General features: G+C 37.6%; 2 protein-coding genes across 2 annotated transcripts in view; both read right to left on the reverse strand.

Moving 5' to 3' along the window:
* Positions 1-2,872: 2,872 nt before the first annotated feature.
* Positions 2,873-49,242, reverse strand: LOC114657180 (carboxylesterase 5A-like). Its single transcript, XM_028808921.2, has 13 exons — positions 49,158-49,242; positions 38,075-38,267; positions 37,698-37,839; positions 32,411-32,544; positions 26,149-26,302; positions 23,820-23,924; positions 23,375-23,479; positions 22,040-22,183; positions 21,280-21,360; positions 18,930-19,095; positions 12,018-12,167; positions 6,177-6,249; positions 2,873-3,428 (listed from the first exon to the last, which is right to left on the reverse strand). The coding sequence occupies exons 1-13, from the start codon at positions 49,234-49,236 to the stop codon at positions 3,173-3,175; spliced, it is 1,782 nt and encodes a 593-aa protein (XP_028664754.2). The 5' UTR covers positions 49,237-49,242; the 3' UTR covers positions 2,873-3,172.
* A 9,903-nt stretch (positions 49,243-59,145) lies between these two features.
* gas8 (growth arrest-specific 8) overlaps positions 59,146-72,089 on the reverse strand; it is a 13,464-nt gene continuing 520 nt past the window's right edge. Inside the window, exons 3-11 of the mRNA XM_028809845.2 lie at positions 71,644-71,841; positions 71,268-71,474; positions 70,640-70,694; positions 64,663-64,868; positions 64,008-64,175; positions 63,757-63,843; positions 62,911-63,120; positions 59,928-59,993; positions 59,146-59,673 (exon numbers count right to left, since the gene is read on the reverse strand). Of these exons, the coding sequence (XP_028665678.1) occupies positions 59,524-59,673; positions 59,928-59,993; positions 62,911-63,120; positions 63,757-63,843; positions 64,008-64,175; positions 64,663-64,868; positions 70,640-70,694; positions 71,268-71,474; positions 71,644-71,841 (1,347 nt within the window). The 3' untranslated portion in view covers positions 59,146-59,523. The remainder of the gene's footprint in view (positions 59,674-59,927; positions 59,994-62,910; positions 63,121-63,756; positions 63,844-64,007; positions 64,176-64,662; positions 64,869-70,639; positions 70,695-71,267; positions 71,475-71,643; positions 71,842-72,089) is intronic.

Below are 72,089 nucleotides of genomic sequence, written 5' to 3' on the forward strand. Positions count from 1 at the left end.
AGGAACTCCTGGAGAAGCAAACTAATTATTTGTAATCCAAGGTAGTGGTTTATTCTGCATATCGCTCTAGCCAGTAATCCATGTTGTCTTGACTTGTGGAAACATTACTGAAAGCATTTGCTTAACTTATGTATTGTATTATGCCTTTTTTATTGTTCACTTGGAGTTTTATTATCTCAATATTTTATTAATCTTAATATTGGATATTCAATAAAAAGCCAAATGAATGAATTGAGGGAAAGTTATGTGGAGCAGTATACTCATATGTTAAAAAAGGGCCAAACATATGTATCTATAACAATAATACACATTCTCTCCACTGAAAATCAATAGTAATTAACATTGTCAATCAACTGTAATTTATATACTGTATATACTGTAATATAAACTACTCAAAAAAATTAAAGGAACACTTTAAAAACACATCAGATCTCAATGGGAAAAAAATCATACTGGATACAGTATCTATACTGATATGGACTGGGTAATATATTAGGAACTAAAGGATGTCATCTCGTTTGATGGAAATGAAAATTATCAACCTACAGAGGGCTGAATTCAAAGACACCCTGAAAATCACAGTGAAAAAATGATGCGTCAGGCTAGTCTATTTTGCTGAAATTTCATTGCAGCAACTCAGAATTGTACACAGTAGTTTGTATGGACTCCTCCCAGATCTGGACCAGGGCATCACTGAGCTCCTGGACAGTCTGAGGTGCAACCTGGCAGCGTCAGATGGACTGAAACATAATGTCCCAGAGGTGTTCTACTGGATTTAGGTCAAGCAAGCATGGGGGCCAGTCAATGGTATCAATTCCTTCATCCTCCAGGAACTGCCTGCATACTCTCGCTACATGAGACCGGGCATTGTTGTGCACCATGAGGAACCCAGGACCCACTGCACCAGCACCAAACCATGAACGATATTACAGGCAGCATAACATTCTCCACGGCTTCTCCAGACCCTTTCACATCTGTCCAATGTGGTCAGGGTGAACCTGCTCTCATCTGTGAAAAGCACAGGGCGCCAGTGGTGGACCTGCCAATTCTGGTATTCTATGGCAAATGCCAATTGAGCTCCACGGTGCCGGGCAGTGAGCACAGGGCCCACATCGGGCCCTCAGGCCATCCTCATGAAGTTTGTTTCTAATTGTTTGGCCAGAGACATTCACACCAGTGGCCTTCTGGAGGTCATTTTGTAGGGCTCTGGCAGTGCTCATCCTGTTCATCCTTGCCCAAAGGAGCAGATACTGGTCCTGCCAATGGGCTAAGGGCCTTCTACAGCCCTGTCCAGTTCTCCTAGAGTAACTGCCTGTCTCCTGGAATCTCCTCCATGCCCTTGAGACTGTGCTGAGAGACACAGCAAACCGTCTGGCAATGGCACGTATTGATGTGTCTGCCATCCTGTGCAGCCTCTGTAGTGTCCAGGTATCACCTCATGCTACCAGTAGTGACACTGACTGTAGCCAAATGCAAAACTAGTGAACAAACAGTCAGAAAAGAAGAGGAAAATAAAAATGTCAGTGGCCTCCACCTGTTAAACCATTCCTGTTTTGAGAGTCGTCTCATTGTTGCCCCTCTAGCGCACCTGTTGTTAATTTAATTAACACCATAGCAGCTGAAACTGAGTAACAACCCCCTCTGCTACTTACATTGACCCTGGCAAAAATACTTACAACATTTATTAGCAAAAATGTTACATATACTCTGAAGCAACATTCTGAAAAACATTTAATCTAGTCCTGGGTTTGGGAGGCCAGAGTCTATTCTGCAAGTACTGGGTGCACACCTAGACTGACACAGAATCAATTTCCTATCTCCAATCAACCTACACAGCCTGTCTTTGGTGATGTAAATGAAACATTGGAGTGCCAAAAATTGAAATGCAGGCATGGCGAGTAAATGTAAACACTATATGGACAACAACTAAGCATGACATATGAACTCAGGATACCAGATCTGTGAAGCAGAAATGCTACCATCTGTGCCACCCATCAAAAATGCTAATCACTTAAACTGCAATATATTTGAGCCTGTTCAGATTGTTTTTAATAGTGATAGTGATAATAACATACATTTAGATTAAGTTAGCTGTCTGGACATTAGAATAAATCTTTTTTTGGTCTACTGCATTTATAATTGGTTGGAATGCAACTGTGTAATGTGGGATTATAGGTTTGTGGAAGTGACAAATGAACAAATGAGGTGTTTATGAACAGCCTTTCATTTACCTGTGTTACATTTAATTAGGGCAAGAGATATTTACACTTAAAATTCATTTTGAAAAATTAGCTTTCTTTATGACCAATAACATCTAGGTGCAGTGTCGTGCAGCTTTTTACTTGTAGTGTGACATCATTGGAACAAGGGACAACATTCTATGTTTCAGGCCTTTCGTTAGCTCATAAGATGCTGTTTTAAAACATTCTCCATCCTGTTAGGCAGAGTAGCCTAGTTTTTAAGGCATGGGATTATGAATTACAATGCTGCCATTTCAACACCAACCACAGACTCATTTTGTGGCACTGAGTAAGTGGCTTAAGCTACCTAAGCATCAACTCTGTAACTGTTTATAATTCTTCTTGTTTACTTTACTACCCTATTGTAAACCCAAAACAGTTTATGGCCACAGTTAGTTTGAAAGTGCATGATGTGATAAGAGACATAAACTTCAAAATCAACATTAACAGTGACTCCTGTCTTTTGTTCATGTTCTACTTAATGGAGCTTAAAGGATGTATTACTAATGAAGACAACTGAAGAAAAGTCCAATTGGCCTGCCGTCAATAACATCAGAATTCTGTGTTAGTTAAATAAACAAAAACTGAAAGCCTTTTAAAAACAGTTTAATTTTAAATTCTAATTCATTTTTTATTTTCATTTTATTTAATCATAGACAGAAATAGTTTTTTTTATAATACAAAAATGTATTCTAGACATATTAAAAAGCCCTTTTTGCAGAATGCAAACTTAAAAGAAAGTCTGAAAGATATTACTGCTACCAAGGAATGTATTTTCAATATTTTGACAAAATATGCATGCATTTTGATAAATTAAATAGATAATAACTTAACAAAGTCATTTTTCTGTAATTGCATACCACAATGTATATCTTTTCAAGACTTACAAGATCATTTCCAATAAATTTCATTACTTCCTTTTTGCAGTAAAATTAAGTGCTCGATATGTTTATAAGAAACATAAAAAACAGTGTAGGTATAATTAAAAGTAAATTCAAAATGTTATCATTGTTAATCGTTGCAGCACTGTTATTTGGATTACCATTTTTCATGTTTAGCACTTTCGTCCAAAATGACATTTTATCTTTACTTAATTCATTTCCAACATATTGGCTCAAGCTAAGTCCCATGTATGCTTCATCTAGTTTGTAGACTGGCCATTTCAAATGGGTATCATCATTTGGGTTTCTGCATAAAATAAAATAAATTAGACATTTTCAACTACACATATATTATGCTTAGATTATGATTTTGGTCAGGATAATAATTCTCTTTAGCTACTGTATGTTTTATACACTTTCTTATTTCAAAGTCTACACTTAGATAATTTTTTATATCTATCTAGCAACAGTCAAGTCAATTCAAGTCAAGTCAATTTTATTTATTCAGTACATTTAAAACAACAGAAGCTGACCAAAGTGCTGTACAGTTCCCATAAATACATGAATAAATATACAGATATAGTAAATAAACACAACAAAATATATAAATAAATAAAAAAACGGTAGGCTAAGGCAAAAATACCCAAAGTTGGTGTTGACCTAGTATAAAAAAACAAACTATTCCAAAGCTTAGGGGCAGCTACTGCAAAGGCATGGTCCCCTCTGAGCTTAAGCCGAGACCTCAGCATGACCAGTAACTTCTGGTCAGAGGATCTCAGTGATCATGAGGGAGAGTAAGGGTGCAAGAGGTCAGTAAGATAAGACGTGGCTAAACCATTCAGAGACTTAAAAGCAAACAATAAAATTTTAAACTCAGTCCTGTAGGAAGCCAGTGAAGAGAAGCTAAGGTTGGTGTTATATGGTTCTGTTTCTGTGTGGCTGACAGAAGCCTGGCCACAGTGTTCTGGACTAGCTCAAGACAAGCAAGGGATGACTGAGTAACACCAGTGTATGATGAGTTGAAATAGTCAAGCCAAGATGAGGCAAATTGAGGCAAAGCATGAATTAATTTTTGAAAATCATCTGCAGAAAGAAAAGGCTTGACTTTATCTAGTACCCTAAGATGATAGAGCAGGCTTTTACAATGGAGTTTATTTGTTTATCAGATTTGAGGGTTTTATCAAAAATCATGGCAAGATTTTTTCCAAAGAGTTTACAGCAGGTTGTTAAAGGGCAAAGATTACTTGCAAGAGCAAATATGTAAGATCAGAAGGTCCAAAACACACAATCTCTGTTTTTTTTTTCCTATTTAAACTAAGAAAATTATGTGACATCCATATTTTAATGTCTTTCAGACATTCCAACAAGGATTTAAGAGAATTTGTTTTGCTCTGTTTCATTTTGCATAATAATGAAAAGAAATATTTTTAAAATGGATCAACAGCATGTACAATGAAAAAAGAAGAAGCCCCAGAAAAGATCCCTGAGGGACCCCACAGGTGAGCGGAGTTGAGGAAGAGGAGAAATTGTCCAGGCTGACTGAAAAGCTTCTGTCTGTCATGTATTTAGCAATACCTAAACTCAAATATAGTTTGTTATGTACTGCTACCAACAATGCAGCACTATCACAGAAAGTAAACTCAATTATATAAAACTAATATCAATAGTCATAGTATACCAAAATATTTATCTATTTATATGTAATTGTTATATTTTTCATTCAGCAATTTCTGTACAATCTAGATACCTACATTTCTAGCACAGGTTACACAATGCAAGAAAAAACACTGTTTCACAATATATCTATTGTTTGCCTGTACTGTATAATATACACAATAAATGAGTAAATGAGTTGTGCAGCAGTTTTGGAAATTTAGGAGTAAGATAATAAAATAATGAAGAATAGTTCCTTGCAACAAAATTAAATTACATGTCAGCTAGCATCATAACTATACTGCCTGAAAGATACAATTTGTAAAATTTAATTCCAGCTTCATTCATGGATTCCATAGTAGGAAGACAAAAAACAAAATCAGAAGTGTAAAATTGTACAGTCTTAGACCAGGGCTGTGTGGAAAAGATATAAATAATGAAGCTGTATACAACAAATTTCTTTTGTAAAGCAATATAAGTTCAATTTCAAAACCTTGACTTTAACATGTTCTGAAAATCCATTACAAATTATTGAAACTTGTGCCTTTGTCATTTCCTTTTATATTTGGAAAATCCATTGCCGGCTGTAGTATTTTTTCTGCCATAGTCAAAAGTGACAATGTTGTGTCCAAACCATGAATTTGTGAAGGCAATTGCAGATCAAACAGCTTGACCCCTTGGAGACTGGCGTGAGTCACAAATGGGTGACAGATCAAAGAGTGTCTTCGAGATGGAGGTTCCCTTGGATTTTCACGTGACTTGTATGTGCATACATTGATAGGACTGCGCACCAAAGATCACCTGTTGCCACTGGCTACTTCTATTATAGCTAACAAAATACCAAATCAAACATTTTGCTGCCCTAGGCAACCACTCAATTTTTGTATATGGTAGATCTGACCCTGAGTAAACCATGAATAATCTATATAAATAAAATTGTAAGCTGTTTCTCTTTGTTTCATTTTGGTTGTCTGGTAAACACGCAAAAACAGCTCAACCCATTTTCACTAAATTTTGCATGTGACTTGCCATTGATCTCCTGCTTAAAAAATAGCCTATATGACATATTGGGATGAGTTGTTATAATGGGAATGACACAAGTCAAAAAACAGCACTGAAATGGGAACTTTCGTACACGCGCACTAACCGATATCAATTTAGACTTTTATTTCCTAGGAAACAATCTGAGAAGTGAATGTGAAGAATGAAAAAAAGGGAATTTGTGATTTTAACTAATAAGAGAGTCTAAACACAAAAGATCCGACCACCTTGAGACAGTTAACTATTTGAAATTGTACAATATTTAGAAAATTCACCTTGTGTTAAGCATATGTTCTTTTAAATAGTCTACCTTAAATTTTGCTGTATCACACATACAAATTGAATCAGAACGCCATCTTACCCATTCTTAGCAAAGTTAGTCCAGTATGCCATAATGGTTTTACTCAATAGTTTTTCATCATCAGTTGTGTTCTCTGGAAGAATCAGAAAGAATTGTTCGAATTAAAAAGGCTGCAATAGATCAAAATACAAGTGTGAAGTTTACAAACTGTATAGCAGGCTACCAATTTTGTGTAATGCAGTGATTAAGGCTCTAGACTTCAAACCTGTAGGTTGTGGGTTCAAATCCCCCTATTGACGCTGTGTGACCATGAACAAGTCACTTCACCTTCCTGCACTCCAATTGAAAAAAAAACAAAGAAATGCAGCCAATTGTTTCTCAAATGTTGTAAGTTGCCTTGGATAAAGGCATCAGCTAACTAATAAGTAATAGTAATAATTTTATCATTCGCTTAGTGACGTTATTGCTGGGCCATCAGGACCTTTATGGCAACATACAGACTGGAATAACACAAGCAAAAGAAACCAGCATTATATATATTATATACTAGCAAAATACCCGCGCTTCGCAGCGGAGAAGTAGTGTGTTAAAGAGGTTATGAAAAAGTAAAGGAAACATTTTAAAAATAACGTAACATGATTGTGAATGTAATTGTGTTGTCATTGTTATGAGTGTTGCTGTCATATATATATACATATACACATATACACACACATATACACACATATACAGATATATTATATATACATATACACATATATTTTTTATATATATATATATATATATATATATATATATATATATATATACACATACATACATACATACATATACACACATAGATGCACTTACAATAACATAGAAATCAATATAAACAACATTAACATCATTATCATATGAGAATATGAAGTAATATATAAGAAGCACATTTCATATAAATATAAATTATTAAACAGTAAAATCTTCTTCTATAATTTGCTACCGTGGCTTTTCGTTGGTCTGTCCAGGATTTTAAATCACCTGTAGCTTGCAAACCGTTTCACCTATTGACTTGAAATCTGGTACACATATAATACGTCACGTCTGCTATCCGCTTTATGGGTGATGATTGTATTACTCTTTTTATGTTTATTTTATTTTAGAATCAACTCCTATCTGCGCACACCAGGGCGGCCGTGGGCAGATGCGTATGGTGTATTCACTCCATGTTATCGTGCATTGCGCTGTCACTGGTATTTTGATAAAAGAATTTGAACAATATATAAGAAGCGTATAAATTATTAAACAGTAAAACATTAACATTTAAGAAGTAAAGTTACATTGAGTACTACTGCAGTGCCTTCGGGTATACCTCATTTTTTGTTTGCCCATTACATGCTTAAATGTATACATTTTTTGGTGTACCTACCCGAGAACACGCGACTTATAACTGAGCGTGGGAGAAGCATGGATTTTAAACACGCGTTGAGTTCATCTGCTGGTCTCCCTCGTGGAATAACTGGTAATGTTTGACTAAAATGTACAGCGAGTAAAACGACATTACCTCCTTTTTTTTTTTTACGATCTCTGAGATGTTGCTTTTTTCGGTTCAAGGCTTCATAAGCTCTTTTATGTGCCATGGTGTACTTAATAAGTACTAATTATCCCAAACCATCATCTTTGAATGTTGCAAGACTTTCGCCTTGTATGTAGATCGGGGTAATTACATTCATTGCATTCCTAGTCTGAATCACAATTTGATTGTATGGGTGGTTACCTGGCACTGTAGGGTTGCCACCCGTCATTTAAAATACGGAATCGTGCCGCGTTTGAGAATGAAATTGCGCGTCCCGTTTTGAATCAATACTGGACGGGATTTATCCCGTATTTTTTGTATCATTTTTTTTTTAAAGCAGCGTGTCATGCAAATCATCCCACACGCATTTTATGAAGATGCCTCCTTTCCTACTTTTGATTGGGTAATACTTGATGTCATCGCTAGTTTGATTGGTCTTTTTAACTGTCCAGTGAGGAGGGCGTGTCTTTTAAGTAGAGTCTGCAAAGTGTTGGCACTGAGATGTGGTGTCAGCGCCATAGTTGAAGCCCCTAACGTTGCGGTCAGCAAGTCGGCTAACATCAGCCATGTGCCGTCTTTCAGTTGCGAGAACCAGATCATAGAATGGTTGAAACTGTTGCCCCTAACGTTGCGCCACGGCGTGTGGTTCGTTTATACCTCGTGTCTTCTCATTAAACTTTTATCTCGCGAATATGTTATTGCAATCCGCAGCGGGAGCGTTTCTATAAACTTAATTTAAACTTACGTTTTACACCGTGCTTTGTTTCCCTTATGAACATGCTTGTATGCTTCACTCGCTCCGTTCTCAATTGTTTAATTAATTTTTTGCTCTTCGCTGTTTCCGGCTCTTCCTCCATTTCCCCCTACTTCGTTCTTTTATCTCGCGAATATGTTATTGCAATCCTTAACGGGAGCGTTTCAATAAACTGATTGAAAATAGTTTTGCATTTACCTTTTTAGTAAAAGGCGAGCTTTTAAGCCTGACAAATCACCCCGTAAATGCACACGTTTAATTGCACATGTGTTAATATGTATGGTTACACAGTATTAAAAGACAGTGAACAACGTCAGTTACCTTTGTTCCCGCGTTTGATAAAAGGTGAGCTTTTAAGCCTGAGAAATCACCCCGTAAATGCACACGTTTAATTGCACATGTGTTAATATGTATGCTTACACAGTATTAAAAGGCAGTCAAAAATTAACGTCATTTACCTTCGTTCCCGCGTGTGACTCGTGCTCTAAATGTCTTCCTTGTTTTTAGTTCACGTGATTACGTAGGAGGCGTGATGACGCGATACGTGACTCCGCCTCCTCCATTACAGTGTATGGACAAAAAATATGTTCCAGTTATGACCATTACGCTTTGAATTTCGAAATGAAACCTGCCTAACTTTTGTAAGTAAGCTGTAAGGAATGAGCCTGCCAAATTTCAGCCTTCCACCTACACGGGAAGTTGGAGAATTAGTGATGAGTGAGTCAGTCAGTCAGTGAGTGAGTGAGTCAGTCAGTCAGTGAGGGCTTTGCCTTTTATTATTATAGATATATATAGGCAGGACACAAGTTTCACTGCATAACACATGATTTATTTACAGTTGGGGAAGCGTTTCTTCTTCGATCCCCCAGTCCACACAGCACCACAGTCCCTTCTCTTTGCCAGTCCTTCCTCCTCCACTCCTCCTCACAAGCTTTGTCCACTTCCTCCCGACTCAGGCCATTAAGTGGTGGTGACTGGCTCCTTTTATAGGTCCTGGGAGTGTCATCCCCCATGGAACCCAGCAGGGCTGTACGAAACTCCAGCTCCCTACAGGAATCCGAGGTGCCACAACCACCCAGGAGGGCTGCCCTCTAGCATCCCAGGGGAGTTATTGCCTCATTAATGCTCACTCCCCGGGTCCTTCCATTCTGTTGGCATCCTGGCCCGTCACAATATATACATATGTATATGTATATACATATACATATACTCTAGCTGTGTAAGCCCGTTCTGTAAAAAGCATGGGGTCCTAGAAACTATTGAAATCGTCAGGAAAAAAATTGAAATGTAGAGATGTCAGGTAATTGAAACAAACTACTTTGGGCATCTCCCTCCTAGGAGGTTTCGTGTTGCCAATGTGCTCACATTGATTGTGCATTAGCGTTTAAGTAACTCTCTTTCTTATTTCCTTTTCCTAGCGTGCTGGCCTCGCTTGTGTATCCTCAGAGGTGGAGCCCTTACCCCGACTCCATCTCTCACTTCTGGGCCGGACAGGCAAACACACTTCCATACGTAGACGTTTATATATATATATATATTTATATATATAAAATCCCTATGTGCGTCCAGGTGTCCGTGTGTGGGTGTCTTCTTGTGAAGTGCGCATGCGCGGGGCACGGTGCAATGCGCGATATTACTGTCAGAGAAAGTTAGAGGCGTTTTACGGAAATACAAACCAGTATATACTGTGAGAGGAAATTAAAGGTACACAATACAGTGACGCATATTACAGCCACATACAAGCCAGTACAGTAATCCCTCCTCCATCGCGGGGGTTGCATTCCAGAGCCACCCGCGAAATAAGGAAATCCGTGAAGTAGAAACCATATGTTTATATGGTTATTTTTATATTGTCATGCTTGGGTCACAGATTTGCGCAGAAACACAGGAGGTTGTAGAGAGACAGGAACTTTATTCAAACACTGCAAACAAACATTTGTCTCTTTTTCAAAAGTTTAAACTTTGCTCCATGACAAGACAGAGATGACAGTTCCGGCTCACAATTAAAAGAATGCAAACATATCTTCCTCTTCAAAGGAGTGCGCGTCAGAGAGAGAGACTGTCAGAAAGTGAGAGGAAAGCAAACAAATCAATAGGGCTGTTTGGCTTTTAAGTATGCGAAGCACCCACGGCACAAAGCTGTTGAAGGCGGCAGCTCACACCCCCTCCGTCAGGAGCAGAGAGAGAGAGAGATAGAGAGAGATAGAGAGAGACAGAGAAAAACGAACAATCAAAAATCAATACGTGCCCTTCGAGCTTTTAAGTATGCGAAGCACCGTGCAGCATGTCGCTTCACGAAGCAGCTGCACAGAAGGTAGCAACGTGAAGATAATCTTTCAGCATTTTTAGACGAGCGTCCGTATCGTCTAGGTGTGCGAACAGCCCCCCTGCTGAATCCCCCTACGTCAGGATCAGAGAAAGTCAGCGCAAGAGAGAGAGAGAGAAAAGTAAGTTGGGTAGCTTCTCAGCCATCTGCCAATAGCATCCCTTGTATGAAATCAACTGGGCAAACCAACTGAGGAAGCATGTACCAGAAATTAAAAGACCCATTGTTCGCAGAAATCCGCGAACCAGCAAAAAATCCACGATATATATTTAAATATGCTTACATATAAAATCCGCGATAGAGTGAAGCCGCGAAAGGCGAAGCGCGATACAGCGAGGGATTACTGTATTACTGTCAGAGGAGATTAAAGGCATATTACTGACGCGCACGCCTGTATTACCGCCAGAGAAAATTAAAGGTATATTACGGACGTACAAGCCAGTGGACGTACAAGACGGTATCCTTCAATAAGGGTGCGCGCAGGCATCCTTCAATAAGGGCGCGCACAAAAAGGCGAGCCTCAAAAGGGCGACCTCAATTGGGCGCAGCGAATAAAGGCGCGGGTAAATAAAGATCTGCACCTTTGTTGCTCTTCACATATTCCAGAGCCATTTGAACTAAATTATCTACGAACGCCTTTATTCGCCGCGCTCAATTGAGGTCACCCTTTTGAAGCTCGCCTTTTTGTGCGCATACTTATTGAGTAGAGCCGTACAAGACAGTATTACTGTCACAAAAAATTAAAGACACACAATACACGGTGGCAGCCCACGAAGAACGGTCAGCTCAGCAAGTAAACATCAACAAAAGAAAGGCTGAAAGAAAGAAAAATACGACCAACAAAAAGAATGAGGTCAGAGTCCCTTGCCATTTAATATAGACTGTTCCTACTAATGTTTATGCACTACTGTTCTAGCGCCCGTTATTGTAACGGGCTAAATGACTAGTATATATATATATATCAGTCTCATTCTGATCTCAATCTGTCCCAGTAAGAAGGAATAAAAACTTTCCAGTAAATGTCAGCCTTCATGATTAGTATCATTAAGTATAATAGCAAACTATCAAGTCAGGTTTCTTCTGGACAACTGATTTCATTATGCTTAAGCTTCTCAGTATGTGACACATTGGAAGTAATCAATGAGTTCTTTCTAAAATATTACAACCTTAAATGTCTTTCAATTTCAATTGTGTAACTCCATTAACATTAAATCAAAAATACAAAAACTTGAATTTCATTTTATATTTTCATGAAATGCCACCTACCCAGCATTACAATACTTTCAGTACAATATGGTGCTCCAAAGACAAACCCTATATCATCCATATGATCAGCTTTTACAAATGGAGGTCTTCTGTCTCCATAAAAAGATGGCCGATGCTGAAATTCATATAGATAAACTGATTTTCCTGCATCTGAATGTAAACAATAGAGAACAAATATTACAAAAGCTGAAAAGATTTGCATTTACAAATAAAACATTTCAGTTTATTACATTAGTTTTCTTTCATCAATTTTCTAAACACACCTTATCTTAATCGGTGTCTTTAGGTTATATCATAAAAACTGTTAAGTCAAAGGATGTTATGCTTAAACTATGTAATGCACTCGTAAGCATCATCTGGAATATTGTGTTCAGTTCTGTTCACCCTGGTATAAGAAAAATATAGCAGCTCTTGAAGCTGTGCAGAGGAGAGCAACCAAGTGCATCCCAGGACTTAAGGACATGTCCTACTCTGACAGACTTGGAGAGTTAAACCTGTTTACTCTCGAGCGGAGGAGACAGCATGGGGACTTAATTCAGGTCTTAAAAATCCTCAAAGCCATTGAAAAAATAAATCCAACATTCTTTCAGCATAAGTTTGAATCACATACTCAAGGACATTAGTGGAAATTAAAGGGAAGTTCATTTAAAACTGAGACCAGGAAGCACTTCTTTATGCAAAGAGTTGTGGGACTCTGGAACAAACTACCAGGCCATGTAATTGAAATTGAAACCTTGACAACATTTCAGAAGAATCTGGATGAGATATTGGGACAGCTTAACTATTAGCTAAACAAACCAGATTGATGGACAGAATGGTCTCCCGTCATTTGTCAAATTTCTTATGTTCTTATATTTTTGTTATGTTTTGGGGAGCCTAGAGCCACACATCAAGCCAATTCAGAAGGTTTATTCAATCAAAAAGATGTCCAGGGACAATTAGCCAAAAACAGTGCCTAAAGGAAACGCAGCAAGAATATGCAAAGTTATCAAGGTGTACTGTAAGTGTAATAAGGAGACAATGTTTCCTACTGTGTGATCATGATGTCTACATATTTCAAGCACATTCACAAAATAACATCAAAAGAAATGTTTACCTATATATTTGTTTGAATATTAATTAAATTAAACTGTTGCCCCTACTAGGCATTAAATAATCAATTTCCTTTCAGAAACCACTTCTCACTTCAAAGAATATTTACAGTAGAATTATTATGGTATCAAAAAGAATCATGACCAGAGATTCTCAGAGGATGTGAAAACTGCAGTCTATTAATCAACACATTTTTCCCAGTTTTAGTTAGGTATCTCCAGTCACAGGACAATCTTACTGAATCTTCATTAAAAGAATATCTAGCTTAACATACCAGAAGACATTGTACAATTTTTAGAAGTACTAAACTAAATCCAGTACACTGAAAAAATATTTGGGTCCAGTTTTCAAGATTTACACTCTTCAATTGAATGACAAAAAAGTGAATCAAGTAAACTTAAAAAACTTTTTTCTTCTTCTTTGATTTACACAATTGAAATGATTTAGATACTAAAGTTTAACAAAATATTCATATAAAGGATAATGCCTTAGAACCAGCAACTGCCCTTTGTTCTATAAATCCGGAGGGTCTCCCGCAGTTCCTGGCGGTTCTGTTCAAACGTGTTTAAGAAGTTGGTGAGTTACTGTATGTTGTTATTTTGCTGTGCCTGTGTGGTTACTGGATTTCCAAAGCCGTGCTCAGTTTTTGTGACTTTTTTTGGATAATTCTACTGGGATTTTGCTTGTCTTTGATTGCCTTGCTGGCATCTCCTTAATGCCTTTTGTGCTCTTTGGAGCATCATTGTAAGACAGATCATTTTTGTGAAAATGAACTCTCTTTATTTATAAAGACTGTGTGTTTTCCAGGGTTTGATGGTGGTATCCCCCTTTAGTGAGCATTTTTAGAAGTGTTGCAGGAAGTGATTGGAACTTACATGCTTTAGAACTCCTAGTCCACAGCAGCATCAATACAAACAGTTACTGTAAAAATACAGTATGTAAGGCCATTCCACTTTCCATTTATTTTTGATGACTGCATTTTCTGTGTAATTTTAACATTATATAACTCTGTAATATAGGGGGCAAAGAAAAAGATGTAGGATGGGCAACAAATTTATCAATGTATACAAAAATTATTGTAAATCAGCTCCTACAACCACACAAATCCACCATTTTTAAAAATCAATTTACTAAACTCTTTAACAAATTTATAAAGGTGTGGAGATAACCTTGGACCAAAGTGCAACCAAAGGGGTGGATCATTAAAGGATATAAGATAGTCACGTACATGATACTAGTATGTTTTAAGTTTCATCAACTTAACTCAACTTTGTTTAGTGAAAGTGGATATAACTTGTTTTGAATATTAAAAAGGTGCTAATTTTGAGTTAGATTAACTTAAAATAGGTAACACAACAAAAATAGGTAGACAACATTCCCTGAGGCTGATTACATTCTTTGCTAAAAGAAAATAATTTAATGGTTTTGTTTCAACATGATTTAATTGTGTTAATGTGATATCAAAGAGAATTATACTAATGCAACCAGAAACAGCAAGAAATATCACCAAACATTATTATTTTAAGTTATATTAACTTAAATTAGATAACGTTAACAAACCTGTTGGTTTATTTTTGAGTGTACCCTAAAATCACAGATTTTAATCAATGTGATTTGTTATCATTCATCTAAAATAGTTCAAATAACAATCCATTCATCCATTTTCATGAAGAACCATCACAACGTCGACACACAATGGCTGTACTTCATCTATTAATCTTTAATAGAAAAATATTTGGGTGGTTTCTACAATATTGTCCATTAAATTCTCCATAAATAAAATTACCTTTAAACACTTAGATTGTTAAATACTATTTAATTGTAACATTGTGTGTATGTTTAAAAAGAATAAAAAGCATTTAACAAAAATTTATAAATATTATTAATTTGTAAGTTTAAAATGATCTGAGTTTAAAAGCTTGAAAGCCCACAATTTTGCTTTGGATTTATTAGAGCTAATTTCATACTCTGTAAAAGCCAAGCATTTTTAAATAAATACAATGTAAATAATTTAATTACATATTAATGTTGTCAAAGATCATTTTTGAATGTATTAAAATTGATTTTTTTTTTTATTTATGTGGGATTACTTCCACCTTCAATAAAGAACTCTACAAGTGAGTGGGCATGATTATGTGCATGTATACTCAAATGAAGTGATTCTTGGGGTATGTTTCTTTTACACAACAAGCCAAAATTGATTTTACTCAAAAAAAGCATATTTTAATATTTTAGATAAACATCTCTAGTACAACTGACTTAAATTTCTTGCATGTTACATTAAGAACCATAATTAATGTAGAAAAAATATAAAAAGATTTATTTTCTTTAAGTGCCTTTTCTACTCACAGAATTAATTTCTAGGCATGTATTGCCTTTACTTAATTAATATAGGTTGACTTTATTCAAACTTAACATTTTTTAAAATGAATTTTGGAAATATTTGCATTATATAACTATTACAAGATGATTTAACTGATAAAGAGGGTATTTATAAGCTTTATGCATGCTTTTCTAATACTGTTGACTTCATTTTATTGGATGTTATAAAAACCCAGTTCATTTATTTGTAAACAAAGCAAACAAATCTCATTGACATAAATCATGAGCCACAATAACGTTGCCAACTGTACAGGGCTCCCCAAATCAAACAATTTCATAGTTTTCCACTGGGGAAAATGGGTATTTTTGTAGACATTTACCACAATGTCTGTGCATTTTTTTAATTTTTGTTTTCCTTTGTAAAAATGCATTATTAGCATAAGTTTAGTATGTTGAAATAAAGTGGCCACCTCTTTCTTTTAAGACATTGCAAAGACTTTTGGAGGTATCCACACATTTATATAATGTCATGGGAAAAAAAAAGAAAAAGACCAGCTATAACAGTAATTTTTAATTGCAAAATATTTGTGGAGTTATTAAAGTGGCTTGAGGCTAGCACCCTACATCACAAGACCATCTGATGATAGGAGGCTATCTAATGTATTAATTAAACTGTCTGGTGTAATTGGGTACTTTTAAAAAATGGGGTGGTTGGCCAGTAGGTTAATAAATTATCAGATGAGTTAAGTTACCAGTTTAAATAATATGTGAAAAATTCATTTCTAATAACAAAGGTCTGTGTTTTGAGTTTGTAATGACCAGTTAAATGTCTTGGCTGGCTGCTACACTTCTAGGCCCAAGGCCTGGAAAAAACACAGACCAGGCCAAGTCAACACATGACTCCACTTACAAGTTTCCAATCTCATTCCCCCAGTCCACAGTTTGAATACAGTAAAACATAAAAGTGAAAGGTGAGCATATTGTGAAGAAAGTTGAGTATAAACAAATAAATTATATTTGTATATTTATTTACACATACTAGAAAATTCCCCTATGTTATTTCCTCACCAAATAAATGCTGTGCATAATATATGTAAAAATATCCCACCACATAAAGATTACCCCAATATACAAAAAGCAAAAACTATAAACCAAACACACTAAGTTCGTGTTGGAATAGAAACTGAGAAGATGGGGGTAAATGATGCCAATCTAAATTCTTGAAGTAATATTAATGTAAAAAAAAATTATTGAAATCATAGTGCCATCCAGAAGTGAATGAACCAGAAAATAACAAAACAATCTTACCAACCTGAGTCCAAGCAAATGTGAAGTATTTTCCTGATAAAAGTCGGAGATAATGCCTTTCTCAAGAAGTGTGAAGTGACAGATGCTTGAATTCCCTCAGCACTGTTAGCGGTAGAGATTCTAGTGACAGGTGGGGGTGCCTGCATCATTTCAGACGTGTGATGTAATCGATGACATGTGAAGCTGTGCGCCTCATGTGCATCACGTGACTGGTTTGGCTTACGAGGTACTGTATCAGTGTATATAAGATAAAGGTAGCATAGATTTGGTATATAAGGGTAGCAAGCTGGCAAATCTGTGCCCTGTGAATGGGTATTCTCAAAGGCAGTGGAAATAATTTAAAAAAGAGAGAGAAATCGTCTCTAATACAGTTGAAAAATGTCTGTTTCGCATGATGCTCCTCATCCATGGGTCACACAAACACTTTCACTCGGTTCTGCTTAGTTAATGTGTTTCCACATTTCATTGTAAGCATAAACATCCTGACCCTCCAGTAAAAAATAAAATACAAAAAATAGTCAAAGAACCAATATTCATAAGCCTGTGATGAATTATTTATAACATGACTATCTGTCACAGTAATATTGCTGTTATACATATACTGTATGATGCTCAGAAAAGTCAAAGCCAGGACTGGGAAGTGTCGGTCCTGGAGAGCCACAGTGGCTGCAGGTTTTCTTTTCAACCCTATTGCTTAATTAGAAACCAATCCTTGCCAATCTCAGACTTTATTTAATTTTATGGCTTGTTAGTCTGCAATGCAAGGTTCTTATATCGTAGATTTTTTCCTTTCCATGGATATCATCCAAATGATTTGAAGCCTAAAACGTATAATTTTCACTCTGTCACATTTTTCTATTAAGTTTTTTTATTAAATCAAACAGTGCATGATGAACACACACAGATATAAATGGAAACAAGCTAGATGGAGAACTGCTGGCTGCTTTGTCATTTACATCTTTTTGCTAATAAGGAGCCATTAAAACACTGAATGCAGCTTTTTAAGATTGAAATAAGCAATTAAGGATGTGGAACCTTAACAAGCGAGACCACTAAAATGAAGCATCAAAATGTCACATGGGCAATAAGTGCTTCATCAGCAATAATGTGAATTTCCCCTTGGGATTAATAAAGTATCTATCTATCTATCTATCTATCTATCTATCTATCTATCTATCTATCTATCTATCTATCTATCTATCTATCTATCTATCTATCTATCTATCTATCTATCTATCTATCTATCTATCTATCTATCTAATTGACTTCTTATTAAGAAACTGGGTTGGAACAAAAACCTGCAGCCACTGCGGTTGTCCAGGACCGGCATTGCCCACCCCTGGTCTAGGCTTACAAAGGTTTTAATTTACTTATAATTCTGACAATGTTTAATTATAGGTCTGGTGAGAGATGGCATATCAGTGAGTGGGCTTATAGCACTTTTTGCCTGTTTCATATGCTGCCAAAAGATGGCGTAGTGTTTATATGAAACATCAAGAAATTAACTTTTTTTTTAACCAATTTGCCAGAATGGTTTTGTGCTTCACCATCATTAGGTAGCAGTCATAAAAACATTTACAAGTTAGTCAAGATGGCTGAGTATGGACAAGGAGATCAATATGGAGAAAAAGAACTTGATATAAAGAAATGACCAGGAAATATTGTAGCAGAAACAGGATTTTCCACATCAAAGGATCAGCAGCTGACAATTAGGCATCATCTTCAATCTCTTTCAATAGTTCAGGTGCTGAAACCTTTAGTATTACAATGGTGTTGTCATTTTACCTTGTTATTAGACCAGTTTTGCATGATATTATGCTCCTATCATACATTGTACCTTCATCAGTCTTATTGATAGATACTAAAGAGAGTAATGACATGCCTCAACAGCATGCCAGACAAACTCTAAGGCAACACAATATGAGGATGAGGATGATGGTCAATGGTGGTTTGAGTGTTCTCTTGAATATTTAATATCCAAAAGTGAGCAACATGAAGAATGTCAGTCTCCTGAAACTGCACTTAGTATAACAATACTGGTAAATGGTTACAATGTAAGAAATGAAAAAATATGATATTTGAACCACTTAACAGAAAATGATGGATTTTGTGAGCTTAGATTTTTTAAAATCTATTATTTAAGTTAGCAAAGCCACAATAAAAAGTTAGATTTGTCAAGGGTTCTATTACCTCTAAATAGTCTTGCTGTTTTGATAGTTGGGATGATAAAATTAAAATCACTTATAAGCTCAATTAGCATATCCCTCACATCATAGCTGGTGTCTGACCCTGAAAAGTAGTCAATATTCATGAAATATTCATCCTCGATCATTTTGAGAGCTTCTTCACGTATATTCTGCAAGAGAGAGCGAGAGATAACTCAAGTGTATTTGTACTAACAGTTATTTTGCTCTTACTGCACAAATAGTACATTGTATAAACAAATAAATGTCTATTAGTTTAATGGATAAGACAATTACACTCGCAGCATTCATGAGGTTCCGTGGCCAGTTTTTAATGCTAAATAAAGTAATGCTAAATTAAAAAGGTGGTCTGATTAATACTAAAAATATAATCATGATGGTGCTGTAGCGATTAACAGTGCTGCCTCGGAGTTCAAATCCCAGTCTCTGTTGTATGCCAGGTTAATTAGTGATTCAATAAAAAAGAAATGGTGGATGTGTGTCTGAGTGTGCCCTGTAGTGGAGTGGCAGCCCATCCAGACAGTTCCTGCCTTCTTGTTGATGCAGTACAGAGCTCAATATAATACAATACAGAAATACAGTAAGTATGTTAAATGAATGAATGATTGTAAGTAATGGAAATGTAAAATATATGGTAATATTTTATGTTAAAATAGTTTCTAGTTACTGTGTGAGAAAATGCAATTGTCCAATTCTCCCACACTTTTTAAAAAAGGAGGAGTTTACCACCCTTGTTCTACTGCTCTAAATCATTAAAACTAAAAGATGTGTTCTTCATGCAGCTTACAACTGCAATGGGAGACACATTCACAATACACAATTAGGTAACACTCACCATTTTTAACAAATGGTAAAGAAATGAGATTTACATGTACACTTGGATACTTCATTTGTTTATGTAAATTATTTGAAAATTCATTTAATGTCAAAAGTTACTGGAGAGGGAATCCAAATGCCTAGTAACACTGTTATAACAGATAGTCTGATGCCTTTAACAAACTTATTGAATGGGATCGAAGGGTGTATTAGCATCAATGTTTTGACACTATGACGTCAATGTATTAGCTCAATGTTTTCTCAGTTAAAAAAGACTAATGCTAGTAAATTCTTCCTCTATTTCTGCGGTAAAGCAAGTTATAATTTATAACAGTTATAAAAGGATCTCTCACTCAACATCTCAAAAAGAGTGGAAGGTAGCAATGCACAGAATTCAGTTGCGCAAAGCATAGAATTATTCAACTCAAAATTATATATTGAGCACATCTGTCTCGCTTAAAATTGTCCAAAATATTTCCAGGGCAAGATCCAACCTGCGAACGCTGCAATCGAGCTCCAGCCTCACTGGGTCACCTGTTTTGGGCCTGCATCAAACTAACATCATTCTGGACCAAAATCTTTAAATGCCTTTCAGACAGCCTTGGTGTCACAATCCCTCCTAATCCACTAACAGCTGTGTTTGGTGTACTTCCAGATGGGCATATAGTGGAGAAGAACAAACAAACTGTAATTATCTTTACTATACTACTGGCATGTGGACTTATCTTGCTCAACTGGAAGAATTCTAACTATCCTATTTTAAGTCAGTGAGTAACTGATGTTATATACTATTTGAAATTGGAAAAAATCAAATTCTCACTTAGAGGATCTGTACAAAACTTTTCCACAACATGGCAGGATCTAATCAATAACATTTTATGAATAAGCATTGTCACACAAGTGTGACTAGGAGGGAGCTGAGTGGACCAAGTGGAGGTAATTATCCGCCAGGCCAAGGGGTGGCGGGGTACTCTAAACCTACTTCTGTTATCAAAGCAGGCAAAATATGTGAATACCTGCCTGATTTAACATCATTTCTGGTTCTGGTGCCCAGATAGATGGCACTTCCGGTTCCGGTGCACAGAATGATGTCACTTCCGGTTCCGGGTAGATGACATCACTTCCAGTTCACAGCATATAAAACCACCATCTTTCAAAACTTCATCAGTTCAGTCTTGGAGCTCAAACTGACCACAACAACAACTTGTTTTCTTTAACCTTTTGCTTCCAGGTACAATATACGGGTGGCTGCCCCAAACCATTCCAGTGTGTTGAGACTTATTCTTTTACAGCATTTAAATTGAGGAAGCAGATTCTCTCTCCTGTTTTTTTTTTACACTGTTTATCTTTATTCATTTATTAATTTTATTTATTTACTTATTTTTATTAGCTTTACTTACTCTGCTGGCCAAAACTTGACTTATTTGTATTGAATGTTATTTGATTTTAATAAAATCAATAAAATCCCCCCAAAAAAAAGCAAGTTATAATTTTGATTTGGGAGCATGGCTGGAACTTACCAGTTTATTTAGAAAAGTTGCTGCTATGACCATGGCAGTCTGTTTTGAGACTCCATTTTCCCATCCAGGTGATAACATATACTGGAAAACAAGGAAATAATTATATTTTTCTGGACTATTGTATCAACATTTATGTAGATTTTTTCCCTCACTATGTATTTGTCTAATGACTATTAGATGCTCCTATAATACCAAATATATAGAGTGATACAGTATTAAGAAAGATAGACCTCAAAATTTACTTCTTTGATCGATTACTCCTTTTAAAATCTTGCAACTTTCACATTACCAAAATAAGTTTAAATAATATAATGAGGTTATAAGAAAAATAATGCAACATATTCGCATAACAGAAGATTATAACAGGGTAGTCTGAAACAGAGGAGGATGGTACAAAGGAACCAGCATGTGTTTTGTTGAGGTCATTCTCTCTTCGCAATAAGAAAGCTAAACAACTACTTTCAAGAATTTCATGTTGACATATTCAACCACCAGATTTACAAAATAATCATCACATGAAGCAAATGTAGTCATTTAAATTGCTGAGAGGAGCAGAGACACATTCTACCATTAAAAATGGACCCTCTTAAAGGCAGCATTGCTCATTACATTATATATCATATATATTAGTTAGCAAAGTACACTCAATCTTTTTACATTATAATACTTTAAAAAGAAATATAGTGTGTTCTCATTTAACATAACATGTGCTACAGTATCCAAGTTGAATGTAATGTTTGGTGCAGATTTTGTCTCCTACCTGAGGAATTATCCATCCACCCTCTTGGTTGTTAACACCTAGAAGATATGCCACATTGTTAAATGTTTTGGCTGAAAGTAGCTCAAGAGGATCCTTAGGCAGAAGATTTCCATCTATCACCGGAGTCATTGCTAATTCACACAGCTGGGGAAAAATACAGGGTATAAAACATATAACATAAAGATCTAGCCTCTGAGTATAGCGGCATGTAATGGTTAACAAAGGAAAAACACATCAGCCTATTCACAGTTCAAATACACTGACCAGCCATAACATTAAAACCACCTGTGTAATATTATATAGGCTCCACACATGCTACCAAAATAGCTTTTACCCATCGACACATGAACTCCCCAAGAAGGTGACAGTGTCCTGTGGTATCTAGCACCAAAACATTAGCAGAAAATCCTTTAAGCCCTGTAAGTTGCAATGTAGGGCCTCGATGTTAGGGACTTGTTTTCCAGCACATCCCACAAATGCTTAATCAGGCTGAGATCTAGGAAATCTGGAGACCATGTGAACACCTTGAACTCTTTGTCATGCTCCTCGAGCCATTCCTGAACAATTTTTTGCAGTGGGGCAGGGTGCATTATTTTCCTGAAAGAGGTCATTGCCATCAGTGAATACCATTGCCATGAAGGGGCATACATGGTCTGCAACAATCTTTAGGTAGGTGATACGTATCAAAGTAACATCCACATGAATGCCAGGACCCAAGGTTTCCCAGAAGAATGTTGTCCAGAGCACTATACTGCCTCCTCTGGCTTGCCTTCTTCCTCTAGTGCATACTGCTAACATCTCTTCCCTAGGTAAACTATGGACACCTGGCCATCCATTTGATGTAAAAGAAAACATGATTCATCAGACCAGGCCACTTTCTATTGTTCCATGGTCCAATTCTGATACTCATGTGTCAATTGGAGGCACTTTTGGTGGTGGACAGGGGTCAGCATTGGCGTTCCTCTATACAGCCCAATATGCAGCAAAATGTGATGCACTGTGCAGTCTGACTCCTTTCTCTCATAACCAGCATTAAGTTTATTAGCGATTTGTGCTACAGTAGCTCTTCTGTGGGATTGGACCAAATGCGATAAGCCTTCACTTGTCATGCACATCAATAAGCCATGGGCATCCATGAGCCTGTTGTCATTCTGTTGTCCTTCCTTGGACCACGTTGGTAGGTACTAACCACAATTTGGCCCTTGTCATAGTAGCTCATATTTACAACAATTTCAGATTAATTTGTGATATATTAAAGAAAACATAATAATAACATAAAGAAAGCATAATACATACTAAAAAGTAAAGGCAATGACTTTACCCCTTGATACTTACCATGCATGGTGAAATTTTAATTATTTCCTTTATTGTTTTATTCTTAAAACATTCAACGATGGATGTTGAGTCAGTTGAAGAACAGTTAGCCATCACAGCAAGCTTCTGTAATACAAATCAGAATCAGAAAGTACATTTTGAAATGGTGCTTTAATACAGTAGATGACATATCTCTACATGTGACACCAAAGGACTTCTACACCAGTGACATGGAAGTGTTAGCAAAAGATTCAAGACATGGTTATAACCTGTAAAAAATTTTTGAAAGGATTTATAAAATTTATAACAGATGAAAACTGATGTCTCTTTGATTGATGAGACAGATGTTCTTCTGCCTCAAACTTCCTTATAAAATAATCGTTTCCATAGAGCTGTAAGCTAAAATTGGAAATACACTTTACCTTGCATTCCTAAGAATGAATTGGCAATAAAATAAAATCCTCACCTGTGCTTTTAGCTTTGGGTTTCTGTCCAGAAATGTAGAATGTAGAATGACACCACTCTGACTGATGATCCTGTGAAACAGACCCGCTGATAAGGGAGATAAAGCCTACAACAAAAAATATACATACATATTTATTTAGAGGTAATTTTTACTACAGTTTAAATTAATTTCAGTTATTGCAACATTTTATATTACATGAAAAATGATAATGAAGAAGAAGGTTGCTTTTGATTTGAGAGTGCAGAGTAATATGAGAAAAATAAACTTTTGTTTTGGTGGCTTGCTACAGTCTACTTCTTGTTAGTACTATGACAATGGCTGATGGGAAATTGCCACTGGTAAACATAACTGAACATAATTATTACTTTGGAAAATTGTTGATTAAACTGATTATATTTCTTCTCTGTATTTTGAACATTTAACAGAAATTTGTTTTTTACACTGTTTAGCTCAATTTAAGTAGAATATTTCCTGTGTCCCATACTAAATAATGTGCATAATGAGAAAAAAGGGAACTCTACTTGTGTAAAATTGGTTAAATATAGTTCAGCAATGCAGTATTATCATGAATTGTGTTATGATGATATATTAACAAAAACTCTATATGTGTCAGGCTATTATGCAGTTAGTTACAATACAGATTAATCCTTGCTTCATTTTTATCGACATTTTCATACTGACCATAGATTTACTCAGCTGTCATGCTGTTCCAAAATGCTTTAGCTAGTGTTTTCTGGGACCAAACATTACATACAGTGCATCATATGTTTATTTGTACTTTATGGTATGCCAGACACTTTTTGGCCAAATGCCTCATTCTCAATACTACCAAGTTCAAACAACTATGTCAGCAAGATTTCTGACTTTGGAAATAAGTCTTTTATATTCTACAGTCATATTTTCCATATTACGGACAATATGTATTTTTATCTCAAATGTGTTATTTTATTCAGATGTTCATAGAACCTTTCCTTTTTCACCAACTAGTCGTCAAATTAATAGATAAGGTTTATAGACAAGATAAGATAGATAAGACAATCTGTGGACATCTGTTTTGAAATAGCCCTACTATGTGATTTTTTTTTATGTCAGCAATAATGCTATGCTGAGTTTTCTAGAAATATTTTGCCGTATTACAAGATAACAACACATATGGTACATTTACATGAGCCACACATACAACCAAGTTTATTATGCCATATGCCAATCTGACAAATGAATCTCCACAATCAGACAGACACGGTTACAACAGATAGATAGATAGATAGATAGATAGATAGATAGATAGATAGATAGATAGATAGATAGATAGATAGATAGATAGATAGATAGATAGATAGATAGATAGATAGATAGATAGATAGATAGAAAATAATCATTAAAAGTAGTACTTCTCATTGTCCATCTTCATCCTTTTCAACTTCTATGTGGGGTCGATGTGCCTGATCACCTTCTCCAAACAGCTCATTCCAGCACCTCATCCCCACTCAGACCCTTTTCCTTTAAATCATTTTTAACTTCATCCATCTACCCCCACTTTGGCATTCCTTGTTTTCTCTTCCCCTGTACGTCCATTCCCATCACTCTTTTGCCCATATATTCATTGTCTCTCCTCACCACTTAGCCATACAACTTCAACCTACTTTCTTAGATATCTCTCCCATTTTTGTTGTACTTCCCATTGTCTCATTTTTTTATTCTGTCCTTGTCTGTACCTCCACACATCCAACTCAACATTGTCATTTCTGCCACATCTAATTTCTCTTGCTCTCTGTTTACTGCCCATGTCTCAGCTCCATATATCATTGCTTGTCTTACCTCTTCCTTAAAAACCTGACCTTTAACCTTCACCTTATTTCTTCAATCACACAATACTCTTGATACCTTTTTCCAGTTGTTCCGCCCACACTTCACTCTATGGGTTATCTCTGCATTTAATATTCCATCTTGGGCTACCACTGATCCTAGATATTTAAATATATCCACTCTTTTCAATAGCTCACCCTGCAGGCTAACCTCTGGAAACTGATCATATTTAAACCTCATATATTCTATCTTCTTCCTATTTATCTTCAGTTGTTTTCTTTCTAAAGCCCTTCTCCATTCTTCCAACTTCCCCGCCACTTCCCATGACTCATCACATCCAAAACTACATCAAAGAGGTTATGATTTAAAGATCATTGGTGTAGACCTATTCTATTGGGTATCTTGTCTGTGACCCAAGTCCTCACTCCCTCATACATATAATTGACAATCATCACATACTTCTCTGGTACTCCTTTATCTCTGTGACTAATATAAAAAAGAAAAATTTTTTGGTTCAACTCACGTGAATAGATACACTCATAGCACCTGCAGACTCCCCAAATAAAGTTACAGATTTGGGGTTGCCACCAAAACCCTTGATGTTGTCTTGAACCCACTGAAGAGCAGCCAGCTGATCATACAGACCTAAATTTCCAAGTGCCTGGCTATCTCCTGTGCTGTTTCATAAAAAAAGCAAAAACACCTCTTTAGCAGTTCATATTGTATGGCTTTGTAAAAATAATAAATAACTTTTCTTTCATTCATAATACAGATAACATTTCATCCTACTTTGCCTGTTTTCCCCCAATGTCTGTGTGGGTTATTTCAATAGGCAGCTTTAAATTAGCGTCATATGTGTAAGTGAATGTGTCCCATAATGAATTGCTTCTTGCCATGCACCAAGGTCAGAGAACTGAAGGCTGAATGTATTTAAAAACAATTACTGCCAATAGCTGAATCGAATAACAAAGAAAAAAATCTAAACATTCAAAAGGTTTCTAGTGATACAGCATGAGTAGGAATCCAGGCGAAACAACTCTGCATTTACAGTTATCACAACCTTCAACTATAAAGGCATATCACCCTGCTAAAAGTCACAGGTTCAGACCTCTAAAGCTATGGTGTCATCACAGGTTATTGTTTCAGATCTGTTCCACTTTTTGCAGAGACCTAAACTGATCTACTTATTTATTAAATTTAATGATGGGATTCTTATAGCAGACTAAAGATAATGTAACTGATTAAATCACAGAACCAAATGTAGTGTTTATTTTAAAAGGTTAAAGCATATAAAATCATTCCCCCAAAAAACAACTTTGTTCACTTTGATTTTATATTCACATTTTCATTTCACACCTAAAAAAAAGCCTGAGTATGCTGTTTTGACTTATTGTCCTAGTTCCATCCTATATTTCAGAATGCCTTTCACCTTACACTCCAAATTGTAACCTTAGATCTTCAAATGAGTTTCTGTGTATTATTCCAACAGCTAAACTTAAAAGAAGTGGTGAGGCTGCCTTCTGCTGTTATGCACCTAAAATCTGGAATAGCTTACCAATAGAAATTCGCCAGGCTAATACAGTGCAGCACTTTAAAAAAATGCTAAAACCCATTGTTTTTAAAACAGCTTTCTTACAGCTTCATCTAAGTGTAACCTTGATATTCTGTATATGCATTTAATTATCATTTTAACATGACTCTGCAATTCGTACTCACCCCTACTTTCTCTGCTGTTCTTTTTCCGGTTTTCTGTGGTGGTGATCTGCACCACCACCTGATCAAGACACATGACCATCATCATCTAATTCTTCCATGTGAAGCCTGAAAACCATGAGGACTGATTGAGGTCATTTATGTTAGTTAGACTGCCAAGTGGGGGCTGGGTGGTCTCGTGGCCTGGAACCTCTGCAGATTTTGTTTTGTTTTTTTTTTTCTGTCCTCCCTGGCCATTGGATCTTACTTGTATTCTGTGTTAATTAGTATTGCCAAATTTTATTTTTATATTTTGTCTTTTTTCTCTTTCTTCATCCTGTAAAGCACTATGAGCTATATCATTTGTATGAAAATGTGCTATATAAATAAATATTGTTGTTGTTGTTGTAGCTCTGTAAATACTTTTATTCGGTGAGTGTTGCAATGCCCAACAAATAAAAATTCATCAGATATCCATGTTATGAACAAACATTTATCCACTAGTCCTTAAATTATCTTGAAATTATCAGAAACAAACCTTGGGTGGAACACCAGTTTACAAAAGGGCATTATATTACACCAATGTTGTACACCTGCTTGTCAGAAATCTACAATACTCAAATGATAACCAACCCAGAAACAAGAATGTGTAAACTCCACACTTACATTACCCTATGGATCTATAAGGCAGCAGGGCTAACCAGTACAACAGAGTGTTACAGAATTTAGAAAAGCAAAAGCATAAGGAAGTAATATATTTGTTACACCTATCCATTCATTAACTGAACTCTGTCCTCACAAGGTTATCCGGAGGTGGTGATTGTATATCAACATCAGATGCAAGGTAGGAATGAACTCTAGGATATCAGAAGAAACACAATTCAGGCAGCTAAGGCATATCAGGAATTGACATGCAAAGGCTCTTCCACATTGGAGCTGGCTGATTGATTTGCCTAACTGTTCTTGTTGTATATTGTTGTTACGCAACAAGGCAAATATTGCAATAAAGGCATCACTTCTAGTCAAAAAATCAAGTATGAGGTCATTGAGAAATTTCTTTCTTACATTTCAAAATGAATTATTCTGTTCATATCTACAAACCCTCCCTTAATTTGCAATCAAATTTTTATTAATTTAACACAAGAATTTTACTTCCGACTGTTAATCTCATTTTGTTCTTTCAAAAGACTACATTTAAGGTGTTTTCAGGAGACCGGAAAGCACTTGGGGATTGAATAGTGAGAGAACTTGTTTGCCTATAATGAGAAATCTGAGATTCTTTACACCAATTGTTGCATTAAACAAAGATGCAATTTATTTTAGCCTGCTGTGGAACGAGTCTGTTATGGGAAAGGTGACATTGTTTCTAAGTGCAATAGTTAAAAAAGCCCATGTCTAGGTCAGAACTACAGTACTGTGAAATCAAAGAGGATTTGCAAAAATTTCTCAGAAGCGGCTTTATGCAACTCAATAACTGAAATGAGCTCATATAATGTGATACTGGTTAGCAAGCAATTAAAATATTACTATTGCGCTGTACAATGTAATATACTGCACATTTTTACACTTTGAATTAAGCAAAACATAACATAAAATTCTCAAATCCACCTGGGGTTGCAGGGGGCTAAAATATCAAATACAAGGAATTAACCAGCCTTGGATGGGTTGTGATTTCCTCAGGGATCAACTCACCAACACTCACATTCACCTGAGACAAATTTAAAGTTTCCCTTTGACCTAAAATATACATATTTAAGGATGTGGGAGGATAACATACATAGTTTTAAGACTAATTATTTTATGTCAGAAATATGACTAATGCTCAATCTATATTTGAGTTCAAGGTTATTGTCATTTCTGCATAGTACAATGAAACAATACCAATAAAGACAAATATAAAAAAGCATGCATAGAATGCAACCTAGACAGTCTACACACACACCCATGCACACACACACACACACACACACACACACACACACACACACACACATATATATATATATATATATATATATATATATATATATATATATATATATATATATATATATATATCCATCCATCCATTATCTAACCTGCTATAGCCTAACTACAGGGTCATGGGAGTCTGCTGGAGCCAATCCCAGCCAACACAGGGCGCAAGGCAGGAAACAAACCCCGGGCACGGCGCCAGCCCACTGCAGGGCACACACACACACACACACACACACCCACACACCAAGCACACACTAGGGACAATTTAGAATCGCCAATGCACCTAACCTGCATGTCTTTGGATTGTGGGAGGAAACCGGAGTACCCGGAGGTAACCCACACAAACACAGGGAGAACATGCAAACTCCACACAGGGAGTATATATAAAATATATATATAAAAACCGGTATATATACATACACACAAACACTCTGGCCACTTTATTAATTACACCATTTCTACTGATTATTAATGCAAATATCAAATCAGCCAATCACATGGCAGCAGCTCAATGCATTTAGACATATTGACCTTATCAAGATGACTTACTAAAGTTCAAGCCAAGCATCACAAAGGGGAAGAAAGGTGATTTAAGCGACTTTGAACGTGGCTTAGTTGTTGGTGCCAGATGGGCTGGTCTGAGTATTTCTGAAACTGTTGATCTAGTGGGATCTACTGGGATTTTCACACATAACCATCTCTAAGATTTATAGAGAATGGTCCAAAAAGGGAAAATATCCAGTGAGCAGCAGTTTGCTGTTGACACTAGAGGTCAGAGAAGAATGGCCAGACTGGTTCCAGTTGAAAGAAAGGCAACAGCAACTCAAATGACCACTCATTACAACCGAGGTTTGCTGAAGAGCATCCCTGAATGCACAACACATGGAACCTTGAAGCAGATGGGCTACAACAGCAGGAGCCCACACCAAGTGCCACTCCTATCAGCACAGAACAGGCAACTGAGGCTACAGTTCACACAGGCTCACCAAAATTGTACAATAGAAAATTGGAAAAATATTGACTGGTCTAATGAGTCTTGATTTCTGCTGCGACATTTGGATAGTAGGATCACAATTTGGCATCTGCAACATGAAAGCTTTGATCCATCCTGCCTTGTATCAACAGTTCAGGCTGGTGGTGGTGGTGGTGTAATAGTGTGGGGGATATCTTCTTGGCACACTTTGGGCCCCTTACTACCAATTGAGAATCATTTAAATGCCACAGCCTACCTGAGTATTGTTGCTGACCATCTCCATCCCTTTATGACTGCAGTGTACCCAGTTTCTGATGGCTAATTCCAGCAGGATAACACTCCATGTCACAAAACTCAAATCATCTCAAACAGATTTCTTGAACATGACAATGAGTTCACTGAACTCAAATGGCCTCCACAGTCACTAGATCTCAATTGTGAAAGAAAGATTAACTGCTTGCAAACTACTAAGGGTTACTAGCTGACAAAAACGTTTTGCTGTAACGGCAGGTTATTCATACAGGCGTCTGTCATAAGACAGGGTGCAGTAAGCTGACCAAAGACAATTTCCAGTTTCTTAGGAACGCATCTATTTGACACAGAAAAGATGACCTTTCCTCCTTTAGTTTATCTGATCAGTGAAAAAAAATAAGAAGAGATGGCCCATTAGCATACGAAAATAAAATGCTTAAGTAAAGGATATTATGTTTATTTTTAAGAAATATGGGGAAGGGGGAGGAAGAAGAAATTATAAAAAGCCAATAGAAAAAAATGTAACTGCTTTTCTGCCTTGCAACGTAGAATCCACGTACTCATCTGTGACTGAATAAAAATGTAATTGACTGAACTTGTCCTGTCTTCCTTGGGGGAATTTTTTACTTCCACACAATCCAATAGAGCACCTTTGGGATGTGGTGGAATGGGAGATTCACATCATGGATGTGCAGACGACAAACCTGCAGCAACTGCATGAAGCTATCATGTCAATATGGACGAAAATCCCTGAGGAATGTTTCCAGCACCTTGTTGAATCTATATCACGAAGTATTACATCAGTTGTGAAGTCAAAAGGGGGTCAAACCTGGCACTAGCAAGGTGTACCAGTGGCCAGTGAGTGTATACACATACTCACACACATATATATACACATATATAATATACTGTATATACATATATATGTGTGTGTGTGTGTGTGTGTGTGTGTGTATGTGTGATTCAGTGTTAACAGGTGCATGGAATTAAGTACATAGCCATGCAATCTCCATCAACAAATATTGCTGTTAGACTGGGGTGTACACAAGAGCTCATAGGATGACACCTTTTTCAAAGTCAGTATGTAAAATTTCTGCTATGCAGGATCTACCTCAGATCAACTGTAAGTGCTCTTATTGTGAAGTGGAAGCATTTAGGAGCAACAACAGCTCAACCATGAAATGGTAGATTATACAAACTAGGAGAAAACTACCTACCAGGCTGTACAGCGTCTACTGTAAAGTTTTGTAGATGAGGATAACAGTCTGGGGTTGTTTTGCAGGACGTGGGCTAGAATTCTTGGTGTGAGTGAAGGGTACTGTTAATGCTACAGCATACAAAGACACTTTAAACAATTGCGCACTTCCAGTTTTGTGGCATCATTTTGGGGAGGGCACTTTTCAGTTCCAGCATGACTGTGCCCATGTGCAGTACACACAACTAGGTCCATAAAGACATAGAATCTGGAGAACAGGAACTCAAATGGCCTTCAAAGAGCTCTGACCTTAACCTTACTGAACCCCGTTGAGATAAATTGGAATGCCAATTGCGAGCCAACTCTTCTTGTTCAACATCAGTACCTGAGCTAACAAATTCTCCTTTTAACTGAATAGGCACAAATTCCTAAAGACACACTCCCAAATCTTGTGAAAAGCCTTCCCAGAAGAGCAGAGGCTGTTACAGTCACAAATTTGTTCCTGTGAAGCACATTGCATATGACTGCATATATAATAATGTATATAACTTACAGTGTATGGCATAAAATACATTACATAAACAATGATTAGACCACATAAAAAAGAAACAGTTAATAAAATAAACTGCACTTCTATTGATATGTTAAAAAATCAAATTGGGAGGCTAGGCAGAAAAGAAAATGCTACTTACTAACCTTAAAAATCCTAGAATTCCAAGTCTGTACTGGATTATAACAACTACCACATTTCCAAAGGCAGCAAGAGAAGACCCATCAAAGAGTGAAGCCCCTCCAAGCTGGAAGCCCCCTCCATGTATCCAGACCATCACCTGACAAATGATGCAAAGTGGAAACAATTTTAGATTAGCACTATCTTTGTATTTGTGTTAATTTAGTGCATTTCATTTATAAGAAGTTTTTGGCCTGTTAAATTAGGAGAAGCAAATTGCCTGAAAAAAACAAGTTAGCTTTTTTAGTAATCAGCAATGTGATCCTGAGGGTTAAGGCTTGGTCTGGAAACCATAAAGCGTCATTGTTCATCCCATGTGACCCAAAGCAAGGTATTTAATTGGCTTGGCATAAACTGTGTTCACTTTATGAAGAAGAATGAGGCGTAGCTTCCAGCAGAGTTAGCTGGTTAAGTCACCATTAAAAAAATATGAAAAAACAAAGGTAGTGTGACAAAAAAGTGGACAGTCACCTTGAAGCTTTCTCTTTGTCATATAGTAATTATTTTTTCATTATGTTTCAGTATGAAGAAGACTTTATTAATATCCCTTTTATCCCTTTCTTCTGGTGTACACATCTTCTTCCAGTGTAACCATCTGTTAAACCACCCATTTTTATCATTTTTAAATAATTTTTAGATTAAGGTCAACAAAATGTAACCGTTTTTAACAGGTAAAACAACACCCTCATGCCCCCCCCCCCCCCCCCCCTCAATTCCAGCCTAGTAAGAATAGATGAATATAAAAAGAAAAAGAAGGGAGGAATCAGGATCTTTGAGGTGAAGTGCTACAGACACAACCCTGAGCCAAAAAAAAAAAAGAAATTTTAAGTCTGGAAAAGCATGGCTGCAAGGATTAAAAGGTCCCCAAATTGCTAATCCTGACCAGTCAGGCACATTCTCCTGAGCAACAACTGGAGGACCCATTGATCTGGAACACAGAGAGTTTGAGAGAAACCATTTTATGGAGCGAGGACTTTCAGCGATTAGAAGAGAGAGAAACAGAGTGGGAGAGACTGCAGCGAGAGGCCAGTGCTAACTTGATTTCAGTGGTGCCTAAGGATACAAGGTTTTGCTGTATAGAAGTGAGAGGTAGAATACAAAAATCCAGAAAGTGAATGATATGAGGTGAGAAAGAACAAACTACAAAGAGGATGAAGGAAAGAGTGTCAGAGAGATGGAGGACCAATAGGAAGTACCAAAATGTATGAAGAAAAGATGAACTCGTTTTTACAGTTACAATGATACGGTGAATTTGTTCCAAGAGAGGAAGCAACGCTGAACAAGGATCACACCCCAACACATATTCACACCATGACAATATAGTTACTAAACACTCCAACACGTGTCTCTGGGGTGCCTGGAGAAAACAAACACAGTCATGCTGAAACTGTGCGAACTCCACTCTGACTACATCCAGGTTATCTAGAGTTGTAAGGAAACAGTGCTAACTAATGAAAGACCATACTTTTAAATAAAACCTGTTTTAATTATAATTGAATATCCTTCCACAATACTTAAAAAAACGTTTTTATTCACTTCATATTCTTTGACGCAAGTGTGCATATGAGGTTAATTGGAGGCAGCAGATGAATGCTGTTTGTTGCGCCTTGTGTCTTATGCTGCCAAGATATTCTCTGTTTCCTCTCAACCAAAAAAATTGATAAGGCGAGTGGAGTAAATGGATAGATGGATGAATGAATACACTTTAGTGCACATCTTGAGGTGTACAGTGTTCAGTGCACTGCTTTTCAAAAATGTCATTTTTCTTGCTTTTGATTTTAGTGTGTCTTATCCATCATTTTTCTGAGTTCAGTTATTCGAAAGGGGATCCAAAGTGCTTGAGCCTATTCAGATACAACTGCGCTAGATTGTGTGCCAGTCTATCACTGAACATGCACACATCATAGGTTAGAGTTGCCATTTAATCTAACAAGCTTGACTATGTATGGGTTGTAGGGTGGAAAAAGGAGAATTATTGTCTTGCACGTGGAAGAAAGGCAAACTCCAAAGAGGCAGTGACCAGGATGACATTTATATCTGTTGCTGTGAGACAACAGTGTTCATCACTGTGTCCCAGTAAGTGTCATATAATGCATTTTTTTAACTTACAGGTGGTTGTTACAATTTGTGTACTAAATATATTTATTTCTCTCTTAACAAAAATGGTATTTCACATATTTTTACATAATAGCACTGACATTGTTTGCATAAGCTTGAATACAAGTGAGTGAATTTCACACCTTTTACATTTACAAGCAGTCTTCAGGCCACCATTCTGACCATACAGTGATCCCTGGCTATGGGTTCTTAAGGCTATGTCACATTAGGCAACCTTTCCAGTGATTTTCAGTTGTAGCCTTCAATTTGCATAATCTTAGTGAGTTGGAGGAAGTTGGTGGAATGTGACAGTGAGACTGATCAACTACTGTAATATACAGTATGCTCAGTGACTCAGTCCAACTACTGTAGTCTGCAATGCACTCTGATAAAATCAAACAGGTGTGATTTTATCTTTTGTTGTAGGGGTGGTCTCTTTGTGTATGAAAGCTGACAACCAATACACGTTCATGCAGAAATACAATGAAAGGAATTTAGTGATGAAGAAGAAGGAACATGCGTGTTTTGAATCTTGCAAACAGAAGAAATGCTTGTCTTTGTGATGTGTCATGTTTTCTGCACTTAAACAGAATGAAAAAAAGAAAAAGGGCTAAGACTATGGCACAACTCTCCATGCCTGTTAACCCTTTGTAAAGCCCCACTTCCATCAGGCAGCAGACTATTGGCTGTCAGGAAAAAGATTGTGCAAGACTGTGCTGGAATATTGGCATTCAGTCGGTAAAGTAAACATAGGCAGCAATTTTCAGTCATGTAAACTGACAGGGTCCAGTAACAAGATCAGCGACTGCAATTCTGACATACCCCTTGACTAAAAGTCGTGGAATGTTACATTGGATTAACTTTCCTGCTGTTGACACTGAGTGTGACTCAGGCTCAGAATTCTATGCAATTACAGTTAAGCCCAATTCAGGCTTGAGGTGATGTGTAGTAATATGCTTTAGAGTGTTAAACCTGAATAACCCTTGGGACAGCATTCTGCCATCTAGTGGATAAATAACATCATGTTCTAAACAAATCATGAATATTTCTATGCATCCTGCCATTTTATGGTAGCTCTGTTGTAATTCATCTCTATTTATGAGTTGGGGCAGAGTCTCAGACAAAAAACACAATGGCAAATGTAAAGCCCTAAAGGCAGTTTTAGAATAAACTGAAACAGAACCATTGCTCAAATCGAGCGATAGTGATGACAATGAGAATTTTCATCAGACGTTGACATAGAAAGTGAAAATGATGCATGATATGGCACTGTACAACTAAACCAGCATGATATGCCTGGTAAATTTGGTCACCTTGGTATGACAGTAGATGACTGACAGTAAGGAATATGCAATCAAGTGGAAAATCAAGCATCTTAAGCACTGTTCACAGTGCGGCAACTGTCTATACAGTATTTCTGTCAGGGAAGTTACTAAGCTGTGCACAGAGGTAGCCTGTAATAACACAAGGGGCACATTAATCATGCAGGCCAGGCTCTGATGTGCAAGCAAATGAAAAAATCTTGCAAATGTGTGCAAAGAAACACACTTCTGCTATCCTGATTGCAACATCAGGCTATTCATTGGTGACTGTTTCAAAAACTACCACACAAAGGATATGTTTTAAATCAGCATCAGTACAGCAGGTGGATGCTAAACATACCTATTCTACTGTATTTATGTTGACATTTTGGAATTTACATGTTTCTGTTAAATGTAATAAATGTTTTTCTTGTTGAAACAATTCAACATTTTTGTTTCGTTTTTTTAGGGGGTTAACCCAACACTAAGGAGGCTACACAGTATGTCATGATTTGGCTGGCAAGTACAATTGTTTCTTAGTCTTTAAAATTTTTTTCAAATATCATTTCTGGTGTTTCAAAGACTAAGAAATCCATAGGCTGTATTGTTTTTAATGATATTGGAAATGAATTACATTCTCTCATTGTGCCATATTGTTTTTTATGGGCGCCATCATTTTTGTTGATGGCTACTATTTAGCTAACAGGCAGAATGCGCAGAAGTGTGCAACACTTTACAACAGCAACACAACTATGTCAGGGTAAGCGTATGCATTCTGTGATGTTTTGAGAATTCAGATTCCTCTAAAAAACTGTTGGTGATCATTCTTATTAGTATATTTCAGTTACAAATTCTTCTTCTTCTTTTCTTTGATTTCTCCGAACATCTGCTCAGCTTCATTTTGATTGTATGTCCCCTTTAGGCTACGAAATCCTGCAACTTTGATCTTTGATTCACGTTGTGAGCTTTGTTGGCTTATTTCATGTCAATCAGTCAGCCATTTTCCAACCGGCTATATCCTAACAAAGGTCACAGGGGTCTGCTGGAGCCAATCCCAGCCAACACAGGGCGCAAGGCAGGAACAAATCCCCAGGCAGGGCGCCAGCCCACTGCAGGACACACACACACACACATACCAAGCACGCACTAGGGACAATTTAGGATTGCCATATGCACCTAACCTGCATGTCTTTGGACTGTGGGAGAACATGCAAACTCCACTCAGGGAGGACCCAGGAAACGAATCCAGGTCTCCTTACTGTGAGGCAACAGCGCTACCACTGCGCCACCGTGCCACCCTTATTTCATGTCTTCATGGTTATTACTTTTGGCTTGTTATTTTGATTTCATGACTCCTCCTGATTCCCTTTTTATTTAAAACTGCTGCCACTGAGTGCAGGAAATGCACATTATAGAACTGTTGATAATTTAACATCCATCCCTCTGCTTTTTAGATTTCAGAGTAGTGAAGAGGCCTGTTTAAACGCACACAAAAAACCCTCCTTGAATCTGTTTTTGACCCTACTTAATCCAGTTCCAGTTAATGATGCCTGAGTCTATCCCAGCAGCATGTTCTAGCCCTGAATGGGTTGCCAGTTCATTCACGAAGTACAACCATGCACACACCCGAGGCCAAGCTTGACTCCCCAATTAACTTAATATGCACATCTTTACAGGAAAATTGGAGTATCCAGAGAAAAAACAAAAGAGACATGGAGAGATCCATTAAAAAACAGGCTGGAAAGGACTGGCAGCAGGACTAACCAAAATAGCATGCTCCCCACCTCATAAAATTAAAGAAGTGCACTATCAGTAGCAGGTGAAGTATACTCTTTGAAAGAATCAAGTGACTTACAGGGCGACTGACTTGATCGGAAAATGCATTTGCAGGTGAATATATGTTAAGATACAGACAGTCTTCAGACGATGTCAGCTCAGGGTATTTTCCAAAGTAATATTCAGAAAATACTTTTGTCTCAGTGAGGTTCTGCAAACATCTGTGGAAATATGTTTTAAGAGAAATCACAAAATTATTTTTTCAAGGATTGCAAAAAGAGGTAAATACAACCAAAAATTTCACCTTCCAGCTTGGACCATTTAGAGATCACTTAGACCTGAATAATTTATCCTGCACGTGATCCAGTTAAGCACAAGGAAAACACAACTTGGCAGCCATTTTTTCCAAAGTTAATATAAAGAAAATGTGAAAAGATTAAGTTTATTCTCACTCACAGTGGAGGGTAGGTGGTCGCATTTCTTATTTCAGTCCAGGATGTGGGAGGCTGTGGTGAAGCAAATCTTACAGGAGGGCTTGCATAGGGCACTCCTAGGAATGCAAAGACACCCGAGGTTGATTCTTTGACCTGGATTAGCTTTCCCTTCACCATTCCACTCCGTGTTGAAACAATCGGGGCACTGTCATATCCTGTAAGACAAGAAGCACAAGTGAAGACATGAGTAACAGCACCTTCATATGACCTTCTTTTATTTCTTCATGCATGTAGTATATTGTGTTAGGTTCATGAGGAATCAATTTGGGACTCAGTCCAACAAACTCTAAGTCACCCTTGCACCACTAGAGCCTAAAACTATATGGGAGGTTCAATAGTTTCAATTGTTAAATAAATATTTCTCTCTTGTGTGTTAGATGTAGGTGTGGGACAGATTATGCTGCATCCACATGCTATGAACAGACAAGATGTATACGTTTCCCAGGACAAAGTTTCACATCAATGCTCTTTGAAGTAGACACTCCGACTTGGAAAATTTGTAGAAAGCAATGCTACCCAATTTTCCTGAATTGTGAAATAACACTGACCTTTCACTTTAGTCAATAATATCAATTTTGTTTTAAATAATGGTCATCCAGAAATGGTATTTTTATTGTTACATGGTATTGTGAACAACACAATATACTTTAAAAGCGTTTAGTATGTTCTTTATATTCACATAAAAATTAAGCTTATCTAAATACATTTTGCACAGATCAAATAGCAAATCCATAGCAACCTTGTGTTTCCCCCAAAAATTAGTCCAGAAATTCTTGTGAATACAACAAAGATGGAAGGTGTGTCATCACAAGTGGCAACTCTCAAAACGTTTTTGCCTTGAGCCAAAAGAGATCCTTCCTCAGTGCTGATTTTGTAAGTGGAAAAAGATTAGCTCCTGCTTACTAAAACATGTGAATTCTAAGTTTCTGTCATTTGTACTCTACAATATACTAGTTACGGTAACATAATATATTTGAATTATTTCATATTGCCCTTCCTCTGTACCCTCATGTGTCTGAGCCTATCTTGACCGGTACTCCCTCTCTCCAGTGCAAACCTACTTTTCAGACACTTACGTGTTTGCCTCCTGTCTGCTTTTATATTTCCTGTCTTTAAAGGCAATTTTCAGAGTACCTGCTAAGCCTTTACTCCACCTTGTGCATTTCACACTCGCACTTTCTCTTTCAGTTGTGTCACCAAAGCCAAACTGACCAATTCAGATTCCCCAAGCTCAGCAGACTGCATCTGAGCACTTGATTGTGCTAGGCAGGCAGTGTGTTGTAGTTGTTAAGGCTTTGGACGTCATACCCTGAGGCTGTGGGTTCAAATCCTGCTACTGACACTGGGTGACCATGAGCATGTCACTTGACCTGCATGGACTCCAACTGGAAAACCCAAAGAAATGTAACCAACTGTATCCTAAGTGTTGTAAGTAGCCTTGGGTAAAGGTGTCAGCCAAATAAGTAAATATAAATATAATATAGCTTCCTGACAGGTAGACTTCAGGTGGTTCAAGTGGGTGGCCACTCTTCATGATCCATCACTCTCAACACAGGAGCTCCACAAGACTATATTCTGAGTCCACTGGTGTTATGAATTTATGACTTCACATAATTCTAAAATCATTGTCAAGTTTGCTGATGATACTGCTGTGGTAGGCCTGATACCTAACAAAAAAGAACAGGCTTACCTCGATGAAGTGCAGAGTCTGTCACACTGGTGTCAGATCAACAGGCTACACCAGAATGACAGCAAGATAAAGGAGGTGGTTGTGGACATTGGAAGAAAACAACAAAGGCACTGCCACCATCTCAGTATTAACAACATTAAGCTGGAGAGGGTGGAAAGTTTCTGATACCATGGTGCCCACACCAGAGAAGTTCTAACCTGATCCAGGCACACTGGCACCTTGGTAAAGAAGGCACGACAACATCTTGACCACATCAGTCCCTCAGGGATTTTCTACACATGTACAGTACCATTGACAGTATCCTGTCAGGATGTATAACTCTCAGGTCTGGAAACAGCATGCAATAGGACATCAAGACTCTACAGAGAGTGGTGCGATCAACTGAACGCATCAGTGGATGTGCACTTCATAATTTCAAGGACATCTACACCAAACGATGTTGGACCAAGGCAAATAAAATTAGCAAAGATACCAGCCATTACAACAACAGCCACTTTTCTGAACTGCAGTCAGTTAAATGAAATCCCCAGCTAAAGTCCAGTTCAGAGAGGCTGAGGAGGAGCTTTTTTTCCCAGGCCATACTCATCTTGAATAAAGTGTCTAGAACTACATGATGCTCTATTGTTAACTCTCTTCTTCTTCTTCTTTCGGCTGCTCCCTCTCTTACATTAAGTTATTAAGTGATGTTTTAGTTATTCATGATTTATCACATATTTAAAATTCTATTAATGATTTTTTGATATTTACAAAGTCATATAGTATAGTTATTGTCCTTTTATATTCTTCTTAAAGGTACAGTCATTGGAGTTGTACAACTGAACATTTCACTACATATTGTATTGTATGTATAATTTGATTTGATTTGATTGCTCACAGAAATCAGACACAACATACCTTAGCCTTTTATTATATAGACAATGTTTCTTCTTTCAAAACCCAGTCAGATGGATGCCAAAAACTACTAATGAAGAATATGCCTCTGGAGGTTCATTCTCAGCTGGGCAATGTGTATCAGGATTAGACCCTTCATATGAACATTTAGCAGATTCTATTGTAGCAGAACTTCTATTAACCATCACCAAAGATCCAGTCAGCCTTAAACATTGGAGTGAATCATAACAGAGTAGCAGAGTAACAGTGCATGAGATACATTACAGGAAGTTCTTATGGGTCAGTGTTTCATTGTGGAAGGGTTTTGGGTAATCCTGTTCTTAAATATAGATTCTTTAACTCTCATGCCCAGATTCTTTGTTACACAGACCAACACATTTGTTCTCTGCCCCAACTTTTGTTCTCTTATCCTTGCACTAACTTGTTCTAGAAGGAGAGACTGCCCAGCAGTCGCAATGCACTTGCGTCTGGGACTACAGGTCAAAATTACACCCAGAACTGACTACTGTCGTGCTTCAGTTCTCCTATTAGAGGACATCTCCTCTTTATTAATTTATACCCCAAGCAGCAACAGAGAGGAGATACTAAATGCATGAAAGAGGAGCAGGCAACAAATTTGTATTGTAAATATTCTTAATGTGCCAAAAAGGGAAAGCAAACAAAGTAAATAGGAGGGGCAAATTGTAAAATAATACAACAAGGCTACCTGAGAGGAGCTCTCATAGAAAATTTTAGCCAACACACCCAAAGTGAGTGGCTTTCAGTCTCTTTAGGATATCTTACTGCTTCTCATGGCATAGATTTCCTAGGTGACTGTGTTCCTGTTCTTACTGGTGTTTTGTGGTTCTCTTGCTTTCACTTTTAAATCTTACTAGTGCAAAATGAATCACCTTGGCCACCTCTGTCCAGCTTCATTTGACAGACCACATGATCAAATGTCTAGCACAAAACGATCATTTTACTGTACAAAAGTACAAAGTTCTGACATTTCTCTAAATCCTACTTTTGTGCAAAAGTTAATTTCTATTAGCAATCTAAAAGTGTCTTTCTCTAGAAATCCCCTTTGTCTGAAAGCATTTGTTCTGTCTTTACTAACAGTTCTTCTTTCTGTTTTTAAAGTGTGCTGCTTTTACAGAGGTCAGAAGTTCAAATAAAATAAAAATGGTAAAAGTCACTGTTCTATGCTGCACTTATCATTCAGAAAATGCTTTTAACAAACAACTTAGAATAAAAGAAAGATACTTAAAGCGCATTTTAACATTCTTGATTACTTCTACTACATAATAAAATAATGTTCCCCAACAGTCAATTCAATCCATTTTTATGAATAGTTAAACATGACAAAGGTTTGTGTATGCTTAGTGCCCAGAATGTTGACTACTGAGATCTAAATGTTGCAAGGAGAATATGAAAGTATTGAATTTAGACTGGAAGAAACTTAAGAAGGGTTTCATTGTTAAGGATGAAAAACATTTTAAATAATATCACAGTGACCTAGGGTCTAAACAAAAATTAAAATAATGGAAGGAAGGTTATTCTCTGACACTAGGAAATTCAAGGTCCACGTGCTGCCAATGATGTTGAGGTTACAGTAATAATTCATTACATGCCTCAAAATACCAATATAAGCAGTCGATGTTATATTAGTTTTCTAGGATGTTAGTGCTAGTCATGGTCCTCCCTGCGTGGAGTTTGCATGTTCTCCCCGTGTCTGCGTGGGTTTCCTCCGGGCGCTCCGGTTTCTTCCCACAGTCCAAAGACTTGCAGGTTAGGTGGATTGGCGATTCTAAATTGGCCCTAGTGTGTGCTTGGTGTGTGGGTGTGTTTGTGTGTGTCCTGCGGTGGGTTGGCACCCTGCCCAGGATTGTTTCCTGCCTTGTGCCCTGTGTTGGCTGGGATTGGCTCCAGCAGACCCCCGTGACCCTGTGTTCGGATTCAGCGGGTTGGAAAATGGATGGATGGATAGTGCTAGTCATTTATGAAAAAGTGGTCAGGAAAGCTGTCAACCATCTCTCTCTTCTGCTTTATAACTGCTTAGGCTGCTTAGAGAAACTTGGGGTTCAATGAGAGGCCATAGCTGCCCTACTTAACAGTCCTGGCTGTGTGTAATTAGCACCTGAAAAGGTGTTTTTTACAAATACCTTACAAAAAAGGCTTTAAAAATCACCAACATAATGCAATTCTTTTCCTTCTGTTTTCCTCTCTCCTTCCACTCCTCCAGGCAAGCTTTATCCTTTTTCCACCCAACTCCAATGTGTCTGGATGAGATCAAGCTGCTTCTATTATCTTAGACCCAGGAGTACTTCCAATGCTAGGGCAAAACCCAGTGAACATGCAGTACTTTCAGGTCAAACGAAAGTCCCACAAAATAGGGATCTTGGATCCCTGCAGCATTCCCAGACAGCACCCATGGAACCCGACAAGGCTGCCCTAAGGGAACACAATTCCCAGCATGACTTGCGGGGGTCGCCAAGGAAGGCTGTCCTCTAGTGTGTTGGGGGAGCATGTAGTCCTGCCAGGTTGTCTCCCTCTGTTCCTACACTACACTGGCTTCCTGTCTGGGTATTGTTCATTGGTACCACCCTGCCACCCTGACATCTTCTGCTTGTCTCCTGGATGAGGCAGGACTACCTTCTCTCTTTTTTTGTGCTCTTGAAGGGCTGGCCTCCTGTGCAGGTAAGGAATCTTGCCCCATCCTGGCAGAAATACCTGCCCATGTGTACCATCCATTACAATACTTATACATAAATATATACATATATGTATAGACAGAGCCCTGACTTCAATCCTATTGATCACCTTTGGGATGAATTACAACATATGTACGTATGTTTACGTACACCGTGTGGCCGAAAGTTTATGGACACCTATGTGAGCTTGTTGGACACTCCATTCCAAAACCATGGGTATTTATATGGGGTTGACTGACCCTTTGTCGCTATAACAGCCTTCACTCTTCTGAAAAGGCTTTCCACAAAATTTTGGTGTGCATCTATGAGAATTTGATACCATTCAGCTAAAAGAGCATTTGTGAGGTCAGGTACTGATAGTGGACAAGAAGACCTGGCTTATACTAGGCATTCTAATTCATCCCAAAGGTGTTCAATAGGATTGAGGTCAGGGTGCTGTGCATGGCCACTCGTGCTCCTTCATGCTAAACTTGTCAAAGACGATGTTTAGACAGAGGTGTCTAAAGTGTCTTTGTATGCTGTAGCATTGACCAAACAGCCTAGTCTAAACTCTGAAAAACATCCCCAGACCGTTAAACTTTACAGCAGACACTATGCAGTCTGGAAGGTAGCATTCTCCTGGCATCTACAAAACTCAGATATGTCTATCGGATTTCCAGATACAGATGATTAATTACTCCAGAGAACATATTTCCAGTGCTCCACAATCCACTGGTGCTGTTTTTTACACAACTACAGTTGACACTTGGTATTTCACATAGTGATTTTAGGCTTGTGTGCTGCTTAGCCACAGAAAACCTTTTCATGAAGTTCTTATGTTGATATTGCTTCCAGGGACAGTCTGGAACTTTGTTATGAGTGATGCAACAGAAGACAAGTGATTTTTACTCACTGTGCGATTCAACACTTAGCCGCCCTGCTCTGTGAGTTGGCATGGTCTACCACTTTGTGGTTGAGCTGTTTTTGCTATTAAATGGTTCCACTTCACAGAAATAGTAATTATAGTTGACGGGGGCAGATTTGGCATACTATACTATACTATACTAGATACATACATACTATATGTATATATACTAGACTATACTTCCTTAGAAGGCTGGCGTCTTTCAAGATCTGCAATAAGATGCTGCAGATGTTCCATCAGACGGTTGTGGTGAGCGCCCTCTTCTATGCGGTGGTGTGCTGAGGAGGCAGCATAAAGAAGAGGGACACCTCATGCCTGGACAGACTGGTGAGGAAGGCAGGCTCTATTGTAGGCACGGAGCTGGACAGTTTGACATTTGTGGCAGAGTGACGGGCGCTGAGTAGGCTCCTGTCAATCATGGAGAATCCACTGCATCCACTGAACAGTATCATCTCCAGACAGAGGAGCAGCTTCAGCGACAGATTGCTGTCAATGTCCTGCTCCACTGACAGACTGAGGAGATCGTTCCTCCCCCACACTATGCGACTCTTCAATTCCACTCCGGGGGGTAAATGTTAACATTATACAAAGCTATTGTCTGTTATACCTGCATTTTTATTACTCTTTAATTTAATATTGTTAAAATTGTTTTTTTTATCAATATGCTGCTGCTGGAGTATGTGAATTTCCCCTTGGGATTAATAAAGTATCGATCTATCTATCTATCGATCTATCTATCTATCTATCTATCTATCTATCTATCTATCTACTATCTCTATCTATCTATCTATACTATCTATCTATCTATCTATCTATCTATCTATCTATCTATCTGAGCAGAAATTTCACTTACCGACTTGAGGAAAAGGTGGCACCCTATGACAGTCCCTGAGCTCCTCAGTGCAACACATTCTAACACCAATGTTTGTCAATGGAGACTGCATGGCTACATGCTTGATTTTATGTACCTGTTAATAATGGATGTAACTGAAACACCTGAACTCAGTAATTTAGAGGAGTGTCCACATACTATTGGCCATATAGCGTGTGTATACATATAGTCACACAAGTGCGCTTGGAAGACTTCAGTGGTTCATCTAAAGTTAATAACACCCCAAGTCAGAGGTTGGCACTATTGCTTAATACTTATTCTCTTCCCTACCTTCCACAGAACAGATAATTGACAGACAGACCACCTATGACGCCACTTCCTGTTTCCATACTCCTGCTCCTGAGCTTTTCTTCCGCTTTATCATCCTAAAAAACTGCTCCATTCATATGATGGTTTCAGTGAATATTCTGACTCACATTGGAGCATACTTGTGTTTCTCTTTTGTTAACACAATTTCCCATTATAAGGGGATCACGTAAGTGTCCAAAAAACCTTTATGATCTTCTGTTTCGCTCGCCAACCACTTGCCTCTTCCACTCGCATTGTGAAGAAGGGGGCTGAAAGCACCCCAAGGAGACATGGTCGCTCCTCCGAAACCCTTCTTAAACGCTGATATAATGGGAAACAAATACAGTTTTTTTTCTTTTTTACCTCCTCTTTGCTCGATCAGCTGCTGGCATTTTGCTGCTGCCGTGCCACGTGATCTGCATCTCGTGTGGTGCTTCAAACATTTAAAAGCCTGTACAGAAGCTGTCCTTTTGTCTCACTGCCTTGTCTCCCTTCTCCCCCAGACATCCTCTACTCCTGTTGAGGGTCCTGCTCCCGAGGTGCGCCCCTATGAAGAGGAAGATTTTCTATTCTTTTAATTGAGACACAGAACTGTCCCCTCCTGGCAACATAAATTAGATGATCTACAAGTCTCAGACTTAAAGTTTAAATCCGAACAATATATTCGATCACTTTTCGCTGTTCCGTTATTTCACCAATGAATAATTTCCGTTTGTTTGCGCTAATGCAATCTTTACTATCATTTTTTTGAGACTTTCAAATTTTCCTACTTCCATTATCTCTAACCTGCTCTACATGTGTACTGCGCCAATGTTTTTGAATTCTTTACGACGTTCTACTTTGTCATCTACTCTTTGTCTTTTTCCGGCCCCAGGCGTGATTAAATCTCTTGGCACAAAGTCTTGTCTCACGGGACGTGAACGTGTCTTTCTGAGAAAGTCACGTCTCGTCTCTCTGAACAGATCTCGTCTCGTCCCAAGATTTTTTTATATAATAGAGAGACATACATGCACATAAATACATAGGGCATATACATAAAGTATATCAGAACTATTCTTAAAAAAGCTGAGCAAAATGGACTCAATGTACCTTTTGTGGCTGTCTCGTTCCTTGTATTGCTTTCCTATTCCAATCCTGTTTCTGTATTTCATACCTTTAGATATAATAAGTTAATTATTTTTGCATTTTTCACATCTCTTTATACCATGCTGAGTTATGAGGGCTGCATGGGGTGCCAGTCACTTGCACGGCACAGGTATTCTCCCTCTTATGGGGTTAATTTAATTGGTAACTAACCTGTCGTGCAACTCTTTTTGCACCCAAAAACACCCATGCAGAAACTGGATTAACATGCAAACTCAAAATAGTGTGCCAAATTTAAGTGCAAGTTTCCTGGAGCTATGAAGCAGCAGCATTAGCTATGGTGCCCACCTTTAGAAGAGCAGTGGAGCTCAATACACCAAACTCTGAAGCGGCTATTTTGACTTCTGGAGCTCACAATGATTGAACAAATAACTCAGTATATAGGGTCTTAAGAGAGGGTTTGAACCTGCACCTTCGTACTTTAGGGGCAAAGCCCTTGACTGCATCAGGTTTGTTTGGAATAAAACAGTTATGCAACCACTAAATGAAGGCTAAATTACACACTATTAACAGTACTGATAAGGCCAAAACAGTTAGTGCGACCAGTCTGCCAATGATTAGTATTGTCAGTAGGAAAAAAAAGTTACAGATTTACTAAGCATTCATTTGTAAAATAAAGAGTAATATTTATAAACTGAAACTGTGCAAAATTTGTGTGGCACCATATGCAAGATTGCCACCAGTTGGTATGTAGAGACCATGTTTGTGTTTTGAGTCAGGTGCCTTTCATGTGGGCTTTGTTCATCAAAATCAAGAATGGCGTTTGGGGATGGCAGGTGGGGCAACTGCCCCAGGTCCCACGCCTAAGGGAGCATTGCCTTTGAGGTCTGCGTGTCCCGTTCAAGCGGATTTGTCAAGTTATATTGTCCAGTTATATTTTGAAAAAGTCCACGTGTTATCTTGCAAAAATTTAGATGAATACTGTAATGAGAAAATCTGGTGTATGTTAACATTATTTTTATTAAATTCGTGTGCAAGTTTATAATGTCCACACATACCGGTAACAGCGTTTGACATAACCGGCCCCGCGTGGGGTTGGTCAGCCCTAGGCCCTTCACAACCCTAAGACCGCCTCTGGTCAAAATAGTTTAGACATAAAGGAACAGATAGGTATTTTTGTTTAATCTGTGATTGCTGTGTTTAAAGGATTGCACACCTTTCTTCCACAGCACTTAACTGGATTGCACAAGTAATGAAAATGGATGGATAGATTTATGTAAAGTGACCTTTCTGTACCTTATTGACAACTAGATGATAAAGAAATTGAATCAAGTTAATGCAATGCATAGATTAGAAACAAGATCACCATGTATAAGTGATAGGAGCAAACAAAACCACTTTACAAAGATTATATCTGACAAAATGCCAAACTGTAAAATAAATAAGGAAAATTGTCAGTTGTGCTCTTTGTATGCATAGACAGAACATATACTCCCTTGAAGTGGGAACAATAACAATCATTCATCTTCTAAGTCAGAGTTATGAGGAGTTGGAGCCTAACCCTGCTACATAGGGCACAGCGCAAGAAAAAATCCTGGATGGAGCGTCTAGTCTATTACAGAGATACCCCCTCACTGAAATTACAGTTGCCATGGCCAGTTAGCATAACCTGTACATTTTGGATGTAGCAGGCAAACATACATAGACATGGGAAGATCAAAATTACGAAACACAGACAGTGACTGAGGTACGATTTCAACTCGGGACTCTGGAGCTGTGAGGCAGCAGTGCCACACAAATCTAAAATACAGAGCATTAAGAAAAAGAGTAAGGCTCTTCTACATGAAGATCATTATTATGGGGGCTGAAGCCTCAACACACTGCACTGACTTCCCAGTTGGAAACAACTTCAGACAGGATACCAGTCTGCCACAGGGCACACACTTACAGACATTTAAATTTAGAATTGTCGTATAACCTGATCAGCGTGTCTTTGGGGAGATAGAAAGGAAACCTCACACAAACAAGAAGAGAACAAACTCCACAGCAACAATGGCATGATATTTCACCTCATGACGCTACATTTGTATGCCACTCTGCTATCCGAAATAACAAATGATGGAGACAGACATCCAGTCACCAAATGTGGTACAATTTGGAACTAGATTAGGAAATTAAAATTAGAGGTATTTGAAAGAAAATAATATGGGGGACAACAGCAATAAGCTCAGTGTTACCCAAAATCAGGAATATACAATAAATGAGAAATTCTTAAAAATAAAAGCAAAAGCAGTTTTAAATCTGATTACGTTCCTTTATCTTTTTTCATACACACTTTAATCTCCTAGATCAGCATTAGGAGCAAGCCAGAAAACTACCCTTTGTCTGTTGTAAAAATCAGATTAAAAATATTATATTATAAAGTAATTTGTTTCTGTAAACAGCAATCAATAAGCTAATTAAGATTACTAGTTTTTAATGTTTTTGTTGTATATTTCACAATATCATACCACTGTAGAAAGACTAAATAACACAACAATGCTTCCTCTGTACTACTCACTTATTCAGTATCTCCTTTTAAAAGTAGTTATTATTATTGTGCCTTACCTATTACAGGACCACAATTAGAAAAAAACAAAATGAGGCTCATGTAGAAAAAGCATTTTTTTTTCCATGAAGTAGCCATAGTGTTGCTCCCAAACTGACAATGAGACTGCGAAATTTCTCTCCTTCTCTCCTTCTTTAAGGTCTTTTCTTTTCATGGTATACAATAACAAAGCATTATAGGTGGGAAAAAAGCATAACAAAGAATGGTATTTATATAGGATTACACAACAGGGGGATGGATTTATGTGTGACCATAATAGAGTAAGAAATTGAAGAACGGAACTAGTCACATAGCAAGCATACTTACAGGCTTCACACAACACTTGAGAGCTGTAAGTCTGCTTCTAGATTTTTCATCGAAATTAATTTAATGAGCCACCTGTAGTAGCAATGGACTGATTAATGTAAGGGGGGAGGGGGTTCTTGTATCAATACATAGCTTCAAATGTAAGGATAGTAAGTGTACTTTCATCCAAACAATTATTAATTATCTAGTGCAAAGACACTGGGAGCCAGAAATTATTCTGGCATCACCAGAAATAAGGCAGGAACTAAAAATAAATGGAACGTTAGTCTATCACAGGCTACACAAGTCACCTTTACTCACACTAGCCTTATTGACAGTCAGCACTCAATGTAACTTGCATGTCTTGAAGATGTGAGAGAATATCAGATTAAATGATCTTCTCCAGCCAGCTGACGTATGACTCTTATCAATTCCTGTATTTCTTGATCACAGCTCCGCATTTGACACCATAGCACAACAGATACTTTTGAAACGTCTAGCTAGTTTTGGAGTCTGTGGCCTTATCCATCAATGGCACTGACAGGAGAGGAGTTTGTTCAAGCAAAGGGTTTTAAGTCAGAGAATGCAGTCGTTACTCAGAGAGTTCTCTGTTTTGGGGCCACTTCTTTTTCCCATCTACATCTTCCCAATAGGTAATATCTTTCAACATCATGGTGTTAAATTTCATTATTATGCTGATGACACACGACTTTATCTATTCACTAAATCCACTTCTGTTTTCTCTCCAAATACTCTTATGGCATGTCTCCAAGACATAAAATCATGGATGACTCACAATTTTCTTCAATTAAATAGTAATAAAACTGAAGTGCTCCTTGTTGATTCTAGATCTACACTCGTTAAAGTTAACCATTCTTCTATTTTAATTAACAGCACTATTACAAACATCTCTTCCCAGGTTATGAGACTGGGCGTCATTCTAAACAGTACCCTCTTTTTCTTTCTGTATAGAATGATGTCTCTTGGACTGCCTTCTTCCATCTCCGAAAAATTTCTAGACTTCATCTTGTTCTTACACAACACAGTATTGAAGTATTGGTTAATGCCTTAATCACTTCACGTATATATTTCAGTAATGCTATTCTGTTTGGCATCCCTAAAAAACGTATCCATCGCTTACAACTTATACAAAATTCTGCTGCCGGGATAATTCTAAAATCACTGAATATATTACACCTTTTCTCTCTGTTTACCACCGAACACAACACAAAATACTGCTCTTAACATTTTAAGCTCTCCACAACTTTGCTCCCCCCTACCTCACTGATCTCCTACAGACTTACACTCCCTCTCGCTCCCTCAGATCCTCATCTGCAGCTTTACTTTCTGTAGCACACATCAAACTCTGTTCTATGGGAGCTCGAGCATTCTGTCATAGTGCTTCTCAACTCTGGAATTCTCTTCCCTCTCATATCCATCAACTAGACTCAATAACACAATTTAAAACTGCCCTCAAAACATACCTTTTCAAACTGGCATACCAATTATGAGTTTATCACGGTTATAGCCATTTACCTTTGATGCTTGTTACTACGCTGTACTTTTATTGCCATTTGATTTACTTGTCTATTTGTTTTTATCTTGTTTTTATATTCATTACTTTTGTTTAATTCATTGTAAGGTGACCTTGAGTGCTAAGAAAGGCACCTTTTAAATAAAATGTATTATTATTATTATTATTAATAAACCCACGTGAACACCGGGATAATGTGCCCACTCCAAACACCAAACCGACAGTGACTGGCCAAGACTCAAACCCAGATTTGCTTTTGCTGTGAAGCAGCCATACTAACCTCTGTGCCACCATTCTGCCAAGTATTGTTAGAGCAATCAGAAAAGCATTTTAGTGTGGAAAACACATACACTCTCTCATATCAGTTAGACTTGGAGTCCTCATGAATGGACCTGGGGCCACAGAGGTTTCAGGTACTTAATTATAAGTGTATCCTTGCCGATAACTGAACTTGTTACTTAACTTTGTGGCTTTTTAAAGCCTTTATTCTTTCTTGCCAAGTTACTCCTGTATTGCTGATATTTATTTTCTGAAGGATTTGTGGCCTTGAACACATGAGTAAGTTCTCAGTCCTTCACTTTTTTCCTTTTCTATTTCTTTCCAAATATTTCATAAAAAACAAGACACTTCCCAGTGAACACACAGGTATGAATGGAGCCAAGTTAGATGGTGAGCCGCTGTATTTGTGTTACAAGACATAAGTAATTTGTGCTGTTTAAGGCTAAAAGAAGCCATTAAGGGTTTATCTCTTAACAAGTCAGTTAGCTGCCGCAGGCAGGGATGGAAGGATAGATAGATAGATAGATAGATAGATAGATAGATAGATAGATAGATAGATAGATAGATAGATAGATAGATAGATAGATAGAGCCCAGGGCTCTTTAATATCAGGCAGCAGCGCTATAGCTCTGCTAATGTTTAGTGTTTTTTTTTTTGTAGTATTTTTCATAGTGAACCTTTCTCTTAAAAAATATCTCTTTCATACAGGCATTCACCTTCCAAAGCCACTTATTTCCCTGTAGGATTTGGGGTATTTTAATTCAATGAAATTGAGTTTTGAAGAATTATAGTGAAAGAAATAAACTGTATTGAGGACAGAAAAGCCACTGCATATGTACACCCATATGACAAGGCAAAAATAGATCAAGTGACTTTTTGAAATATAACAAAAAAAAAAAAAATTTGGTTTACATTTCAAGGTAAAAACTAAAGAACACTCTCAATAAGGTATAGGCGTATGCATGAAAGAAGCTGGGGACAGATTTATAAAACTTGTGTATGCACAAATTTGGGCCCAAAATGTGCATACACAACCTTCCACACAGAAGTTAGGATTTATAAAAGAAAACCTGACTGGAGAACATGTGTATATTTACAATAGCTCTAACCAATCCGTACTCAACACTTCAGAGAAACTGGGAAATGACTACACCCTTGATCAAGTAGGAAAATGCAACCAAATGATGAAATGCATGCATAATAATTCATACTGAGCTGTTAACTATAATTTGTGTCGGTATGACAAATATCAAATATTAAACCTTATGAGTGATACATATGATATACAGACTCTATTGTAGTTTCCTTTTAAGCGGGTCATATTTGCAGTGAAGACCTTTTTTGAGGTTTTCTCAGTTAATACTTCTCAGGGAACTGGATAACAGTTCAGGAAGATCTCAGCCAAACTTTACTCCATCATGCCTGCTGTGCTGGAAGCCATTAACTGACCGGCAAGGTGATACATTCAGTTTTCATATGGTGTGAGTGTATCTACATAAAACAAAACATGTTTTTGCCAGCATAAAAAAGCAATTAACAGCAGTCGCTGGCTTTCCTAATGCAATTTATTACCCTCATATTACAATAACTGCACCTAGCGAGAATGAAGCTGTTTTCATAAACCATAATCAGTTACACATCATTAATGCACAAGTCATCAGTGATGCCAAGATGAGACTGACAAACATCTTGGGACGGTGGCCTGGGTAAACCCCATGACTTATATAATGGCTGACTTGTTGATAAGGTACCCTCAGTTTTTCATATGGCTTGTACTATTCATTGTAACAGAAATTATGCCATTACACGTGCCAGGTGATAGTGACTACCCGCTCAGAAGCTGGCAATGTATGCCTTTCCTCAACCCCCAGAATTCAGAGAAGAGGCTACATGCTTCTTCGTGTGCTCAGTTGTGGAGCCCAGCAGAAGACCAAGCAGCATCAAGACTGCATATGTACACGGATAATTAGTATAAATCATATATGGTTTTTTCAACATGACAGCCAGACAGGGATCAATGCGTGTTCACATATGCACATTTACAAGAGGTTTGCAATTTACAAAAGCAGATTGCATAGCTTTAGTGTAATTTTTTTGGTTTATATTCACCCTCAAATCAAGGCCAAAACCCCTCGTGTTGGAGAGGCATATGAAGAGTATTTTGTATTGTGAGTGAACTATAAGTTCTTGAAGATAACTCTAAAAAAGACAGGCAAGGTTAATTAATTTTTGTGCCCAGTTTTTAACACAGCATGTGTAAAGACTCTAGCAGCTATATTTTATAAAACTAAAGGTCTGTTCATACTTCCTTAGTAGTCATACTGGAGAAACTGCAGAAATCTGTGGAAGTAAGGAGCTATGGCAATGTCCAAGGTGCCTTGTACACACATTATCTATTACAGTATAAGGCAGAGGAATAACTTAACTAGTAGCTGAGCTTTGCAAGTCAAAGTATCATTCTTACATACAAGGCTAGTGATGAAAAAGGCAAAATGTGATTATATAAGGAAAGAATAGTGCACCGTCTCACAGTACAGGGCACGAAAGAAGAAGATACTTCAATTTAAAGGCATTTATTTGTAGAATATATGAAATAAAAGTAATGAACATGAGGCTACTGTAAAAAAAATCTAAATGATGTCTCTGAACCCATTATTTCCTTTACAGTGTGACAAGATTGATTATTAAGTTGTGAACATTCAACAATTTAGAATCACATGGCCTCACAAATCTGCTGGCAGTCCAATGACACAGGCAATCTTTTAAATTTCTCTTTCAGATTTCTTTCACAACAGTTACCACACCAGGTAAATTTAGAGACTACACTGGCAGGAAGGCAAGCAGAGATGCCCAGGATTTCTCATCACTTGGAACAGTCACCAGATCTTCCTGGGAAATTACCATGCAGACCTAGACTAACTGAAATGAATAATCCCTCAAGCAATCCTGGTTCTGACCTTGGATCTTACCCCATTGGACCATACCTACTCAATCTCACACGTGGTGTTCTCTTGGAGAAGCACTCTTGCTAACTGCCTATACCAACTTGACAGGTTGATCCTTAATTCGAGAAGATAAGAGACTCTCATCCAAGGTCCTATGGATTCAAATCAGCAAAGGATTTCACCTACTGTACTATTCAACATACTGTAAATAAGGATATGGAGGTGAGGTGACAGTTAAATTAAAAGCATCACCTTAGACCTTACTTTAAGTACAGCCATGCCCAAAAATGTTTGAGAACAACACAAATATTAATTTTCACAAAGTTTGCTGCCTCAGTTTTTATGGCAATTTGCATATACGCCAGAATGCCATGAAGAGTGATCAGATGAATTGCAATTGATTGCAAAGTCCCTCTTTGCCATGAAAATGAACTTAATCCCAAAAACAAATTTCCACTGCATTTCAGCCCTGCCATGAAAGGACCTGCTGACATACACAATAAAATGTATTTTTATATACTGTAGCCCAAAATAACACAAGAAGTGCAGCAATGAATTTAACAAAGGGCCTAGACTCTCTAAGAAGACAAGGAAAAACTTCCAAAAAAAACCTTGTAGGGGAAAAAAGGAAGAACACCTTGGGAAAGGCAGTTCAAAGAGAGACTCCTTTCCAGGTAGGCTGGGCGTGCAGTGGGTGTCAAAAAAAAAGGGGGTAAGTACAATGCAATACACAGAACAGAACACAAGAACACACATCATTTCAGTGATCCTCTCGTTAATACAGGTTAGAGTGTTGATGAGGACAAGGCCAGAGATCACTCTGTCATGTTGATTGAGTTAGAAGAGAGAGGTTCAATTGTTGTGAAGAAAGCTTCAGGGCACCCAAGAAAGTACAGCAAGAGCCAGGACCGTCTCCTAAAGTTGATTCAGCAGCAGGATCAGGGCACCACCAGTGCAGAGCTTGCTCACGAATGGCAGCAGGCAGTATACACAGTGAGGTGAATACTTTTGGAGGATGGCCTGGTGTCAAGAAGGGCAGCAAAGAACCCACTTCTCTCCAAGAAAAACATTACCGACAGACTTCTATTTTGCAAAAGGTACAGGGATTGGACTGCTGAGGACTGGGGTAAAGTCATTTTCTTTGATGAATTCCCTTTCCAATTGTTTGGGGCATCCAGAAAAAAAGATTGTCCGGAGTAGAAAAGGTGAGCACTACCATCAGTCCTGTGTCAGGCCAACAGTAAAGCATCCTGAGACCATTCATGTGTGGGGTTGCTTCTCAGCCAAGGGAGTGGGCTCACTCACAATTTTGCCTAAGAACACAGCCACGAATAAAGAAAGATACCAAAACATCCTCCGAGAGCAACTTCTCCCAACCATCCAAGAACAGTTTGGTGATGTGCAATGCCTTTTCTAGAATGATGGAGCACTGTGCCATAAGACAAAAGTGAGAACTAAGTGGCTCGGGGAACAAAACATTGAAAATTTGGGTCCATGGCAAGGAAACTCCCCAGACCTTAATCCCATTGAGAATTTATGGTCAATCCTCAAGAGGCAGGTGGATAAACAAAAACCAACAAATTCTGTCAAACTCCAAGTTTTAATTATGCAAGAACGGGCTGCCATCAGATTTGGCCCAGCAGTTGACTGACAGCATGCCAGGGTGAATTGCAGAGGTCTTAAAAAAGAAAGGCGAACACTGCAAATATTGACTCTGCGCATAAATATAATGTAATTGTCAATAAAAGCCTTTAAAACATATGAAATGCTTGTAATTATACTTCAGTATACCATAGAAACATCTGTCATAAAGATCTAAAAACACTGAAGCAGCAAACTTTGTGAAAACCAATATTTGGGTCATTCTCAAAACTTTTGGCCATGACTGTACACAGTCCCATGACAACATCCAATTTACTGTTATTGGTGCACCTTTGTTTTGGTCAGTCTCATAATCCATCCATCCATCCATTGTCTCCCGCTTATCCGAGGTCGGGTCGCGGGGGCAGCAGCTTGAGCAGAGATGCCCAGACTTCCCTCTCCCCGGCCACTTCTTCTAGCTCTTCCGGGAGAATCCCAAGGCGTTCCCAGGCCAGTCGAGAGACATAGTCCCTCCAGCGTGTCCTGGGTCTTCCCCGGGGCCTCCTCCCGGTTGGACGTGCCTGGAACACCTCACCAGGGAGGCGTCCAGGAGGCATCCTGATCAGATGCCCGAGCCACCTCATCTGACTCCTCTCGATGCGGAGGAGCAGCGGCTCTACTCTGAGCCCCTCCCGGATGACTGAGCTTCTCACCCTATCTTTAAAGGAAAGCCCAGACACCCTGCGGAGGAAACTCATTTCAGCCGCTTGTATTCGCGATCTCGTTCTTTCGGTCACTACCCATAGCTCATGACCATAGGTGAGGGTAGGAACATAGATCGACTGGTAAATTGAGAGCTTCGCCTTGCGGCTCAGCTCCTTTTTCACCACGACAGACCGATGCAACACCCACATTACTGCGGATGCCGCACCGATCCGCCTGTCGATCTCACGCTCCATTCTTCCCTCACTCGTGAACAAGACCCCGAGATACTTGAACTCCTCCACTTGGGGCAGGATCTCGCTACCAACCCTGAGAGGGCACTCCACCCTTTTCCGGTTGAGGACCATGGTCTCGGATTTGGAGGTGCTGATTCTCATCCCAGCCGCTTCACACTCGGCTGCGAACCGATCCAGAGAGAGCTGAAGATCACGGCCTGATGAAGCAAACAGGACAACATCATCTGCAAAAAGCAGTGACCCAATCCTGAGCCCACCAAACCGGACCCCCTCAACACCCTGGCTGCGCCTAGAAATTCTGTCCATAAAAGTTATGAACAGAATCGGTGACAAAGGGCAGCCCTGGCGGAGTCCAACTCTCACTGGAAACGGGTTCGACTTACTGCCGGCAATGCGGACCACGCTCTGGCACTGATCGTACAGGGACTGAACAGCCCTTATCAGGGGGGCCGGTACCCCATACTCTCGGAGTACCCCCCACAGGATTCCCCGAGGGACACGGTCGAATGCCTTTTCTAAGTCCACAAAACACATGTAGACTGGTTGGGCAAACTCCCATGCACCCTCCAGGACCCTGCTAAGGGTATAGAGCTGGTCCACTGTTCCGCGACCAGGACGAAAACAACACTGTTCCTCCTGAATCCGAGGCTCGACTATCCGACGGACCCTCCTCTCCAGGACCCCTGAATAGACTTTTCCAGGGAGGCTGAGGAGTGTGATCCCTCTGTAGTTGGAACACACCCTCCGATCCCCCTTCTTAAAGAGGGGGACCACCACCCCGGTCTGCCAATCCAGAGGCACTGTCCCTGATGTCCATGCGATGTTGCAGAGGCGTGTCAGCCAAGACAGTCCTACAACATCCAGAGCCTTGAGGAACTCCGGGCGTATCTCATCCACCCCCGGGGCCCTGCCACCAAGGAGTTTTTTGACCACCTCGGTGACCTCAGTCCCAGAGATGGGGGAGCCCACCTCTGAGTCCCCAGGCTCTGCTTCCTCATTGGAAGGCATGTTAATGGGATTGAGGAGGTCTTCGAAGTATTCCCCCCACCGACCCACAACGTCCCGAGTCGAGGTCAGCAGCGCACCATCTCCACCATATACAATGTTGACACTGCACTGCTTCCCCTTCCTGAGACGCCGGATGGTGGACCAGAATCTCCTCGAAGCCGTCCGAAAGTCATTCTCCATGGCCTCCCCAAACTCCTCCCACGCCCGAGTTTTTGCCTCAGCAACCACCAAAGCCGCATTCCGCTTGGTCTGCCGGTACCTATCAGCTGCCTCCGGGGCCCCACAGGACAAAAGGGTCCCGTAGGACTCCTTCTTCAGCTTGACGGCATCCTTCACCGCCGGTGTCCACCAGCGGGTTCGGGGATTGCCGCCACGACAGGCACCGACCACCTTACGGCCACAGCTCCGGTCAGCTGCCTCAACAATAGAGGCACGGAACATGGCCCATTCGGACTCAATGTCCCCCACCTCCCTCGGGATGTGGTCGAAGTTCTGCCAGAGGTGGGAGTTGAAGCTACTTCTGACAGGGGGCTCTGCCAGACGTTCCCAGCAGACCCTCACAACACATTTGGGCCTACCACGCCTGACCGGCATCCTCCCCCACCATCGAAGCCAACTCACCACCAGGTGGTGATCAGTTGACAGCTCCGCCCTCTCTTCACCCGAGTGTCCAAGACATGTGGCCGCAAGTCCGACGACACGACCACAAAGTCGATCATCGAACTGAGGCCTAGGGTGTCCTGGTGCCAAGTGCACATATGAACACCCCTATGCTTGAACATGGTGTTCGTTATGGACAATCCGTGACGAGCACAGAAGTCCAATAACAAAACACCGCTTGGGTTCAGATCAGGGGGCCTGTACAAATTGGTCATAAGTATGGTTCAGGCCTATGAAGACGCCTATGCCTCAGGTAATTCATCACCATTAACCTTTAAAATACTAGCAGCTCTTTCCAGGTGTTTTAACTGTTTTGTCTTTGTTGCAGATTCTTTCACAGTGATATTTAATGATAGGTAACAGAAGGAGCTAGGATTCCACAGGCAATATTGGCAAGAAAGAGGGCATAATTTGAAAGTGCTAGTTTTATGACATTTATTGTGGCCACTGGCATGCTTTGAAAAGAAATTCTGGAATGACTTTGCTGCTTTTTAACTGTGTGAGCTGAGCTGATAATACATTTTGTGCATCATTTTTCCATATCTTCTGGAACGGTCCTGTATCATATTAAAAATATTTCAAAAATAAGAAAAATAAAAATGCTAACAATAAATAGGTTAATGATGAATTAATTGCCAAGAAATGTTCACAGATAGCTGACAATTCCTATTAAGACTGGCAAGTGTGTTTTGTGACAAAACAGCAGAGTTTAAAAACCTTAAAAATAGTAGCATTTATTTTCTTAATTAAGCTTTAAATGTGTTTAAAAGTCTTGCAGCTCATCAATTTCCTGCATTTTCAATATTCAAGAGATCATGTAAATTATTTTCTGAGGAAAACTGCCAAGACAATTATTCTGCAATAAAAATGCAAATATTCACTTTTATCACATACATATAGTAATTATTTAAGGACACTTGTAAAAATGTTAAAATCTTGTTTACAACAGAATATATTCTTTTTACATAATGCTTAAAGGTCAAAAGGTAAAAATTTAAATATTGCAAATATGTTACAGTATAATTGTGTAATTGTAAAAAGAAAATTATTTATAGTATCCCTGAATTAAAATGCATCTTTTTCTAACATTTCCTTGAAATGTTGGTGTTGGTACTCAAGTTGGTGCTGAAACCAAACCAGCAGGTCCTTGACCAAGAGTCTGTCCGGATACTGTACTTTCTAATGGTTTAAATCCAAGCTCATCCACTGGAATTCCAAAAGCATTAAGTTTAGCTTCGTATGTTCTCAGCAAATCATTATGAGCCTATTGAAGCAAAGAAGAAAATAACAAGTGAATACTTACATACATCTTAAAATTACAACTGTAATAAAATAAAGGATGAGTAGTTTTAATTGGATATATAAATCTATTCCTGCTCCATGCCTAATTTACATGATTTTTTTAAGGTAATTTTGCTCTAAGATTTTCTTAAGAATTTGACTTAACAATGGGATGCAAACAGAACGCACATTAAAAAAGTAACTTGTTTAAATAATTGTATTTAAGTTTACTTGTACCTTACAAACACGAGCTAACTCATACTGTAAGTCTTTGATTGCGGTATTCTTAGAATCAAGGACATCCTAGAAATGAAAGAAAAAAAAAACATTGTTAATTTATATTTATAATAAATAATAATAATTCTTTAAATTTATATAGCACTGTTTCTCACGTATGATTTAAAAGGAGAAATCAAGCAGCACTTACTTCTAATTAAACTGAAAAAAATGCATTAAACTCCTACATATTTCAAACAATTAATTTGCTAAACAGGATGGGAAATCTTTCTTTCTATGTGCAAGAATATCTTAATAACTGTAACACTTAAATCTGCACAGATTTTAAGGTAGTGAGTGAAAAGAGGTGAAAATGTTATGCTTCAATATGCATTACTTTCTACTGCAAAAAGAGACCAGAAAACACAAATAACATTTCTTACAATAAAAGACCACAACAGAAAAATGTATGCTTTATTTAGTTCACATGACTATAGCTGCATATCCTTCTTGAAAATATGTGCTTTAATTTCAATTTAAGTTCTTGATTTTTTTTTTTTACTGAGATAACTAATCTGATTATAGTAGTTGATTAAGTTGAATAGCGTGAAACGCTAACTTTTTGGAAATATGTGATAAAGAGAAAACAACTTGGCATGAAATCAATAATTCCTGGCTAGAATCTTGTTTTGTATTGGAAGGTGTGGCTATTATTATTGAGATACAGTATTAGCTGAAAAGAAAAACATTTTCATTCTGCCACACTGAACAGGAAAGTAGATAGTGAATTTACTGTGATGAAAGAACTTTACAATCAGTCTTTAGCCTTTTGCTAACTACTGAAGATCTTAAAGTTCCTACCCCATGCAATAATCTGACTGAAGAAGAAGGGTAAGAAGAACCCACAAAGCATCAAGCCCAGATAGTGTTTTACTGCACATTCATAAATTCTTTGCGGAACACCTAACTTGTCTGATAAATCTGTATTCTTAAAAAAAAAAAAACCAAGAAATAGACATGGTGCTGTTACCCAAGAAAGCCACAGTAATATGCCTGAATGATTATCACTCAGTCACACTAAGTTCTGTGGCCTCAAAGTGCTCCAATAGTTGATGTTTGGCCTACCTAGACTCACTACACTTTGTGAATCAAATTAACAGATCAAGGAACAATACAAAATCTGTGGTTATAGCCTAATATTTCCTAGCTCCTGGATAATAGTGTTAAAGCAATAATAAGAAAAGTTAACTGGACACTGGATTTCCTTATGAACAAAACACAGAATAGACAGAGCAGCCTCTCAGTAATAATACCTCTGTCCCTGACTATACACATGCTTAACTAGTGACTGGACAGTCTAATGTCCGTTTACTACATTTAACAAAACCAGAAAGATTTATGGTTTACAAGTAGGAGTGTGCGATATGTTTCATGTATGATAATATGGAATGAAATTATCAAATATGTCACTAACTTTACAAAAAACTGTCAAAAACACACCTTGAGAGTGCATGCATTCACTATCTCATGTAACCTAACAGGACAGACTACTGCTGCACGGTCAACGCACCAGAAGCACGGAGCCTCGTATGTGTCAGGCAAAAAAAAAAAAAAAGTTTTAACGAATTATGTAATTCGTTTAAACAGATTATTTTTCTTTTAAAATTAAGCATATGCCTATCAGACGCATTTTATTTCGCAAGCCATCTTAGTTGGGGGTCCTCGATTCCAAAGCACTTTTTTTTCCTTTCATTTAAAACACTCACACAGATCCCTGAATCCTCACCCCGCTCCAGCCCGTAGTATGTACAACAATGGTAAAGCAATGATGAAACGGAATGGAGACACTGTGCCAGCCTGTAAATACCAACTGCTCTGTTCAAACCAAAGTATATATCTGAACTGAGTAAGGTTGGGTGAAAGTAAAAAAACATCTTTTGGCAGCTATTTAAAAAAACACAGGAATTCAGAGAAGGAGAGTCTCTGCACACTGCATTGAAAAAGATATCAAGACCTACTTGAGGTGGACAGTGATGTAAATCCAGAAAACACAAGAAGAACATTTCCTCAAATTAGGGAAACTAGCAAAAAAATACCTATGTATCCCTGCCTCAAGCAGCCCTTCTGAGAGAGCTTTCAGCAGAGGAAATGTAACATGTAACCATGCTGCTCTGACACCAGATTCTGTGGACAGAGTGGTTTTTCTGTCCCACAACTTGAAGTTTCCTCAGTAAAGGATTTTTGTGCAATATTGGGCAGAATTTGAAGTTAGCAATTTGTTTAAAAATGTTATAGGTTTGTGTTTTTTGCATCTTTGTGCAATATATGACAAACCTGTTTACAAATGGTATAGTTTTTTCCTATGCAGTATTTAACAGAACTTTGGATTTTTACACATTACTACAGTATATTAGATTTTTGTTCTTGCTTATATGCCACACAATTCACCTTACAGCTGAGCAATTTTTGTTTATCCAGATTGCAATGTTCATGCCGTGTAGTTCAATTATGATTAGTATTTTATTCCCTTGGATTAATAGCTTGTTTATACTAAAGGTATGTGTGTGTTTAAAATGCTCACATTATCATAGTTTTGTTGGTCTTTTGTGTAAATCCTGTAGACCACTTTGAAATGGTTTACTCATGCTTGCACTGTTAAGTAATACTTTGACTGGTGATTTTAATATTTTTGTGTTATTTTAATTCAGTTTTAAGTAAATAAATACGACCTGTTTTCCATAACTGTTGTTTCCACTAATCTCATTAGTAAGCTACAAATTATATCCTATTTATAAAGGCCAAGCTAGATCAATAAGACTTTTGCAAACACATTTTTAAAGGATGCAAAAGATCGTCTAATTATCGTTATTGTCAAAGTCCCAAAAAATATCGTATACCCCTACTTACAGTAGAAGCATACAATTAGGTAACTACATTTTATTTCTAAAGTTCCTTTATACTTTACAGTATATCTTCAAATTTAAACAGTAAATAGTAAGTGTACCTCAAGTTTTCGTGTTACAACAGTCAAGGCAGCAGGGTCAAGATTTGAGGCAGAAAGTACTTCATTCAACTGTGCTTCCTTTTTCTCCAGAGTTTCAGTCAGAGCAAGCAGCTTACGCTCCAAAAGAAGATTTTTAAAACCACTTTTTTGCTGTACCTCCTGAATGGCTTTAACAAACTTTTGATACAATTCATCTCGTTCAGACTGCACCTATAATCAATTAAAAAAAGTATTAACATGTTTTTGAAAAGAATAAGAACAAATTAAGTGAACAGAAAAGGCTTTAACTTCACCAATACTATTAATTTTCTAAGCCATTTAATATAACTATAAGGTCATGGAGGACTGTAGCCTATACCAGTAGAATCACATTCATGGCAGAATGGTAATTGGTAACTAAATATATCTGTATACATGTTTTCTCTACTTGTTTCTGCATATTTCAGTGGTTCTTCAATGATTAAGAAGTCTAATTGCCAGTCCTACAAATGTTCAAATGCTATACACTGTATAATGCATTGTAAATATTAGCTGTATTGCCTAAGAAATTATATTGGAAAGGTCAGTATTCTATTCCTATAGAATACCAACACTGTTACCATTCTACCTTTTTAACCATTTAGTGAACTACTATTTAGGAAATCCTGCACCTGACAGATCGTGTCTTCTCAAAAAAAAAAAAAAAGAGAATGACTAAGTGGCATTAATCACAGTAGAAAATGTAAATAAATTACTCTCAGAGTGGAAGATCTGTTTTGTATGAATGCTATTTCATTCTTTCAAAAACACACACTAATACAGCACAAACTGACTCATATATTACTGGACCTAAAATTGCCTCCTTACCTTGCTGAATCTTTGCTCCAATACTTCATGCTCCCATTTCAAATCAGACATTTCTTTATTGGCTACCTTTAGTCTTGCCTTAGTATTCTAAGAAAAAGAACCCAGATAATTGAAAAAATAAATTAATAAAATAATTCTTATTAATAAATATACAGTACAAATTGTTTGGTAATAATATATATATTATATATATATATATATATATATATATATTAAACACAGAGTAAAAAAATAGAAATCGAAATACTAACTGCTAAAGAGGCCTTGTCCTTCTTATAATTGGCAAGCTGTTTTTGTAATTCTGCCACTTCCTCCCGTGCTTTCTGAAGACGCTCTGTGAGCTTCTTGTTTTGGAGCTGCGCCTCTGTCATTTCTTTTTGTAATCTCTCATCTTTCTTCTTCAACTCTTCTACTTGTTCCTGATGTTATGTAAAGTGAGAAAGGTAAATTATATTGATAAAGTTTCTCCTGATGATTCAACCTGTTAAATCTGTCTGCTAATGTTTTATTACTCAAAAAGACCAGAATTAATAGTGAACATAAAATTACTTTTAAATATATTACAAATACTGTATATTTCTGCATATAACATTATCCATCTAGAATGAAAAATACAAAACATTTAAAACATAATTTAATATACATTATTAATAAAGATTAAAGTCTTGTGACCAAAATTATTCCTGCATTACTGGACAGGAAGCTAGTCCAATGCCAGGAACATTACCTGCTATGCCAGTTTAGAGCCTCTAATTAAGACTTAAAGAAATCAAAAACAAAACAAAGTTACATTATAACTTTATTATAACAGAGAAAGAGCACTAAATTGTGTAATAAATTAACCAAGTTTTAACCTATATTGATACAAATGTATTAGTATAAAAACTAACAGAAAAAAACTTGTACCTTTAAGGAGTTAATAAGAGCAAGGTTGTTCAAAGTGATGTCATTGTAGTAGTTTTTGATATCACTGAAAGCCTTTTCATGATTCTTCATTAAAGTATTTATTTGACTATTTTTTCTTTCTTCAATTTCATGGATTTCATTTTTTCGTCTTAAATCCAACTCATCACGTAACACGCGCATCTTCTTTTCATATTTGACTTCAATCTCTAAAGTTTTGCATTTGAAAAATTAGTTAGTTTGAGAGCAAAGTTACACTTATTTGAAATCAGTTATCTAGAACCTCAATATATTAATTATGACATTCTTACTTAATCAAAGATAAATAAATGGAAGATTATAGACACATGAAAAATCATTTCGTATTATTTTGTACTTTGAAGTATGACACTTAACTTCAGGTCATAGTTTTTTCTTCAGATCTACTAAGAATACAATGTTCAACTTACATGTACAATGACTGCAGGTTAACTGAATCATGCTTGTACCCAGTTCATGCTAAACTAAAATGTGATTATCACAAGACCACATTTTTCACATATGTTTAGTACAAAGGCAATGTATTATCTAATACAAATATTTAGGGAGAGATTAACTTTCAGGAACAAACATTGGTTTAAACTGGTGTGGGCCCATACTGCCCAGAGACAAGCCTTTGACACCCTTTAAGCAATTTTCAGTCTGCTTGCCCTCACTTATGAATGACATTTTTTACCCCAGCAATTCACTGATAGAGATGAATGATTGGAGTTTTTCTAGGAAGGAGGCTCCTTCCACACTACATGTTAAAACATAATGAGCATAATATGCACCACTGTACACCACCAATCTTTGCTACACTAGACTCACTTGGGAAACTTGAGGATACAACAAGAGACACTATCTGTGCCCTCTTGCCTTGATAATCTGTCTTCTTACCCAGTTATCTATTTTGAAAAGATGTTTGGATCTTTGCAATGTCCTGGTGGTGCCATATTTCTTCCACTTCCTAAAGATGACATTCACAATATTTCATGATATATGTAATACTTTGTGTTTTTTATTATCCTTTTCCTGACCTATTCCCTTGAATAGTGTGATCCTAAAAATCTTTTGCTAGATCCCTGTGGATCAAGGTTATCTCTGCTGTACAGCCTAGAAAACTTAATGAGAATAACAGCTGATTTTATTTACTAATCAAAGTCGCTTTAGTTGATGTCCGTTAAAGGCAAATTAACTTAGAACATTAATTAGAATGTGACAGGTTATACATTGTTTTCAGATAGTATTCAAAACCCCTCATTTTTTCACATTTGGTTGAAAGTCTTATGAAAAAATTGTTTAAACTTTGTTTTTCCCATCATCTCATTACTGTGGAATGTACAGTAAAGATGTTGGTAGAAACTTAATGCAATACAGTTTGTCAGAAGTAACTGCGTAAAAGGATATAATGATATTAAGTATATTATGAGTTTTGTTTGTAGAAAATGTGCAAGGGTGGAAAATGCTAATCTAGTAAGAGTAAATTTAGAGATTGGCAATAAGAGTTGTTCTGGAGAAAATAGGGAAATTCTGGTGCGTAGGTTACAAGTTGAATATAGACGAAGGTGCAGCCATAGGAGTGATAACAAGAGTGAGACGTGCAAGAAAGAAATTCATGGAGGTGCCCACCCATTCTGATTTCTACAAGAAACTCTTCAATATTGGGAAAAGTTAATAACAGATGTGTGAGGAGCAGTAAGCTCTGTGGATGTGGGGTGAGGCTGATGAAGGAGGAACAAGAAGTAAAGCTGGAAAGAACAGAGAGATGAGAACAATCATGTGAGATGTGTCTTGGAGTAAGAGCGAGATGAATACTGAGTTAAAAGGAACACTATGTGTGAAGGTGACAGTTTTTGAGCTGAGCAGAAACAGACTAAGTGGAAAGCTGAAGAAGACAACAGGATGGCTGATCTGAAAGAAAGGAAAACAATGGGTCTCACGTCAAAGTATGCCGAGATTTTTGAGTATGATCACTAACCCGGGTATACTCTTAAAATGGCCATAAAACTAGTGATGATGATGATGATTTGTAATATACCAATTTTATTTTGAGAAGGACTTTGCACACCTCAGGGTCGTGATAGAAATACCAACTATTTATAGCAGGTTGAAAATTGAATACTGTTCTGTAACTTATTATGTTAGTCTCTTGAAATAAAAACGGACAGTTACTGTGACAAAATAAAATTCTTTATCTACAGTCATGTTGTCGTTTTTCTTAATATATGTGGATATATCAACATTTGATCTTCACTTAAACAGTATGTATAGATAAAGGTGATATAATACAGCAAGCATCATGCCACATTTACATTTTGTAGTTCAGTGTACAGTATAATTCAACTTGGTGCTTCTTAAAGTGTTTTGGACCAAGGACCACTATGTCAAAGTGAAGGATCCACCTATGCGCAGCAGTCACTCATTTACATAAATTCCACATTTCAATTGTGACTTTCTTTTTTCAGCATGTACTCATGTGAAAAATGCTGTAGTGACCCAAGGTGCAAAGATGTCTTGGCACACAGACTCAGATTTTGAATTAATAGGCTTGAACAAGGCTGTTTAGTTTACTGTTAAGTCCCATTACCATTCCTGTTATGACCTTGGAAGGTTCCATAACAAAGGGGAAAAAAAAAGCCTAACACGAACAGAACTCTGTCAAACTTGCACTGCTTCTCGGTCTTTTTCTATGTTGCAAGCTAATTCTTGTACAACTACTCTATCATCTACCATGCCGGCCCCTTTTGTTGGTTTTACTCATAGCTCTCTGCTTCTCACCTGGTGTCTTCATTCAGATCTGGGTGGTATACACTATGTATAATGGAATCTCTTGCCTGCCAGTTACTCAATCCTGCACACCTGAAAAGAAAATCTATAAGACTAACATTCAGACCTTTCTAGGTTTACATTTTAAAGTTCCAGATTTTAACCAATGATCCATAATAAAGCCTTGAAGTTGGTTGGTTTATGTTACTCAGACATATAAAATTAATACATCAGAAGCATCACGTGTTAGCGTCCACATGGATAAAAGGGATTGGTGTTGCCAGAGGTTAGCTATTTGGACAGACATTAAGGTGAATTTGAAAAAACTTCCTACATAGTTCAAGAGTTAGGTTGGACAAATGGGAGACAGAGACTGACAGATTGAAAAAATGGTGAGAGGAAGAAATCACTACAGTCATACAGGGTCATGGCAGGAAGGAGTAGTGTAGAAGTAAAAAAATATTATTGCCTGCTAAAAAGTCAGACAGTGTTCTCTGTGGTCAATGTCTTGGAGCCATTTTATGTGGCCTTTTCAGCAAGGAAGTACAGTACTTCGAAGAAAGAAGTCAGCACACAGACCAGACCACCTGATAAATGCTCACAGACTACAGTTTAAGAACCACTGATTTAAACAAATATAAACAAACATTTCACATGTGAAATAAGAAGGTTCATCACTAACATTTGTTACTACTTAAATACACAAGGGGTGTTCAATTATAAACAGGAATTTTCATGCTCTGTTCTTATAAATAGTGCAAGATAGACCTCTCTCATTGGACAAACACACACATATATGAACTTGTCGTTAGTAATGCTAGCTGGTCTTTCTCCCCTTCCTGTCAGTTGTAACCAACAGAATGGAGCAGGAGGTACACAGTAGTGTTGTGCAGCGCATTATTATTCAATTACTGACAAATGAAGGAGTCATTCCATCTCAGATTTATTCAAGACTTAAAAAACAGTTTGGGGATGAGTGTTTCTCTCTTTCAGTCTAGAGTCTATGATTGGTGCAAGTCATTCAGAGGGGGACTATCATCTCTCGGTCAACTTAAGGAATTTTTAGGAAGGAAGAAATTCAAGCCGAATGTGGAGGTTTTTGACGCTGTGCAAGAATGGGTCAACATGCAGTCAAAAGACTTCTACTCTTTGGCGATTAAGAAGCTTCCTGAGCACTGGAACAAGTGTATTGCAGTGCCAGGAGACTATATAGAAAAACAGTGCGTAGGTTGTTTTATTGTATTCAATAAATAAAGCATAGCTCATAAATTCCTGTTTATATTTGAACGCCTCTCATAGCTAAGATTAGAATCAGGTGCACCAAATCAGGTACAAATGATTAGACCATCCTTAGAGAAGATCTTGGAGGAACCTATTCTTATTTTAACCTCAGATGTTTAGTTTGGTTTGCTCTTTGCTGTTGATGTATGTGTTATCACAATGTATAGATCGAAACAGCTCTCTGAGGCCTTTAGAAAGAAGGTTATAAATGCCTATGAGTCTGGGAAGGAATTTTAAAAACTCTTCAAAAAACTGAAAGTTAACCATCTCACTACCCTGAAGATTATCTACAAGTGGAGAAGATTTTAAACAACAGCCAACCTGTCCTGGTCAAGCTGCACTGGCAAGTTCAGCCTGAGAGCAGAACGCAAGATGCTGAAAGAAGTCTTTAATAACCCCAGAATTTCATAACAGGACCTACAAGTAGCTCTCACCACTGTTGAAGTCAAATTGTATAAGCCTACCAGTAATTACCAGTAAGAGGTTGCATAAACAAACACCAAGGCAAAGACCAGGACTACTCAAACAATGTGCTCTGCAAATACAAGGCACAGATCAAGTTATCTGGCTACAGTACCAGAAGACATGTTTTGGAGAAAACCCAAGACTACATTTTCTCAGAAAAACCTGGCACTGACTGTAAAGCGTGGTGATGGAAGTGTTATAGTTTGGGACTGCTTTGCTGCATCAGGGCCTGTACAGTTCACCATCACAGAATACTTTATTATGTTTTCATTGTACTAGAGGGTGCTGGAAGTTATTATGAGACCATCTGTCTGAAGATTGAAGCTCAAACAAAAGTTGACCTTGCAGAATTACAATAACCTTAAATGTACCAATAAATCAACCATGAAAAGACTGAAAATGAAGAAATGGAGGTTTCTGGAATGGTTCAGTCAAAGCCCGGATCTAAATCCCATTAAGGTGCTGTGGAGGGGATTTGAAATGGGCTGCGCACATAAGGTACTCCTCAAACACTGTATAGCTGAAAGAATTCTGCAGGAAGTAGTAGGAAAATCTTTCTTCCAGTCAATTTCAGAGACTGGTTGATGGTAATAGGAAATGCCTAAGGTTGTTTCTGCCAAAGGGGGCAATACCAGCTATTAGAGCTAAAGGTGTACTTACTTTTCCCATAGACGGAAATGGAATACCTGTTCATTTGTCATTGAAAAAATTATTACAAAGTCAAATTTTTATTGTTTTCTTCCCAATTACATATCTTTCATATACAGGTACTGTTTAAATGAAGATCAAATTTGACCATGTATCCACATATGTTAAAAAAGAAAAAAAAAAAAAAAAACATTTGAACTTACTTTTTCCCATGAATGTAAATACACGCTGTATATTGAACTTGAGTTGCGTATAAATATCCACTAGATGGCATAAGATTCGCACAAGTACATACCTAAATTGCAAGCAGCCATCCATTTTGAGCAAATAACAGTTTTGCAAACTTCAAAATGTATTTATTGCATTTCCTTTCTTTTATTTATACTTGCTTAATGATTGCATTGTTTCCTCATTTTGTCTGTGACTGCAGTTTTATGTATTTCTTATACAAGTATAACGTGGTCTAAATCACACTTTGCAAGGAAGGGTTGTATTTAAAAATATTTTGACATGTCAGCATTGTAAATTAACTCTTTTTTAATATCATATGTACAACTCATTGTGTTACTAACAGCTCTAATTCAAAACATATTTTTCATCCTCCTCATCTTTAATCCCAAGAAAAATCCATTTTCTAGACCTGTTACTTACAGTACAGAATACCCACAGCTAGCAGAGTCAGGAAGACAGAGTTTTATACTGGAAGTACAAGCGGTGATACAGCAACCCAATATCTCTCCAAAATATGGGTGCAGATATTTATGATAATTTTAGTGATTACTTAAAAACAGGTATTTACCTTTAACGTGTCTTTCAAAATCACTCTGCAGTTTAGTAATTTCTTCATCATTTTTCTGATATGAAAAAAGGAATAAAAATTACTTTAAACTTCATAAAAACACTTTTTACATTAGAAAATAAAGTTTTCCAGTATAATTTTAAGTATGTTGCATCAGCTGTATCTTTCCAATTAAGGAAAATCAAACAGAATTCAGCAAGCAAACAGTCCTTTTGCAGTCTTCCTATGAAGTTGTAATTGCCAATATCACCCAAGATTATGTCATCCATTCAACTTCCAAACCTACTTTATCTGGAGAGCAGGGTCATGGGGAAGCTGGAGCCTATTCCAGCAAGCATGGGGCTCAAGGCAAGAACAATCCCTGGACAGAGCACCAGTCCATTGCAGGGCAAATACACAGGCAAACACATTAGGGTCAATTTGGTATTGTCAATCCACCTAACCAGAGGGGACCATAAATGTAAACCCCAGTCTCATTGCTGCAAGGCAGCAGCACTACCACTATATTATTAAGCCACCACTGAATTTATATCAATGAATATTAATATAACTATTAACTGGAAAAATCATTTTGTTGTATGTTTTGATAAAAAGCACATGTGGTCTAGAGAAACAAAAATAACCATACCAGCTTCAGGTTTTTCACAAGATTTTCATTGCCAAGTTCTTGTTCTTTAATATCAATTTTTAATGCATGTATTCCTTTTCGTAGTTCATTTTCCTCAGAACTATGTTCCTTTTGAGCAATCGTCATAGCCACAACCCCTTCTGCCTTTAGTTCTGAAATGTTATTTTGGTGTTCATACATCAAGTGCTTCACTTTTTGCTTGTAAACCTGTTTGAATGTGTGTAAAAACATCATTGTTAACAATACCATTATATTAATATTCTCTAGTATCGATGATCAAATTAAGCAGCCTTTTCACAATGTACTTATTTAATAATGTACTACATAAATCAGAAACAAATCTAGACACATGATAAAGATCAATTTTAATTATTACCTTTATTTCTACTTGATGTCTCTCTTCCGAATCTTCCATTTCTCTGTCTTTATTTCTTAACTCAGCCTTTTTCTCTTCCAGTTGTCTCTTGGTGATTTCCCAGAATGTATGAATTTTATCCCTCTCCAACTGAAAATAATTTCGTTCCTCCCTTTCTCTGTCAAGTTCTTCTCGCAGGCGAACAATGTGCTCCTCCAACTATAGTGTTGTATTAATGCACCATTAATTTAAGTTGAGTGTTTACTGTAATATTTACATTTTCACGTCACTGTTTTATTTTGTTGCAAACCTACTTTGCAGTAGGATTAGAAAATATTTTGTACACTCACTTTTCTATTTCCAATCTCGAAAGACAACTTTACATTCAGTGAATGACAATCTGGCTTCAAGCTGCTTCTGATCATATAACATTGTTCGCAACTATTACAAAACAACTATATTTTCAT

Source organism: Erpetoichthys calabaricus, chromosome 9 (assembly GCF_900747795.2).
Source record: "Erpetoichthys calabaricus chromosome 9, fErpCal1.3, whole genome shotgun sequence".
Taxonomy (NCBI): Eukaryota; Metazoa; Chordata; class Cladistia; order Polypteriformes; family Polypteridae; genus Erpetoichthys; species Erpetoichthys calabaricus.

Excerpts from the sequence above, each read along its gene's own strand:
- LOC114657180 (XM_028808921.2), bottom strand. The coding sequence starts at position 49,236 with ATGGCTACTTCATGGAAAAAAAAATGCTTTTTCTACATGAGCCTCATT. Across the intron at positions 19,096-21,279 it reads CAACTTTTCTAAATAAACTG|AATATACGTGAAGAAGCTCT; the intron begins GTAAGTTCCAGC and ends TCTCTCTTGCAG. Across the intron at positions 3,429-6,176 it reads ACTAACTTTGCTAAGAATGG|AAACCCAAATGATGATACCC; the intron begins GTAAGATGGCGT and ends TATTTTATGCAG.